This window comes from Nicotiana tomentosiformis, chromosome 8 (genome assembly GCF_000390325.3).
Source record: "Nicotiana tomentosiformis chromosome 8, ASM39032v3, whole genome shotgun sequence".
Lineage (NCBI taxonomy): Eukaryota > Viridiplantae > Streptophyta > Magnoliopsida > Solanales > Solanaceae > Nicotiana > Nicotiana tomentosiformis.
In genome coordinates, this window is record NC_090819.1 from 96,446,451 (window position 1) to 96,518,539 (window position 72,089).

The window sequence follows — 72,089 nt, forward strand, 5'->3', positions numbered from 1 at the left end:
GAAGTAGATGTGAGGGAAAAGAGAGAAGAAAGAGTGGATGGATCTCCTTCACCCACTCTTGTTGGTTTGACTGAAGAAGTTGGAGCAATGATTGTATTAAGTGAAGAGATTAGTGATAATGAGGAGACTGTAGATAGTTACAATCAAAAGAAGAACAACAAAGTTTGAAAGACTGTAGGAAAGGGCATGGGTGGCACTAAGAGAAAGGGTGTTCCTTCTATCCTTGTAGCAACTCCTCCCACAAGAGGAAGAACTACAAGGAGCCAGAAGAAGTAGAGTGAGGCCAATGTAAAAAGGTTCTTAGCTGAGAGTGCCAAGAAAGTCGCTTGGAAAGGAAAGAAAAAAGGCTGGTAAGCCAAGTGGAGTAGTCCAGATTGAGGAGATGAACCTGGTTCTTGAAGATGAATATGAGGATGTGAAAGTACCCACACCTAGTGCCAACAAGAGAAAGACCTCTCAAAAGAATTCTCGGAAAACAGAGGCTAAGGTTGAGGGCTCAATTGTGTCTAAAGGAGCTAGGTCTACCAAAAGGAGCAAGGTGGCTCAAATAGTGGAAGAAAATGACTAAGGATGCTGAGATTGAAAGGCTGAAGAAACGATTGGTTGAAGTAGAGGCTGAGAAAGACTCTTTCAAGTGTGAGCTTGCTAAGTAAAATGAGAAGAATGATGGTATTCTTCAAGATACGCTGAAGCTGCTTCAAGCCAAAAACCAAGAACCTGGTCCTTCCCAGTCTTAAATCCTTCCTAGCCCAGTTTGTAACCAGTGACTCAAGTGGGCTATTTTTGTTTGCTTTTTTGCTCATGGTTCAGTGCATTTATTTCTTTTGATGCTTTGTGAGAGAATCGTATCAATAACATTTACTGCCTTTGCTCTAATTGTTTGTTGATATTTCTTAGATAGATAATATCCATAGATTAATAAGAGAAAATTGAATCCATGATTGCATTTGCAGTAGTCCTAGTGGCCATGAGTGATATCTACTAAAATCTTGTTACTTAACTAAATTATGTAACTTTTCGATGATGCCAAAAATGGGGAAGATAAGGTGTGTTTTTGCTTTGGACTGTGATGTTTATAACCTAATGAACTTGGTCCTTGATGATTTATGTCACGGCCCAATTTAGGATCATGACCGGCGCCTGGGAGCAAGTTCCCCCAAGTAAGCCTCATCGGTATTTTACAGAAAATCGGATAGAGTTTTTCCTATTTTAAGACTATCCAAAAACTTTCTTGTCTCGTAAACAAATAACATCCAACAAATATTTACCTAAATCAGTCACAATCTTCATCAAATAACAAAAAAATAAGTTTTCACCAACATTACCAATCTTACCAGAATAATAATACAAAACCCATAAAAAGAAAGAAAGTGCAATACTAGTACCTAATCCAATATAACGAATGAATACTCATGACACTAATAAATATGACTATGGAGCGACTCTAAGAGTTCAAAAAAACAAACGATAACAATAGATAGACTCTTCGCCCACGCGAATAAGTGCGGGCTCACCAGACACTATCTACTCGTATACTCTAATTAACGAAATCCTCGCTCGCGTCAACTGCTGTCTCTGTAAAAAAATAGCGGGGATTGAGTTGCTAGCTCAGTGAGTAATAGCCCTTAACCACAACCGTTTTAAGTGGAAAAAGTCAGAAAACATGCATATATAACAACAACAACAACAACAACAACAACAACAATAACAACAACAACAATAATAATAATAATAATAATCAGAAACTATCATAGAAATAAAATTCCCTTTCGAAACGGTAAACATAATCAGTCTATTCATGTATTTCCTATAACAGAAATCAATTTAATAAATCAGTAATAAACTCGGTAAATATTGTATCATAGAAAATCTTTATGTTTGGGAGGTTTCCAAGAAAGGATCATGTAATCTGTATCAATGTGTGGACCCCTTCGTAAAGGAGTCAAATATAACTGTAGGTCCCTACTCGAGGGAAAACTGTAACTGTATGCTAGTTCTACCTTCTCAATAGTGAGGGCTATAACTGTACTCGGTAATCGGTAAATACAAGGTGCACCAGGTCTAACGAACCCGCCGTTAGCTACGGGATCCTTCAAGGTTTCCTACCATTTATACTTTTCTTTGTAAACAATAAATATTCACGTGGAAGCATTTTCAAAATAGTACCGGACATTTCAATTCTTATCAAATCATGTAATCCAAATTCCGGTAATGGTAATCATATCTTAAGTAATAGTAAAACATGTCTAGTAATAATGAGAACCTTTTAAATAATTGTAAACATCTCAAGTAATCTATTCAGTACCATATCAAATAAAAGACTTGTCCCACATGCAATTTCAAACATTCGGTAACACCTTTTATTTTCAAAATATAGTATAAACCGTGCAAGTTATGAAAACACAAATTGCGGTAATATTCTTACTCACTGTACTCGTGCCGAATTACCCAAACGCGTCACCTCAAGCAATTCGTAGGACTTCCTTTGATCAGTCTATAATCACATCATATTAATCTAATGTTAACTTACTTGTTTAAGCTAATCCATAACTAATTTAGAATACGCAACTCTCAAAGTTCCATATTTGATCATCAATTCGCCGAATTATATTTACCGGCCCATTCTATGAGAAATTCAACTAATCCATAATCTATAAGTTTTATCCTATTCATATAATATACTCTGTAATTCATGGAAAGTCTTATGGATTTCTCCCAATCTTTTAACCATCTTGTTAATACTCGCAATCTAATCTAATCTATATTTACTCAGTCATGCATGGTATTAGGTATATAAAGCTACTTCTATTTCTAAAGGAGAAAGAATACATGTAATACCTGGAGTTTATCACAAAAATACACCAGCAATTTTCTGGTTTTTATGCCTTGTTGATGAAAATATTTCCACCAAATTTCTTCTTTGGCTTATTTTCCTTTTTCCCGTACGAGACTTCTGCCAATTCTTTTAAATTCTCAGTCTCAAAAACCCTTTATAACTAAAGCTTCTCCTGAAGCTCTTTTACGTCTCTGATGGGCTAAGCCCACTTGTATTTTCTCTTCTTTCTTTTTGTTGTTTTATTAGTTTGCTCTTTTTTTTTATAAATTACTTAACTACCCTTATTTTTAATGTGAGGTATTATAATTTATGACTTTAAATGAAAAGTGTTCTGACATTGTGTTTGATGTTGAGCTGAGTTGAAACACGTTCCATGCTTTTGAAAAGCATAGAGTTTGTCATTATCAGAAAGGAGAAATTTGTTGACCTGAGCAATTTTGGTTTTGATGATTGACAAAGGAACACATGCATGAACCAGGTCCATGGACAGTATACACAAGTGACAGACAGAATTAAGCAAAAGGCATGCACGTGAAAGGGATAAGTATAAGTGGTTATTTCTGATAACCCTTGAATGAAAATGTTACATATTTGATAAAGAGCAGGACTCCTTACTTGAAAAGAACTCTATCCAAGATAAGGAAGGAGTTAGAAGTTGAAGATAACTAGAACTCTTCCACCAAGGAAGAGTAAATCACTATAACTCTAGTTAATCCTCATTCTACTAACTCCATATATATCAGTTGTGTTCTCTTTTACAGGTGATGCACACATACTGAAGTTAAGCAAGAATTCAGAGCAAAATAGCAAGATATTTTGTGAGCAATGAGTTTTAAGAGTGCGATTCCGAAGCTACACGAACCAGATTGAAGAACCAGCTCCCTAAAGAGTTTTATGTGTCTTTCTTTATTTCTAGTTTAAAGTATAGTGGGCGTTTTGAGTTGTACCTTTCAGCTTTCTTTTAACCAAATTATACTAGGTACCTCAGTTGTATCATTCAAGTTAGAGTTAACTTGAAGTAGTCGCAACAACTTGTGACTGGTTGCTACAAGGGTTAGAGTTAATCCTTAGGTTTACAAGAGGTTGTAAACTCGATTTGTAATGTTCAAGTTAGAGTTAACTTGAAGTAGTCGCAACAGCCTGTGGCTGGTTGCTACAAGAGTTATGTCACGACCCAAAATCCACCTAGTCGTGATGGCACCTAACCCAACCCGTCAGGTAAGCCAATTAACAACTATCCAATTTAAATGAGATTTATTAAGAAAAGAAATGATAATAAAACTGTTTTTATACAAGAAATTTCCAAGGATTGGTAGTACAAATCATGAGCTTCTAAGATTAGAATTTACAAAGTTGGTATGAAATAAATACATCATCTGTTCGAAATGTACATAAACAAATTTTTATAAATCTAAGGCCACCATGAACAAGAGGCAGCTACAACCGGAATGCAGGTACGTCTTCAAATCCCGCTCCCGTCGATCACAGCAACATCAATATCCAATATCTGCACGCAAGGTGCAGAAGTGTAGTATGAGTACAACCGACCCTATGTACTCAATAAGTAACAAACCTAACCTTAGGTTGAAAGTAGTGACAAGCTGGAACACAGGTCGGGGTCCAACACCAATAGCCACCAACAGTTCATAACAACATAATAGAAGTAATAAAAGAAGTTGATGAGAGATAAAAAGCTCAGCTCATTCACAGTTCCAGAAAAATAGGCATGCTTTCCAAGTATATCAGTGAAAACCCAATTCTTTTACCGAAATCACCAAAATATGAGTACGTTTTGTAAAACTATGATTTTTCCCAAAATCTTTCAACAGGTAAATGTTTCATTTTCAAATGGCACGAGGAAAATGCATTTCTATGCCTACATGTCAATATGTATAAGAAGTCATGAATGACGTGATATCGTACAACATGAGGAAAATTGCATCTCTATGCCTGTATGTCAAGTGTGCATGTCGAATGCGATGCAACTTAGTGATAAAACCATATACATACTCTCAGAGTATCAATTCACTCAGTCCTCCCAGCCACTCAGTCCTCACAGTCACTCAGTCCTCCCAATCTCTCGGCACTCGCACTCGACACTCGTACGCAGTAGGTACCTGCACTCACTGGGGATATGTACAGACTCTGGAGGGGCTCCTTCAGCCCAAGCGCTATAACAAGCCGATCATGGCATAAATCAATAAAATATGCTACAACGTGCAGTCCGATCCCATAAATATCCTCAACAACAGGCCCTCGGCCTCACTCAGTCATCAATCTCTCCAGTCTCTCGGGCTCACAATGTACTCAATAAGTAACAAATCTAACCTTAGGTTGAAAGTAGTGACGAGCTGGAACACAGGTCGGGGTCCAACACTAATAGCCAACAACAGTTCATAACAATGTAATGGAAGTAATAAAAGAAGTAGCTCAGAGATAAAAATCTCAGCTCGTTAACAGTTCCAGAAAAATAGGCTTGCTTTCCAAGTATATCGGTAAAAATCCAAATCTTTTACCGAAATCACCAAAATATGAGTACGTTTTGTAAAACTGTGATTTTTCCCAAAATCTTTCAACAGGTAAATGTTTCATTTTCAAATGGCATGAGAAAAATACATCTCTATGCCTATATGTCAATATGTATAAGAAGTCATGAATGACGTGATACCATACAACGTGAGGAAAATTATATCTCTATGCATGTATATCAAGTGTGCATGTCGAATGCGATGCAACTTAGTGATAAAACCATATGCATACTCTCAGAGTATCAATTCACTCAGTCCTCCCAGCCACTCAATCCTCACAGTCACTCAATCCTCACAGCTACTCAGTCCTCACAATCACTCGGCACTCGCATGCAGTAGGTACCTGCGCTCACTGGGGATATGTACAGACTCTGGAAGGGCTCCTTCAGCCCAAGCGTTATAACAAGCCAATCATGGCATAAATCAATAAAATATTCTGCAGCGTGCAGCCCTATCCCATAAACCTCCTCACCATCAAGCCCTCAGCCTCACTCAGTCATCAATCTCTTCAGTCTCTCGGGCTCACAATGTCATGAAAATCAGCCCAAAATAATGATGTGATGTATCAATAAATGGTGACAGAGACTGAGATATGATATGCAAATGAATGCGTATGACTGAGTATGTAATTGCAATGTAAGTAAATAATTCAACAGCAGCAATGACCTCGGTGGGTCCTAACAGAATAAACATGTGGCCTAGACATGGTTTCTAGCATGAATCACAGCTCAAAAGTTCTAGTACGTAGTGATTTCATGGTTACAGATAAGATCAGGTAACTACACATTTCCATGGAATCGACTAAATCACAATTCACACGATGCACTCTCACACACCCGTCACCTAGCATGCGCGTCACCTCAACATCAATCACATAACACGTAATTCAGAGTTTCATACCCTCCGTACCAAGTTTATAAGTGTTACTTACCTCGAACAAGCCAAATCAAATACTGAGCAAGCCAAACGATGCTCCAAAATATCATCCCACGCGTACCGACCTCCGAATGGCTCGAAACTAGCCAAAAGTAACTCAAATACATCAAATAATGCCAAGGGAACAAACCCAATCGATAAAGGTCGAATCTTTAATCAAATTCCAGAAATCGACCAAAAAGTCAAACTCGGGCCCGCGCCTGGGACTCGATGAAACTTACAAAATCCGATAACCCATTCAATTACGAGTCCAACCATACTAGTTCACCCAAATCTGACTCCGAATCGATGTTCAAAACTCAAAAATTCACTCTATGAAACTTTGGACAAAAACTCCCAATTTTCTCTTTAAAGTTCACAATTCAATTACAAAAAACGAAAATAGATTCACGAAATATAACCAAAATCGAGTAGAGAATACTTACCCCAATTCATATGGTGAAAATCGCCTAAAATATTTCCCAAATCCGAGCCCCCCCAACTCAAAATATGACCAAATGAACAAACCCTCGATATTAAATATTTTTTGTCCAGCTGTTTTGCTTCGTTTCGTGTGCCAATCAATCCCGAAACTCGCTTTTGATGCCACCTAATTTGGCTTTAAAATGAGGGAGATATGATGTTTTGAAGTTTTAAATGAAGTCTAGAAATTTAAGGGATTAAAAAAAAAGATATTTTCGTAATTATTTTACACCAGAAAATTAGCAGCTGAAGAATTTTCGTTTTAGCACCCAAAACTCATTCGGAACCTCCCGGACACAAACCATATATGCGTTTCAATCATAAAATACGCTACGAACATGCTCGCGCACTAAAAACACCGAAAAGAGATCATCTTGACCCGATATTGACCATGGTCAAACTCCAAATCCTACTTAACTAGTTTCTCAACCAATGATCCAAAACACACCCGAACCCCTCGGGACCCCATTCAATCATACCAACAAGTCTTAAAACATGATACGAACTTATTCGAAGCTTCAAATCATATCAAACAACATATAAACTGCGAATCGTACCTCAAATCAAACTTAATAAACTTTTGAACTTTCAACTTCCAAAACTCGTGCCGAACCATATCAAATCAACTCGGAATGACCACAAATTTTGCACACAAGTTTCAAATGACATAACGAAGCTATTCCAACTCCCGGAACAAGAATTCGAACCCGATATCACCAAAGTCAACTTCCGATCAAACTTATGAACATTCCAAAACTCCAAATTGCCAACTTTCGCCAATTAACGCTAGAACCTTAAAGAAACATCCAAATGCAAATTCGGGCATACGCTCAAATCCAAAATCACCATCCGAACCTAACGAAACCATCAAAAATCCGATGCAGGGTCAAATACACAAAAGTCAAACTTGGTCAACTCTTCCAACTTAAAGCTTCAGCGATGAAATCATTCTTCCAAATCGATTTCGAATACTTAAAACCACAATCGACGATTCACACAAGTCATAATACATCATACGGAGCTACTCATGCCCCCAAATCTCCGAACGAAGTACAAATGCTCGAAACGACCGGTCGGGTCGTTAGAAGTTAGAGGTAATCCTTAGTTTTGCAAGAGTTTGTAAACTTTGTTGTTGGCTTAAAGTTGTAGTAAAGTGTTTGAAAAAAATCCTACTGGGTAATAGGTCATGATTTTTTCACCTTTTGAGCAAGGTGTTTTTCACGTAAAAGTCCTTATATTCTTTACTTTCTGAATTATTTATTCCGCAAATGTAGTGTAAGGAACAAATAGAAGAACCAGGTCCTTCGATAATTTAGTGCACGCGAAAATTGAATACCACACTAATCACCCTTTTGTTTGGTACTGAAATATAAAACATCAAATTCTTCACGAGTACAATCGCATTTTATCTCCCCATAGTGTTAAGTAATGCGTGAAAATATTGTGAATCAGAAAATTAAATAAATTAACTCCAGCAAAATTTGTCCATCCTAATCAAAATTCCAAATGGGGGTATTTCGACATTAATTTAACCCTCTATTTTTATATATATAACTTAAAACTCTTTTAAGAAAGAGACACAAGTAGTTGCAGATTTGAACATTCATCAATATCTATCACATTCCAAAAAATCATGGTACTCTGCCCAGAATCTTGGGCTTTTGTTGTTAAAGTAGTTTACCCAAAGGTAAAAGAAAGTTATATCCAACACCTTTTCTTCAGGATCTTAGTATATATTTAAACTAGAGAGAAAACAATAATGTAGTTCGAATTGTAATGATCAAAACATGCATTTAATTCTTCACGTGAACTCAAACATTATTCTCAAACTTTGTGAAACAAAATATACATACTTGGAAATCACATAAGACAGTATTCTTGTTTATTCTTAAAGAATGAGACAAAGGAATTATTGTTATATGAGGCATGCTGTAATATTTCTTGTTCAGTAATTAAGAGAAAATTTTACAGTATATCTCGCATAACAAACACAAGTTATGTAAGATTATTTTTTTCGTTTTTTAATTATTATATGAGACATTTTGAATTATAGTAAAAATTCTTGTAAATACTACTCATCTTGATTTTTGACCAATCAATTCAAAGTTACCTGTTGGTTGACATATGTACTTTACTTCAGCACTGAGGTCTCAAAATTGTAATATGGCAACAGATGAATACTGTACTTCCATTATTTTTATTTTAAAAAAAGGAAGAAGAAAAAGAAAATTGAAGTGAATAACTGAAAGGATGAGTATATAATAAATAAAGCTGAGTACGTAATTAAGGAAGGGTGCTTAGCTCCCTTCCGAAAAGACTTCAAACTAAATACAAAACCACAACAACAAATTAACATATTTTTGTTCTCTAATTAATTAAAGGAATTAAAACTCAAAAGCAGACTAATCTTGCCAGGGTGATTGATTTTGATTCTGCTGATGATGGTCAAATGAAGCAGCAGCAGAAGAGGAAGAACCCATCTGATGATGAAGACCAGTTGTAGTAGTAGTACTATTATTGAAAAAATCCCTAGGATGTGGAAATGCTCTAAGTCCCAAGAAATCTCTTGTCAATCCTTCATTATTTTCTTTACCTCTCATTATCAAAGGATTATTTGCACCACCAAATCCCTCATCAAAACCAACATTATTATTATTAGTACAAGGCAAAGCAGTAGTAGCAGCAGCCATCATGTTTTGCATGTCATGGATTTGTTCCATAAACCCAGAGTTGACACTAAAATGATCAAAAACACCTTTGTTATTGTTGTTGTCGTCGCCATAAGATGCCAAGCCATGACCAGCAACAAAATTACCAGTAGTGGGAGCCATAATACTATTATTAGCACTAATATTTTGAAACTGATGATATTCACGTGAGGCTAAATCACAACTTGCCATGCCAGTTGTAGTAGTAGTAGTAGGACTGAAAAAACTAGCAGCAGAATTAGAATTAGAAGAAGAAGTGACCCCAATTTGTGCTGCTTTTTGTAGTAATGCAGTTGCACTCATGTGAGCTGCTGCCGCTGCTCCAAATATATTGTTACTGCTACTACTAGTAGGGTTATGAATGAATAACTGAGACGAAAGCTCGTTCGAAGGGTGCGGAGGAAGAAGGTTGAAATTACTAAGTTGTTGTTGTTCTTGTTTGAGTTGAAAGTTTTGGAGGGTATGGAGATTAAGGTGATGGGAATTTGAAGAAGAGGAAATTAGAGGATTTGTTGGTGTTGTGATTGTTCTTACACTTTCTTCTGCTAATGCATCACAAAAAGCTCTATGTGTGATGAAGCTATCCCTCCTGTACAGAAAAAAAGAAGCAGAAATTAACATTTTCAAAAACAAAAATACAAACAAACAAACAAAAAAGAAGAAACCATCACACATGAATAATGCAGTATAGGTTTGAGTATAGTACTGATAAAAGTGCATGCCCTCTATTTCGTCAACCCTTTTTTGTCTTTCTTTTTTCTCTTCTTTTGGACATATTAGATATGTACAATACGAATCACTGAAGTTTTCGATACAAATTGCTTTTGCAGTGAGGTAAACAATAAAGTATGGACCCTCGTTTCTCTTTCTCTCTCTCTCACACACAGAGACAGTCTCATTTATTCAGTCGTACACATGAACTTACACACGTGAACTTTGTTGTTACTAACTAGTTTTGATTCAAAACGTCTTCTTTTCTCTCTTATGTGGAGTATTGAGTCTTAATCTTTTTTGACTAGCTAAGTGTGTGCATTCTTGGAATCTGAGCTTAAAACGTAAGCTGACTAATTGATTAAGAAGCATAATTGAAAAAAGTTTATACACGTACCACACACACTCTAACACTATCAAGTTACCTAATGAATTTTATTATCAGTGAAACTAGTTACAATATTTGAAAATATGGTAAAAACTTTCTATATAACATGCTAAATTACATCGATAATAGTATAAAAAATTATTTATACTATCAATATATATATATATATATTGAAAATAGTGGTAATGATACTTAATTTAAGAGAATTAGAGGAGGAGAAAATTGAGCAACAAGGGTTGACTTTGGTATACAAAGTGATGAAGAATCTAATTATTTAGTAGTACTAGTATAATTAATAGTAGAATTGGTTTGAGAATGTTTGTTGGTGAATTTATTGTAATTAGCTTACCTAGAGAAAAGGGTTCCACAATCACATCTATACTCTCTAGTACCACAAATCTTGGAATGAGCTTTCCAATCAGACTGAACTGCATATCTCTTTGAGCATTTCTCACACTTCCATTTCTTCTCACCATGTTTTCTACAAAAATGCTTCTTAATCCCAGTCAAATCCCCTAGTGCCCTTGAGGGATGATGGTGTACACATGAAGGCTCTGGACACACATATACTTTCTTCTTCACTTCTTTGTTTGTTCTTTGCTTTAGTTTCCATGGCAAATTATGACCTCTCCTGTGTAGTTGAAGATTTTGATCTCTTTGAAATCCTTTGTTACAGATCTCACATACAAATCTATTTGTTGCCAATAGACTTTTTGGAGACAAAGCTATCACTTCTGCTTCTGGATCTAATTCAAGAAAATATAAGTAAATCAGATGATCACTTAAAAGGTAATTGCAAATAATTTTATTTAATAGACAGTGATGGTAACCTAGAATAAATGATGAAAATAATTTTCATATTTTTAGTATATACAGCTTAAATCCAATATATATTGATGAATTCCAAGCCAACCAAAATAGTATTTTAGTACCTGGATTGCCTGGTAGATTTCTCTTCTTCTTATTAGTAGGAGCTGGTTGTGTTTGTGTGTTTGTTGGTGCAAGAGAGTGGTGTGGGAAGAGAGCACTACCAATTTCATGAGTTCTATTACTTGAAGATATGCTTGCTTCATTAGATGCAGATGTTAAATTTGACATACTATCATCTCCTACCATACCCTTAATCATTTCATTAAAAAAAGAGATAATCTAGTTACTTTGTAGTATATATTTTGCTATATATATATATGTCTCAAACCCTAGAGAGAAGTGAAAAGAAGACAAAAGACTGAAGAAGAATATAGGTGTAAGAAAGATGGAAAGAAGAAAAGAAAGTATAGAAAGCAAAGAGTAATAATAGTCTGTAAACTGCTAAGTTTACAGCCTCTCCTATCTTGTTCAAGAATTGGAAAAAGAGAAACCAAAGGTCTGAGTGAAAGCTGCTATCAAGATTAATTCAATAAAAGCCATACACATAAGAACAAATGAAACCAAGCAAAATTATAAGATTCTTTATAGATAAAAGGAAACTTTCAAGAGAGAGAAGCGAGAAGAGAGAAGAGAGAGAGAGAGAGAGAGGGGTTGTGGATGAGAAGGTATCCTTTGTTTAGTCGTCCAACCCATCAAAACCATAGCTAAAGGGCAGGAAGCTTGCTCTGACGTTGCATTTTGTCTTTTGCTTTGTTCTCTTCTCTATCATACAAATGTTACCCTCTTTGCATTATTGTAGTACATATTTTGCTCATCTCATTCTTAATTGTTCTTTCAGGCACACATTTTATTACCAAGTTATTTTCATTAAAATTTACAGTAACTTACATACATTAAAAGTGTAAAAAAAAAATCCTATTATCAAGTCACCTAAAAAGATAATTACGATAATTGTTCATATATGATAAGCTAGATTAGTCACCTAAAAATCAAAAGACATAACGTGTTGCAACAAATTAAAATACACTGATATATAACATAAAAAATCATTACACTTTCAATGTACATAAATTATTAAATCCATCTTCATTTCACCATATTTCCCATTTTACTAAAAATAGAAAAGGAAAGCAACGAAAGAAAAATTAATTAAAAGTTCTGTTTGCCATTTATACTTTATGAACTTCGGCAACCTTGCAGTTTCTTTCATGGTATTGCTTCATTCTTTACATTAACTTGTTAGTTGTTATAATATGTAACTCATCATTTATTCTAGATTAATTACCATACTGTTAAATAAAGTACTTTACACAGTCAATAACATAATTCTAGAGTTAATTGGAGTTAATGAATGTAATTGGTTGTAGTAGCTTAGATAGCGCTGAATTTAATTAAGTTTAAAAACGAACCAAAATGAGCTAATCAACATAGGGGAAAGTAAATCTTTAAGTATTGAATCAATATAGAAATTGTGTTTTGATAGAAAATGAAACAAAAAGAAGCAGCAGCAGTAAATACACTGTTTACCCAATGGGTAGGAGTACCAAAAGTAACATGACTTTTCATATACTCGTGCTTCAACACCACCTTCACATGATTGGTTTGTTGATTAACTTCCAAGAAACATATGCTCATGAAACTTCTTGCAATATTCCTTCACTTTTTTGACAAATAATTTTTAATTTTCTCCTCATGTTGCGCTTTATAAATTAAATTTTGTTCCCATGCAAATGGCATTCAACTTTATACTGTTGGTCAATTTTAAATGAATTGGGTACAATATATCAAAATGCAGAGGTGTAACTATGATTTTAACTTTTGAGGTTTCTAAATTTTAGAGCGATAATTTCAATTGCTAATAACTGGTTACTAAATTTAATATTTGTACATATTTAATAAATTTCTTAATATAAATATACTGTTTGAGCAAAAGTTATTGGGTCGGACCAAACCAGTAGCCGGGTGTGTAGCTCCACCCCTGATTAAACGTTCAATGCTTTGGTCCCTTATGCCTTCCATCATAGCCATGATTAATTCATTTATCTTATTTTTCTGATGCATATAATAAAAATGAGGGAGGAATTGTGTTTAGTCAATCCCTTGCTTGATTTCCCTCTTTGCCTTTTCCCTTCTTTTAGACTTTTAGTTCTGATGATGGACAAAAAGAGGGGCTAGAGGATATGATCAAATTTTCTACTTTTCTGTCTAAAAACGAAAATTGAATGGCTCGCATTATTTCCAAGACACGTCCAATAGCACTATTTTTGTATTTATAAGAGTCTAAATCAAATATTCTTTTGAAGTTACAATTATTTTAGGAAAGAATTAGAAATGCACAAAATTGTGCATCCTACTTGGAACACAAAATAGGTAAAATAAAGCTAAATTTTTTTCCTTTTGTGCAGTAAATGAATTAACTTAATCAATGCCCTCCTCCCCCCTCAAAAAAGGTGTAGATTATCTTTCAGTGGCCCCCAATATTGATTGAAGAAATTAACTTATTCAAGCTAACTTTAACTAGCAAACAAATAACGTGACTTCCTTATGGAACGACATTGTCTTGATGTTTATTCATGTTCTCAATATGTTCCTTCCTTTAATAGTATTGAAATGGAAAAAGGTTTAAATTTTTTAAAATTTTATTAGTTTTATTTTGTCATTTTATGCCTTGCAGTTTTATTATAAAGGTAAGTGATTTATTCTTTTATATATATGTTTCTTCCACTTTGCTAATTCATTATTACACCAATTCTTTTTTATTCCAATTTTCTCGGCAATATAACATTCTCGCCATGCCCCTGTTATATCCAGATCACTCAATATAATATCTATATGCATGCTTAATTTGTAGGAATTTATTATATAAAAATTAAGAGTATTTATTCATATCATGTAATACCTATATATATATATATATATATATATATATATATATATATATATGGAGGCGAACCTACCCTTAGGATAGGGGGTCACCGGCCCCCAGTAACTTAAAAAAATTCCATGTATAAATGTGTATATATCTTAAATAACGGATATATAATTTATTGGCACCCTAAAATCCAAACCTTAGACAGTTATATATACATTGCTTGGGTTCAATTCCCACTACACCAGTATTTACTCAAAATTTTATTTGACAGTAGTGCCTCGGTCACTTTCAAATCCTAAATCGCCTCTGTACCCGAACCTTTTGATGCTTGTCATATGCGAAAGATTTACGTGTTTATGCGCTTTCATGTGTGAAAGTCGTGATATTATGGATTATAATGATGTTTCTATATGCTATTTGATGTTAAATGATGGTTTCTACATTAGAACTCGTTAAAATTAGGATGAGTTTCTGCTTTCTAGTTAATCGGACTGGATCTAGCACAAAGCAAGAAAATAGAAAAATAAAATTTGTGGTGCAAGCGTAAGGACTCGGTTCGCAGGCTGAACAGAAATCAAGGGTCGCCATCGCGTGGTCAAGATTACAATCGTGGGTGCAGAAACATTTATTTGGTTGCCAAAATTAGAAAAACAAAATCACGATATAAATTTTTAAATTAATTTATTCCATATTTGGTCGAAATCTTTTTGTACTACAATTTTAGCATTATTTTATATCGGATTTGTATAGGGAAAAATTGATTCATAATAAATGGTCGAATGATAGCGTGCCACGTGGAACCGAAGACAGACAAAAAGCAAGTCAAGTAACAATCAATACCGGATACGGCAACTGCGATTGTCGTAGAGAAAATCCCAAAGAAGCATAATCAACGGGAGCAGATTGAGTATTTGCCGTCGGATAGCATTCAATAAGGGAATATTCTCTTGTATTAAATGAGCGACGGTTGCAGAGAATATTTGCATTCATGACCTACCGTTACGTAGTCATCAATGCGCCATTTATTATCATTTCAGTGGGGCTTGATTTTAGGATCTTGTTTTCCTAGGCATAGCTATAAATAGCACACTTAACAGCCATTGTAACATACAAAATTCTTGGAAAAACATATGCTATATTTCACTTTCGCTCTCAATTAAACAACTTAATTTCCTCTTTTACATTGCTTTCATTTCTGTCCTCGGAGACATTGCACTCGGAGTCGGGCTTGTCATCTTCTTCAATTTCAATTGCTAAGTCTTATTTTAATCCTAATTCTTTATCATTTTTGGATCAAATCAGTTCGCTTGTCTATAAACCACGTAACAAATTTAACTGTACCGTTTTATAGGTAAACAGTTTGGCGCCCACCGTGGGGCTTAAACATTGCGTAATTGCTTTGATACTAACTTGTTTGATTTTTTCCTTAGCAAGAAATCAGAAATAATAACTAATGATGTCAACATCACACACAACGTTGAGGACGAGAAGATTTGCCTCAACACGAAGACTCAATCAGCGACACTCGTAACTAAGGGGACGACGCAACCCAAGTCCGTGAAGGGCAGTACCCTCGGCATGTACGGGAGCCAACTCCTGATGACGCGGAGGAGGAACATGTCGTGGAAACATTGAAAATCTTAAGGGCACAGTAGAAAGCCATCATAAGCCACCTCTCAAGGCAAGATAGGGTAATAACGGAGTTGAAACAAGTGTTGTCAGGCACTTCTAATAATGCGAGCGGAAGAGGCCCGGTTCCCCAACGTTTCTGCAAATCAGACGACTCAGAGGGTCGATAACAACACCCAGCTTATAGTGTGAATATCATGGGACGCACGACCATATGACTGGGGATTGCTAGCATCTACGTGAAGGGGTGGCGACATTGTTGAAGAATGTCCATATGAGGGAATTCTTAAGCGACCGAGCCAAAAACAACTACGACCAAAGCCGGGATAATGCAGAGCCTTTGAATGCAGCAGAAAACTCCCCTCGGTAAACTATCAACATGATTTTCGGAGGGAATGAAATTAATGGTGTAACTTTCTCGGCGGCCAAGAAAACAAGGATATCAGTAACTCACAACAAGAGACTCCGGAAAGTCGCAGAGGATGATATCACCTTCACGGAGGAAGACGCTGACGGACTTTTTCTTCCACATAGTGACGCTCTGGTAATATCTCTTAATGTTTTGGATTTCAAAATTAAACGTGTTTTGATTGACCCAGGAAGCTCAGCCAATATCATCCATTAGAGAGTGCTAGAGCAAGCAAAGCTGACCGGAAGCATCATCCCGGTGACAAAACTCCTAGATGGGCTCAACTTAACAAGTGTGACAACCCGAGGAGAGATTCTGCTGCCCACGAACGCCGAATGGGTAACCAAGACTATCTTATTCGAAGTGGTAGATGGCGATATGGGCTCCAACGTAATCCTCGAAAATCTGTGGATACACGAGATGGAGGTTGTGTTCATCAACTGTTGAAATTCCCAACCCCGAAAGGAATCAAGCAGATACGAGAAGATCAGTCGGAAGCAAGAGAGATGAAGGCAGTGATGATTTCCAAAAGTAAGGGGAAGGAGCCCAACAAATAGCAATTGCAGGAACCGATGCCTTCTCCTTTGCCGAACGAAGATGAGAAAAGTGAGTAGTCATCGAAATCCCATCAGGTGCCGAGATATTTCCAGGTACTAGAGGAGACATATGCGACCAAGTCAACCACAGAAAAACTCGAGCAGGTGGCTTTATTCGAAGAGTTCTAGGAGAGGAAGTTTCACTGGAGAACATGACTCAATCCAAACTCTCGTTAGAATTTATAAATTTTCTTAAAGTTAATGGAGATTGCTTTGCATGGCCGCACTCAGATATGACAGGTATCCCATTGGAAGCGGCCATACACAAGCTAAGATTGGACCCAAGTTACCCGCCGGTAAGGCAGAAAAAATATCTGATTGCTGAGGTCAAGAATATGTTTGTTAAATAAGAGGTAACCTAATTACTCAATATCGGTTCCATACGGGAGTAGATCATTTGAAACACCTCCAGGAAATCTTCGATATCTTAAGGAAGCATAACATGAAACTTAACCTGAAAAAATTTGCGTTCGATGTTAGTTCTGGAACATTCTTGCGGTTTCTGGTCTCGCAAAGAGGGATCGAGGTAAGTCCCAACAAAATCAAAGCCTTCGAAGATATCCCAGACCAACTGACGAGCATGAAAGAGGTGCAGAGACTAACCGGTAGGTTAGCAGCCTTAAGCAGGTTCATCTCGAGATCCTCAGAAAAATGTCGTCGCTTCTAAAAAAGAAGAACAATTTCCAATGGACTCCGTAATGCCAACAAGGCTTGAAAGACATAAAATGGTACCTATCAAGCCCCCCGTTACTGTCAAAATCGGGGAAAGGTGAGCAGTTTCTAATATATTTAGCGGTCTCGAAAGTAGCGGTAAGTGCCGTTTTAGTCCGAGAAGAAGAAGGTACGCAGTTTCCTGCTCATTATGTTAGTATAATATAATTGGGAGCAGAGACTTGTTATCCGCACCTCAACAAGCTGGCCTTAGCTCTCTTAGTCACCTCTCGAAAGCTTAGGCCTTATTTTCTGTCCCACCCGATAGCTGTTGTGACAACCTTTACCTTAAGGAATGTCCTTCACAAACCTAAATTGTCAGGTCATTTGGCTAAATGGGAAGTCAAAATTAGTGAGTTCGATATTGATTACAAACCTAGGACTGCGATTAAGTCGCAAGTTTTGGCCGACTTTGTGATCAATTTCAGTCCCTGGTTAATGCCCTTAGCTGCTAAGGAAGCAGTGTTGGTATCGGAAATGACATAAGGACTCTGGACCTTGTTTACAGATAGAGCTTCTAAAATGAAGGGGTTTGGCCTCGGGATAGTTCTAGTTATGCCCTCGGGAGAAATCATGAGGCAGGTCATTAAAACTGTTCCATTAACTACCAATGAAGTCGAGTATGAGGCTTTGATTGTAGAACTTAAACTAGCACGGGGACTTGGCTCTAAGGTCATCGAGGTAAAATGCGATTCCCAGCTGGTAGTAAATCAAGTGTACGGGATTTTTGACACAAATGAAGAACGCATGCAACAGTATGTAAGCAAGGTTCAAGCATTGCTTGCACGATTCAGGGAATGGTCGATAATACATATCCTGAGGGAAGAAAACGTGGAAGCAGATGCATTAGCCAAATTGGGGTCATCTACGAAGATGAAAGGATCTGATTCTGAAACTGTCGTTCAACTTCTACACTCGATATTGGATGTGGATGGTTACTGCAAGGTCAATTCAACCAACCTAGTCTGGGACTGGAGGAATGAGTTCATCGATATCTTCGGCATTGCAAACTACCCGAACACCCGAATGTGTCCCGGGCACTACGCACCAAGGCGGCTCGTTACTGCCTCGTGGATGGGCAATTATATAGAAGATCATACCAAGGTCCAATGGCCCGATGTCTAGGAGATTCAGAGGCGGAATACGTAATAAGAGAAGTCCATGAAGGAATTTGTGAGAACCATGCCAGTGCAGATTTGTTGGTTCTAAAGCTTGTTAGGGCAGGATACTATTGGCCCCGCCTGGAACAAGATGCAAAGACGTTCATTCAGAAATGCGAAAAATGTCAAAGCTATGCATATTTGATACACCAACCGGTAGAACTCTTGCATTCAGTACTATCCCCATGGCCATTCATGAAATGAGGGATGAACATTATTGGTCCACTACCACCGGGACCCGAAAAGGTAAGATTCCTTTTAATTTTAATTGACTACTTCACTAAATGGGTTTAAGCAGGTCCTTACCAAAGATCGGTGAGCGTGAAGTGGTCGAATTCCTACGGGACCACATAATTTGCCGATTCGGAATATTGAAGGAGATTGCATGCGACAACGGACCACAGTTCATAGGCTCAAAAGTCACAAAATTTCTAGAAGATTTAAAAATCAAGAGGATTACATCCTTACTGTACCATCCGAGTGCTAACAGATAGGCAAAATCAACCAATAAGGTGATTGTCCAAAACCTCAAAAGAAGGTTAGAAGCTACTAAAGTTAAATGGACCGAAGAGTTACTAGGGGTGCTATGGGCATACCGGACAACGGCAAAATCGAGCACGGGAGAAATACCTTTCTCTCTCATATATGGCACGGAATCTTTGATACCAGTGGAAGTAGGGGAACTAAATTTAAAGCTCTCCCGAGCGAACGAAGAAGCAAACAATTAAGCGTTGTTGGTAAGGCTGAACTTACTAAACGAACGCAGGGATTTGGCGTACGTATGGATGGCGTCTCAAAGTCAAAGGATGGAAAGATATTATAATCGTAGAGACAATATTCACTACTTCAAAGTAGGAGATTTGATTTTGAGCAAGGTGACTCATAGCACTCGGGAAATCAACGCTGGAAAGCTGTTACCGTTAAAGGGTCGTACGAGTTGAAAAATCAAGATGGAGTCAAACTGTCTAGCAATTAGAATGTGACTCACCTCGAAAGGTAATACTGCTGATGGATCCTATCAATACTGAAAGTATGTGCTTCACTCTTTTTTTCTTCGACCAGTTTGTGTCCTAATTAGTTTTTTCTGGCAAGGTTTTTAACGAGGCAGCAAGTGAAAACATACTACGAAAGGAGCGTCATCGGCAAGGATAAGACCTTTAAATGACAAAACAGTAAAGTCTTCACATCAATGTTAAACCACTATAGGGATAGTTAAATAATCTTTGGCTCGATGGCAAATTGTTAATGGGAAGCAAAGCTTGCCATCGAACCAAAGACTATTTAACCATTCACAAGTTGTTTCCACCAACGAAGCAAGACTTCCAGTATTCTAATTCGCATACTTCGCACTCCAACATTGAGGGGATAATGTAAGATACGACAATGAGAATGCTAGGAAAATCGGGGATTGCTAGAACCAGAACATTAATGCCTCATCAGGACCGGAGACTGCATGACCAGCCCCGTAGAGATAAGTTGTACAAGTTAGCCACATGTATTGACAGTTTCATTTTTACTTTAGCAAATGAATGCTTATTTACTTTTAAATATAGAAGGAATAAAATAAAGTCCTTTTATTTTATCTTATTTCTTGTCCAAACGATGTGTTGATTTTATCATTTGAAAGTTGACAAATATTTCAAATGCTTGTGATAGAATAAACATGAGACATCCTCTTCAAGAGCATCGTAAACATAAGAGCGCCCTATCTTATGAAACCCTCATAGTAAATGGTTGATTCCGGAAGAATTTATTCCCAGAAATCAAAGGCTATCGGATAAAAGTATACCCGAAGCTTTAACAAATTCAACGCAAAAGGAATGTATTTTGCATAACACTTAAGAAAAAATCTTCTTTATTTATCTAAGTACCAAACTCGAAGAAAAGATTGGCATAATTACAAAGTACAAAAAAGAAAAAAAGAAGAAGAAAGATTCTAAGCATTATCGCTGTCGAATCCTGACGGGAGAGAGGGATCTACGTCTCCCTCGGTGGAGGGAGCCAGATCAGCTGCTGGTTCTTGGCCTTCATCCTCATCTTCTTCAATATACCCTTCGGTCCCCAAATACTCAGAACCAATACTTGAATAATCAGTTGTAGCAGCGGGAAGGCATTCTCGAGCGGACAACTCCAGTTCTCGGGCTTGGGCAATACAATCATCTATGTTAGCAATGCCCTCTTTGTCCTCCTCCAAGGTCTTCCTCCGCACATGATATATTGCATAAGTATTCTCAAATATGAGGGAATCCTCTTGGTTCTGGATCTTTGCTTGAAGCTTTTCAATTTCGGCCTAGAGGCCGTCCGTCCCTCTAGGATCTCAGAGCATTGAGGCGAGAATTGAGCTCAACACTCGTAGCCGAATGGAGTCGGTTTTGGTTCATCGACTTATTTAGCCTCTCCTCCATTCGGGCCTTTCTCTCCTCAACAGCATTGGCCTCCTCGGTTTTGGAGCTTAAGTCTGCCTTCAAATTATTTATTAGCTCTGCAAAGGTAGACTCACGCTTGGTAGCAGCGAGCACAACGTCGTGAAGCTCGGCCCACTTAACCTTATCCTCTTGAAGTTGTTCATGTAATTGAGTGACTTATTGGATGTGGGCCATCATCTCTTGTTCGCTTTGCTGCAACTGGGCCTCACGCTCGCCCACCTCAGCAGCTTTTGCCTCCAACACCTGGAGGCGCGCAGCAAGTTGGTTCCTTTCGGCCAATAGTCGATCCCGCTCGGAAGCGAGTCCTTGCTTATCGAGGATCAACTCATGTAGTCCTTCGGAAGCGAGAAAATTGGCCTATAAGAAGATTATCAAGGTTAGAAATCCTATTGCAATAGATAAATGGAAAAAAGGTTGTAAGGAAACAAGTACGGTACTGCTGCCGCGCTGTGCGTGGCATTGTTAAACAAGCATTCCCCCCAAAAGAAAGCGCATTTTCTTCTGATATTTTTCTAAAGCCGCATCTGCAGGTAGTTCGCAAGCTCTACTGGCTTGGACTACATGTGACACTCATTTGAAACTAAAAGAGTAGCACTTCTCATCCCTCGAGGATCTAAGGAAGGGGTGAGTAATTGTGCCCCAAATTCCCATGGTGGGGAGACCGGGGAGGAGAAGCACCCCTTTCTCGAATGTATGTTGACGGTGGAGGAGATGCAGCTGGTGCTGGTGGCGAAGGTAAAAATGGTGTTGAGGGGCGTGAAGTTGTTGGCATAGAAAGATGAGAAGCAGTTGCGGCAGGAGCAGCGCTGATTATTGTTTGCCAGTGGCTGAAGGCAGAAGAGGCCCGGGGTCCGTACTCCTCGGACTAGAGACAATAATGGGGGTTCGAAAGCGAGAATTGGCATTATCTACCAATTCCATCTCGCCCTAGAGCACTTGGATCTCTTCTACGTACGGGTTTTGAAGCTCTCACGGCTAAGCATCCGGTTGAGCAGACGAAGATATTCTTTTCCGTTGAAGGGGATCCACTTCATCACTGGCTTCCCGGTCCTCTACAACAATCACTATGGCCGGCTCGATCGTTGTTTTCTTTATTTTCTTATTTTGAGACCCAACCTAGGAAGAACGTCGCCTTTTTGGTTATTTGTTCTCTGGCTGGGGACTCCGAGAGGAAGCACCTTCACCAGAAGCAGATCTGCGGGCACTGCTTCGGGCAAGGGCACTTGTAGTACCCTCCTGGACTCCTTGAGGTCAGTTAAATTATCGACCTCCGGGCAGGTGACACCTTGCGGAAGTCCTGAATCAAGCAAAAGACGGAGTTAGAAACTTTTCCATAAAAATTACCTATGTTCGTGTAAAGACAAAAGGAAGAAGGACTCGGTTTACCATGATTTTTGGCCTTCCACTCGTATTTGAGGGTCATTTCCTTACACCGATGGGATTCTAGTATTGTGATTTCCAGAATCTTCTGAACCCACTAGTCCAGGCCTTGCACCCGTGTTGGTTCCCATCGGGTAGCTGGAATAAAAGAAACAGGAAAATTAGTAACTTCGAAAAATAATTTTTTCATAAGGAAATGAATAAATCGAAAACTTACGAAAGCGGTTCCACAACTCAGGAAAAGGCGGAGTTGCGGCCGGGATGATGTCCCTGGTAGCGATGATAACAAATCGCTCTAGTCACCCACGATCATTGTCATAATCCACGCTGGTGAGAAGAGCGTGATTGCCACATTTGCTAAAGTTTATTTACTTCCCCACGAAAACCTTTGGGGGAGTAGAGGTTCATAATATGGGAAAAGGTTAGGGTTTCTCCGCTCTCTATGCACAGCTGGCGTAGGCATGCCACCGTTCGCTATATAAATGGGCCTACTTATGCCAAGAAGACCTGGTACCGGTGGCAAAACTCTAAAATTATGGGGTCAAGTTCTTTATTCGATCCTAGAGAGAATGGACCCAAAGTAAAGGGATACGTATAGACATACATAAAACCTTCCTTGGTAAAGGTAACTCGCTCTATTATATCCGGAGCGAGGATGTCAATATCATGACAGTTACAGTCCTCCTTCACAGTAGGGATACTAGAAGGGAGAATGGAGGAGGGGTACCTGCTAGTAGCCCAAGTCCGCAAAGACGCAAAAGGGGCCTTCTCTTGGAAGTCGTTAGCAGTACTAAGGTGTTTGGGTATGATGGTATTTACATTAGGAGGTTCGGAATCGGCCTCAGCGTCCTTATTTTTCTTTGGGCATTCACCGAAGAGAAGGCCAGAGTTTTTAAAGAATGCAGTAGAAGAAGCCATGATAATAAAGAAGCAGTAAATTTTTGTGCTAGGAATATTGAAGAAGATGAAAAACTTTCTAAGCAAATGCAGAGTTAAAGCAGAGAAGAAGAAGGATTTATGAAAACTAAAACTTTGGAAGTAAAGAGGTCAAATGATGAGTAGATGTGTAGATATAGACGGTAAAAATCGCGGTCATGATTACCTCGAAAACCGGCAAATATATTTGCTGAATTGTGGGACAACACGTGTTCGCAGATATTAAATGCGAGAAAGCGTGTGCCCTTTCAAGCGTCAGAAACTATTCAAGAATTTTTCCACCAAGAAAAGAATCTTCACCAACTTCCCGGTGACACAAAGAAAGCGGGGGGGCTATTTGTATTGAATAAAATTGATTCATAATAAATGGTCAAATGATAGCATGACACGTGGAACCAAAAACAGACAAAAGACAAGTCAAGTAACAATCAGTATCGGATACGACAACTGCGATTATCATCGGGGAAATCCCGAAGGAAGCATAATCAACGGGAGCAGATCGAGTATTTGCCATCGGATAGCATTCAATAAGGGAATATTCTCTCGTATTAAATGAGCGACCTTTGCAGAGAATATTTTCATTCAAGGCCTGCCATTACATATTCACTAATGCACCCTTTATTATCATTTAAGTGAGGCTTGATCCTAGAATCTTATTTCCCTAGGCAAAACTATAAATAGCAGGCTCAACAGCCATTATAACACACAAAATTCTTGGCAAAGCATATGCTATATTTCACTTTCGCTCTCAATTAAACAACTTAATTTTTTCTTTTACATTGCTTTCATTTCGGTCATCGGAGATATTGAGCTTGGAGCTAGGCTTGTCTTCTTCTTCAATTTCAATTGCTAAGTCTTATTTTTAATCTTGTTTCTTTATTATTTTTGGATCAAATCGATTCGCTTGTTTATAAACCACGTAACAAATTTAACTGTACCGTTTTACGGATAAACAGGATTCAATATGGGACTTTAGTATTAGCAATACTCGGATAAAACACCTAACAGACTAACATAGCCTTGACTAGCTCTGTTTTCTTTTTCCTTCTTATTTGCTTTAAGTATAAGGGTAAAAGTATAAAGGTAACGTTATCAAACTTAAACTTAACTATGTGTTTTTATATATTATTATACACCATATATCTGATTATCGTGAATTAAACATTCGTCAAGAAAAGTATGTGCGCATAACAAGGATTATTATTCTAATTTTACAATCATTGCATTATAATTCCAGCATAATTTTGTCTACGAAGCAAATGACTCCTAGATATTGCAGGTCTTGTTAACCCGGTTTAGTTAGCTCGTTCAGTTATGTAATTTTCAACAAAATTTGAAAGACCGAATTTGGGTATATTGGTTTGTTAAATCCAAATGGCCGGGTTTATGTTCAACAAACGACAAATAAAAGTAACAAGGGTCAACTGACATCAATTAAAAGAACTAATAATAATAATAATAATATCGTGCTATTATACATAACTAGTGAATTTGCCGTGCTTCACACGCTCGTTAAAGAACATTAGTAATATCAAACAATTATTTTCTAAATTAAATAAAATTTTGAGAAGTTAAAACAGATTTTTTTACAACTATATTTTTTGAAGCATTCCTTAATCAATTACGAATGTAATCAGTACATGTCTATTAGCTTGGGAAATTGAAGGCTGGCACACTACAATGTATATACCTGTTCTAATAATTTTCTTAGAAACAAAAGCCTACTCTTTTGTTAATGACCTACATTATACCACTCTTTTGGCAAATCACAGACAACAAAGCAACTAATTTCATTAGCTTAAGAAGTGCCATAGATATGTCTAGCTCTCTGGAACTCCGGAAGAACTAAGTGCTTCTTTGTGACTTTAATGTGAAAAATATAATCTTGTTCAATAAAAGTAATACAAACGCAGAATATGAAGTGAATGCTTACATGTATTATACAACAATAACAACAACAACAACAACAACAACCCAGTATAATCCTATTAGTGGGGTATGAAGAGGGTAGTGTGTACGCAAAACTTACCCCTACCCTGAGGTAGAGAGGTTGTTTCCGATAGACCCTCGGCTCCCTCCCTCCAAGAACTCCCCACCTTGCTCAAAGTCCGCCGCCTACTCTAATATTGAGATGATTGTGCAGATATGCTCATTCCTAAAATTTGAAATATTATATAGTAGTAATTAGAAACACTCAGTGATGCAATGAATCGGATTGTGTTAGCCTATCGCGATAATGCATTTAGCTTTCCCAAGGAATGTCAATCAACTAAGAGACCAAGACATTTTTGTTAAGAGGAAAAAATGATTTTTTTAGTTACGATGCCATAATTACATCCAAGCTGATATAGAAATACAAATTAGATAGAAGAAATTACAAATTGCATCACATCATAAGTTAGTAAGGGTCCCGATGGCCAACATTTCATACTATCTCACACCAACATAACTCAATTAATTAGGACTACTCATACAGATAAAGTATCATCTGAAGTAACTTGTTGCACCTTCATTGAGTACTTGTATCACACACAAAAAGTACTTGTATCTAATATAAATAATGTTTTTGAGAATTATGAGTTCTGATGAGCTCTTTTAGAAGAAACCCGTCCTTCTCTTCTCCAATGCAGTCAATTACTTCGAAAACATATTTTCTCGTGCAATCCGTTGACACATTGCTCCACAATGAACAACTGAAAATGACAATAAAAATATGTTACAAATACTATTTCAGGTGAAAGGTATTAGACAGATTAATTCAAAATTAGGTATGAGATACAATAGTAAGAAGATGCATCATGCTAAAAAAAAAAAAAAAAGATGCATCAGTTCTCTTACACCAACTCTTGCCATACGTAAAAACCGGCATGACATAAAACATAGTTTAGATATCTAAAAGCACATATATAAGAAGATAAATTCACTTCCATTATAATGGTGGACTTCGACCGCTGCCAACATAACATAGTACTCTATCTTTGGGTACCTATGAGGACGACACTTGATGCCGATAACTACAAATTTGCCTTCTAACAACAAAAAGTCGTTTTCCCTAAAAGCTTCATAAAAAATTTCTCTATACAATGTAGTAAAAGGTTTTCATGAAAAAAAGGAAGTGATACAAATGCACAAGTACCAGTTCAATATCTTTAATCAAAATTGCTATCATAATAGAAATTTCTATCTTTCTTGCTTTCCTACTCTTTATGGCTATGTAGGAATGACCAAAGGAGAATGGGATTCCATGTAGCCCATTTGTGTATAGCAAATGGAATTGGTATTTCTCCGAACTTGAGTCCTCAAATTTAGGAATGCTAAACACGCTCGCTTAGCCCTACAAATTTACAATAAGAAGCATACTGATTAAGGATCTAAATTCTATAAAAGCATTACACAAGTAACGCTTGTAATTGAAGTATGTGTTACCTGGGAGAAAGAAGAGGAAGAAAGGGAGACATTATCAACACAACTTTTTTTTGGGCTAAATTCTTTAGCAGCTTCATTGAAGACCTACAGTAGAAGAAAAATCTAAAACAAAATCGTAACACGCTCTAGCAAGTCAGCGTTCAAAGGACATGAATTGCTATGAAATTTAGCACGAGGGAAATTAATTTTCACCAGCAGTTTTAACTGGTGTTGCTAAAAGTAGTCACAAAGTCATTTAGACCACAACATAGCCATAAATAGATTATTCTCCAGCTCTTCCCGCACCGGTTGGATCTCCAACCCAAACAATAAAATCCTACCAAAAATAGTATAAATAAAGATCTAAAATCATATAAAATTGACAACATCAGAAGGATATGAGGGAAAAAACCGTGATGACTCTTGGAATTTGACATATCATAATACCTCTTGAAGCAAGCTCTATGAAATCATGGCAAGTTGTTGATACATACTTGTAATACATCTACTTTAAAAGTACAAATTTCATTTTCCCCCTCATAAATTAGACCCAACTGCAACATAAGTAAATCAAAAGACAAAAGAAATACAGTACCTCATTTGTAAATGAACCATAAATTTCAAGAGTGACCTATGTAATCCCTCGTTCTGCACTTTGCCACATCTCTGCTATAAGACTATGAATAATCAAAATACAAGAGGGAATAATCAACGCAATAACAACGAATAAGCGAAGTGCTTCACCAAAATAGTTAAATAAATTTAAAGAGCAGTTGAAATCATACAACACAAACGGGTGAGATTAGCTTTGCTCAAAATCGTTGACGGAAATAAATGAAACTTGATCATAGAGGGTGAATGCTGAAACCTAAAAGAGGAAATCAACACGAAAATCAACCAATAAGTGGTCCTATTAAGCAACTCAATTAGACGAATTTGAACTGCATGCAAAGTTGCAAGCAGAAAAACAATGAATTGTGAAATAAAGAAAGCCCCAAAAGCAAAATACTACACAACAAAGAAAAAATGAATAAAATCTTCAAATGTAATCAGAACAATGGGAACATGAAAAGGCAAATAGATAGAACTATCAAATGGAAAAGGGAAACGGGAAAAAGGGGAAGAAGAAGCAGTAGCAAAGAGAGAGAAGGTACTGCCGGCTGATATTATGTGCTTACTCTGTTGAAGATTAAGTGTGGCTTTGCTGATTGTCTTCTGTCGGATTAAGAGATAGGTGAGAAATCAGTTTTGTACAACGGAGAGAAAAGTCATGTCATCAGTTTGAATGAAGAGAGAGATCGTTTAACGAGGAAGATAGATAATCGCAAGGGTGGCTCTTTTCTGGTGGAAGTTAGACGGCATGTGAAAAGGCGTGTTTTGGAGTGTGTATTAACCGAAACCGTTTTGTTTGTTCTATTTAGTAGAATAAAAATAAAAGAAACATTGTAAAAAAAAAGGAGAAAATAGATAAATATAAATGATGGTTTAGGAAGGTGCCACATATTTTTTTTAGCCCTTGTTTTATATATTTATATAGATTGGCAAATACAATTGAATAAGACTTGGAGGCTAAATTTTCCTGATTTAACGAAGTTCTCAACTTGAAGAGGACGCAAATAATAAAATAAAATCCTGAAGTTGACTCGAAATCACAACAATATTCAAGCGAATTACGCTCTTATCAACAGTATTAGTTTGTATAATCTTCTTATCCTTAATTAGTATTGGTTTGATTTTCATTGCTAATTAACCTTCAACATCATGACCCCTCGTTTGGTATTCCTTTGCTTTGTTCTTATGAATCTGTTTGCTTTGGGTGAATGTAAGTACTTTTCCTTTCATTTCTTTTTTTGATTTGAGGATCAATCAATATACTTTTCTTTAAAAAAAGAAAAATATATAACAAAGGCATATCTCTCCCTATATTTCTGCCCTTTCTTTAAATTAGGATTAAGGTTCTGTCATGTAGATCTGATTGTAGGAGTTGTACCTAATTGAAGTTTAGTACGTTATTTTTACTTCTGTATGAAATATATAGTTGGTTTCTAATATTTGAACGCATGTTTCCTTTTTCAAAATTCAAATATTCCTTTTCTTAATTCAATTTTATTTTGTTATTGCACGCATACATATTTGGAAATCATTCATGAATCTGTAAGTTCTATTTTCATATAGTAACGAAATCATTAAGGTTTTATAATTTAAAGTTAGTCGATATCTGACCGTCTTAAGGTAAACTTGGACACGTAAAATACGATTATCAAGTAACGATAGATTGCTACATTTTCGCAAAATAACTAAAGATTGTGATTATGTTTGTAGGCATATAAATTTTATTAAAATTAAATCAATAAAAATAATTATGGTCGGAAAGAGTTTGTTCTGATCATAACTCTTCCCTCCCATAACTATAAATAGGGTCTTCATAACTTAGAAAAGATACCAGAAGTTATAACAAGAAGCAAGAAAGAGCTCGTGGATCAAACGTTGTAAATTCCTCCACAAGTTCAAGTTCAAGCAATCAAGTTCAAGTTCAAGCAATCAAGTTCAAGCTCAAGAACGAAGAATAAATCAAGTTCAAGCTCAAGAACGAAGAATAAATCAAGTTCAAGCTCAAGAATGAAGAACAAATCAAGTTCAAGCTCGAGGACGAAGAACAAATCAAGATTCAAAGAGTACGAGTTTAAATCAAAGTTCATACTAGTTGAATTTAAGATCATCGTTTGTGGCAACAACTACATATTCAAGATCAAGCTCAAAGGCCTGCGAATTTATTTACTATTGGAAAGAAGAATCAGAGGAATCATAGAGATCGTGACACTCAAATTCCTCGAAATTAAATACTACGATTGTTGTAATATCTTTCGGTCTCGATTATTTTCTTGACGCAAATTTATTGTCTACAATTTCTGGCACATCCAGTGGGACAATCTCTACCTCTCATCTCAACTTTTCAATCACCAAAGTTTAAGAACATCGAAATGGCTTCAAAGAAAATCAACACCAAATTAACTTCTACCAAGGCTGCTAATTCCAGGTTCTACGCTGATGTAGAAAGCATTCTCAATGTTACCTTTGGAAGCTTTGAATCAACTACAAGGAGCAAGCCAAGCTCTTTAGGACAACAATCACTCCAAGTGTCGTCCTCATCAACCCCTATTTTCGGATCTTCATCCTCAAAAGGAGCAAGATCTTCCATAAACAGACCCGAAGGAGGAAGTGATGTTGCTGAAAAGATTAAGAAAACTCTTGCTCTGCTTGACCTCTCTAGATCCAAGAACTTTGCTGTGAAGGAAGATGATGATGCTTCAAGTGATGGATCCTCTCCACTTACACCGCATAACGTGAGCCAATCAAGGATCAATTTGTGTGACAATCCATACTACTCTCCATCGTCCATAATAATCATGCAAGCCATGGCGACAAACACTTCATATGTGGAGGAACAATTGGCAAAATTGACGGAAGCAATCGCTGGCTTGACCAAGTACATGCAAAATCAAGATGCTAGAATTGACAAGTTAACAGACATGGTGGGAATGTTGATGGAAAAAGAATCCACCCATGCACCTCGCAAGCTCCCAGAGGTTCCAGAGAGTAATTCTCCCCCAAGACAAGTTGCATCAGCTAAGGCTATCTCTGTCTCATATGAAGGGATGATTCTAATCAATCAACTAAAGGAGTTCATTGAAGGAACTATTAAAAATATGAATGAAGTTGCTGCCAAGTTCTTGCTTACATACGCAAAGCCGTATACTGATTTTATATCGGATTTGTATAGGGTAAAATTGATTCAGAATAAATGGTCGAATGATAACGTGTCACGTGGAACCGAAGGCAGACAAAAAGCAAGTCAAGTAACAATCAATACCAGATACGGCAACTGCGATTGTCGTAGAGGAAATCCCGAAGAAGCATAATCAACGGGAGCAAATTGAGTATTTGTCGTCGGATAGCATTCAATAAGGGAATATTCTCTCGTATTAAATGAGTGACGGTTGTAGAGAATATTTGCATTCATGACCTACCGTTATGTATTCATCAATGCGCCATTTATTATCATTTCAGTGGGGCTTGATTTTAGGATCTTATTTTCCTAGGCATAGCTATAAATAGTAGACTCAACAGCCATTGTAACACACAAAATTCTTGGAAAAACATATGCTATATTTCACTTTCGCTCTCAACTAAACAACTTAATTTCCTCTTTTACATTGCTTTCATTTCTGTCCTCGGAGACATTGCGCTCAGAGTCGGGCTTGTTATCTTCTTCAATTTCAATTGCTAAGTCTTATTTTTAATCTTATTTCTTTATCATTTTTGGATCAAATCAGTTCGCTTGTCTATAAATCACGTAACAAATTTAACTGTACCGTTTTACAGGTAAACAGTTTGGCGCCTACCGTGGGGCTTAAACATTGCGTAATTGCTTTGATACTAACTTGTTTGTTTTTTTCCTTAGCAAGAAATCAGAAATAACAACTAATGATGTCAACATCACACACAACGTTGAGGACGCGAAGATTTTCCTCAACACGAAGACTCAATCAGCGACACTCGTAACTAAGGGGACGAAGCAACCCAAGTCCGTGAAGGGCAGTACCCTCGGCATGTACGGAAGCCAACTCCTGATGACGCGGAGGAGGAACATATCGTGGAAACATTGAAAATCTTAAGGGCGCAGTAGAAAGCCATCATGAGCCACCTCTCAAGGCAGGATAGGGTAATAACGGAGTTGAAACAAGCGTTGTCAGGCACTTCCAATAATGCGAGCGGAAGAGGCCCGGTTCCCCAGCGTTTCTGCAAATCAGATGACTCAGAGAGTCGATAACAACACCCAGCTTATGGTGTGAATATCATGGGACGCACGGCCATATGACTGGGGATTGCTAGCATATACGTGAAGAGGTGGCGACATTGTTGAGGAATGTCCATATTAGGGAATTCTTAAGCGACCGAGCCAAAAACAACTACAACCAAAGCCGGGATAATGCAGAGCCTTTGAATGCAGCAGAAAACTCCCCTCGGTAAACTATCAACATGATTTTTGGAGGGAATGAAATTAATGGTGTAACTTTCTCAGCGGCCAAGAAAATAAGGATATCAGTAACTCACAACAAGAGACTCAGGGAAGTCGCAGATGATGATATCACCTTCACAGAGGAAGACACTGGCGGACTTCTTCTTCCACATAGTGGCGCTCTGGTAATATCTCTTAATGTTTTGGATTTAAAAATTAAACGTGTTTTGGTTGACCCAGGAAGCTTAGCCAATATCATCCATTAGAGGGTGCTAGAGCAAGCAAAGCTGACCGGAAGAATCATCCCGGCAACAAAACTCCTAGATGGGTTCAACTTAACAAGTGTGACAACCCGAGGAGAGATTCTGCTGCCCACGAACGCCGAAGGGGTAACCAAGATTATCTTATTCGAAGTGGTAGACGGCGACATGGGCTCCAACGTAATCCTCGAAAATCCATGGATACACGAGATGGAGGTTGTGTTCATCAACTGTTGAAATTCCCAACCCCAAAAGGAATCAAGCAGATAAGATATATAAGGGAGATGAAGGCAGTGATGATTTCCAAAAGCAACGGGAAGGAGCCCAACAAATAGCAATTACAGGAACCGATGCCTTCTCCTTTGCCAAACAAAGATGAGAAAAGTGAGTAGTCATTGAAATCCCATCAGGTGCCGAGATATTTCCAGGTACTAGAGGAGACATATGCGACCAAGTCAACCGCAGAAAAACTCGAGCAAGTGGCTTTATTCGAAGAGTTCTAGGAGAGGAAGTTTCACTTGGGAACAGGACTCAATCCAAACTCAGGTTTGAATTTATAAATTTTCTTAAAGTTAATGGAGATTGCTTTGCATAGCCGCACTCGGATATGACAGGTATCCCATTGGAAGTGGCCATGCACAATCTAAGATTGGACCCAAGCTACCCGCCGGTAAGGCAGAAAAAATATCCGATTGCCGAGTTTAAGAATATGTTTGTTAAATAAGAGGTAACCTAATTACTCAATATCGGTTCCATACGGGAGTAGATCATTTGAAACACCTCCAGGAAACCTTCAATATCTTGAGGAAGCATAATATGAAACTTAACCTGAAAAAATGTGCGTTCGATGTTAGTTCCGGAACATTCTTGCGGTTTCTGGTCTCGCAAAGAGGGATCGAGGTAAATCCCAACAAAATCAAAGCCTTCGAAGATATCCCAGACTAGGTGACGAGCGTGAAAGAGGTGCAGAGACTAACCGGTAGGTTAGCAACCTTAAGTAGGTTCATCTCGAGATCCTCAGAAAAATGTCGTCGCTTCTAAAAAAGAAGAACAATTTCCAATGGACTCCGGAATACCAACAAGGCTTGAAAGACTTAAAATGGTACCTATCAAGCCCCCCGTTACTGTCAAAACCGGGGAAAGGTGAGCAGTTTCTAATATATCTAGCGGTCTCGAAAGTAGCGGTAAGTGCCGTTTTAGTCCGAGAAGAAGAAGGTACGTAGTTTCCTGCTCATTATGTTAGTATAATATAATTGGGAGCAGAGACTTGTTATCTGCACCTCAACAAGCTGGCCTTAACTCTCTTAGTCACCTATCGAAAGCTTAGGCCTTATTTTCTGTCCTACCCGATAGCTGTTGTGACAACCTTTCCCTTAAGAAATGTCCTTCACAAACCTAAATTGTCAGGTCATTTGGCTAAATGGGAAGTCAAAATTAGTGAGTTCGACATTGATTACAAACCCAGGACTGCGATTAAGTCGCAAGTTTTGGCCGACTTTGTGGTCGATTTCAGTCCCTGGTTAATGCCCTTAGCTACTAAGGAAGCAATGTTGGTATTGGAAATGACATAAGGACTCTGGACCTTGTTTACAGATGGAGCTTCTAAAGTGAAGGGGTTCGGCCTCGGGATAGTTCTAGTTATGCCCTCGGGAGAAATCACGAGGCAGTTCATTAAAACTGTTCCATTAACTACCAATGAAGTCGAGTATGAGGCTTTAATTGCAGAACTTAAACTAGCACGGAGACTTGGCTCTGAGGTCATCGAGGTAAAATACGATTCCCAACTAGTAGTAAATCAAGTGTACGGGATTTTTGACACAAATGAAGAACGCATGCAACGATATGTAAGCAAGGTTCAAGCATTGCTTGCACGATTCAGGGAATGGTCGATCATACATATCCTGAGGGAAGAAAACGTGGAAGCAGATGCATTAGCCAATTTGGGGTCATCTACGGAGATGAAAGGATTTGATTCCAAAACTGTCGTTCAACTTCTACACTCGGTATTGGATATGGATGGTTACTGCAAGGTAAATTCAACCAACCTAGTCTGGGACTGGAGGAATGAGTTCGTCAAATATCTTCGGCATGGCAAACTACCCGAACACCCGAAGGTGTCCCGGGAACTACGCACCAAGGTCGCTCGTTACTGCCTCGTGGATGGGAAATTATATAGAAGATCATACCAAGGTCCAATGGCCCGATGTCTAGGAGATTCAGAGGAAGAATACGTAATGAGAGAAGTCCATGAAGGAATTTGTGAGAACAATGCCGGTGCAGATTTGTTGGTTCTAAAGCTGGTTAGGGCAGGATATTATTGGCCCCGCATGGAACAAGATGCAAAGACGTTCATTCAGAAATGCGGCAAATGTTAAAGCTATGCATATTTGGTACACCAACCGGCAGAACTCTTGCATTCAGTACTGTCCCCATGGCCATTCATGAAATACGGGATGGACATTATTGGTCCACTACCACCGGGACCCGAAAAGGTAAGATTCCTTTTAATTTTAATTGACTACTTCACTAAATGGGTTTAAGCAGGTCGTTACCAAAAGATCGGTGAGCATGAAGTGGTCAAATTCCTACGGGACCACATAATTTGCCGATTCGGAATATTGAAGGAGATTGCCTGCGATAACGGACCGCAGTTCATAGGCTTAAAAGTCACAAAATTTTTGGAAGATTTGAAAATCAAGAGGATTGCATCCTCACTGTACCATCCGAGTGCTAACAGACAGGCGAAATCAACCAATAAGGTGATTGTCCAAAACCTCAAAAGGAGGTTAGAAGCTACTAAAGTTAAATGGACCGAAGAGTTACTAGGGGTGCTATGGGTGTACTGGACAACGGAAAAATCGAGAACGGGAGAAACACCTTTCTCTCTCATATATGGCGTGGAAGCTTTGATACCAGTGGAAGTAGGGGAACTTAATTTAAAGCTCTCCCGAACGAACGAAGAAGCAAACAATTAAGCGCTGCTGGTAAGGCTAAACTTACTAAACGAATGCAGGGATTTGGTGTACGTATGGATGGCGGCTCAAAGTGAAAGGATGGAAAGATATTATAATCGTAGAGACAATATTCGCTACTTCAAAGTAGGAGATTTGATTTTGAGCAAGGTGACTCAGAGCACTCGGAAAATTAACGCTGGAAAGTTGTCACCGTTAAAGGGTCGTACGAGTTGAAAAATCAAGATGGAGTCAAACTGTCTAGCAATTGGAATGTGACTCACCTCAAAAGGTAATACTGCTGATGGTGTTACACCCTATATATTTTTTTGTGTGCGTAAAACTGCGTCGTGAGCAAACTAATGTAGGACCCAAAAATGAGATCATCTTTGAAAATATATAAAGTAAGTTAATCATGTTACCTCAGAAGTTACAAATATTGAATATCATGAACAACAAGTATAAAGAGGGATGGAAGGTTTAGAAGCTAAAGGAATTGAAGAAAATAATGTTTCGTCGAAAGCCGACAAATTGGGAATATTATAGCATGTACTTTTAGGATGAGATCAGGGTATTTTACATAATAAGGAAGTTATGTTACGAGTTATGTTATTCGCATGATAGTCGTGTGTTATATTTTGAAGTCAAGCGAGTGGTGGAACAAAAGTCGATGAAAGTCATCACAAGTTACGTTCATAAGTTTTACTGAAACTTTAGGTCAAATGTAACTGCAATTTTCTCCCAATATACTTAGAGTTATGGGGTATTTCACCCATACAATTAAATATCTATGAGTCTACTTTCCAACTCATTAAACCATTTATCAATACGATATCAGAGTAAAGAGATATGAAAATTTTTACGAGACTGCGCAGACTGTCACCTATTGCTTAAACGAGAATTCAAAACTGGGCCAGCTCGGGTCATCCACAACTGGGCCAGTTCGGGTCGCTCAAAGAGGCCTTTTTAAAGGCCTATCCCTTTCATATATTAGGATGATAATAGGGCAAAATAACCAAACTTAATCTCTGCAAAAATCCTTCCAAAAATTTCCCACAAACCCCAATTGATTTTCTCTCCCTTTCAAGTTCTAATTGGAGGTAAAGCCTAGAGTTTGAAGAACCAAGATAGGAGCTGAGTTATCCCACAAATAAGGTAAGTTTACTGCTCTCTTTCATCCATTCTTTATAGTTGTAGATGCATGGTAAGTTTTTCTATATTTGTAAAAACTCACGGGACAGTGATCGGAAGCCGTGAGTTTGAGTTATTCATTTGTAGCGGACTGTTTTATGGGTTGTTTTGTGGACTGTTTGGTGTTGCTGTTGGGCTGCGTGATTTACTACTATTTTGTGGAGTTTTGGAGGAGGAAGGGTGTGGATAAAAACCACATAAATGCAGGATGTTGGGTTGGTCGTTTGTCGTAACATTTTCGGGGTTGTTGACACTACTACGGTGGTCGTTTTGTGTATGAAGAGATTGGGGTGTGTTGGACTATTTTGTAGTATTGTGTGGTGTACATAAGGTTGGAAAATAATGTATATATGTTGTTATTGTTGTTTTTGGTGTTGTTGGTGTTATCTTGAATTTGGAGGAAGTAAGGATTATAGGGGAGATGCTGTCCGTTTTAATACAAAATAAGCATGTCGTTGGCTGTGCGATAGTTATACGTTTCATAACTTAATGATAGTATTATTATCGTTGTTGTAGATTAAGGTGAGAAGAGGTGAGTTCAACTTGATAATTGGAAAGAGTGTGATAAGGTATGTTAAGGCTAAGCCTTCCTTCATTTTGGCATGATCTCGTAGCTACATGTGTTAGTAGTGAGACATAAAGAGAAGTTTGTATTCATGAATTTATTCACATTATTCTAGTCTCATAAGTTACAATATTATTCCTTATCGAGACTCTATATTTAATTTAGTATTGTCTTCTCCCAGTCAAGAGAGCAGCAAGCCTATATATACAGTATTACAGTATTTTCATTACCATCGAGCTATAATCGATGGGCAGGCCCTTATTGGGCAACCTCTGATCAGATGGAAAGTTATATACCGAGCCTACTGTGGCCGAGCACCTATGAGCGAGCCCAGCATGGTTGAGATACATAGCCTAGTATGATCGAGCGCTTATGAGCGAGCCTACTACGGCAGAGCAGTTATATATACCGAGCCTTATAAGGCCGGACAATTATTTTACTTACTATATTGAAGGAGTTGAGTCAGTATCAATAGGTAAGTATATCTCCAGATCATCTTTGACTCCCAATTACTTTCAGTTATTATAATATCACTTCAGTTTCAACTTTCAGTTATGTTATTGCCTTATATACTCGGTACATTATTTTGTACTGACGTCCCTTTTCTGGGGATGCTGCATTTCATGCGTGCAGGTTCAGATAGACAGACGGGTAGACCTCCTCAGTAGGTGTTTCCAGAGTTCAGCCTGATCGGTAAGCTTCACGTCCTTCGGAGTTATCGGGTCTAGGTTTTCATGTACATCTTCTGTATGTATGTATATATGTTATGGGTAGGTCGGGACCCTGTTCCGATCACACTATATCCATCAGTAGAGGCTTGTAGACATATCCTGTCAGTTAGTGCACTATGTTGGGCTTGTAGGCCTGGTATGTATATTTTGGTGGTTTGTCAGTTGTAGTAGTTATGACTTCCTTGTCGGCCTAACTTTATATTGATGTTTATTCAGCGCTAGTTTCCATTCAGTTTTATATTTTGCTTCGCAAATTGTCTTGCAAGTTGGCCTCATGGCCAAATTATGACATTATATGTTCAGAGTCCCTTAGTCGCAATTTGGTACACCAGGTTAGTTGAGGCACCGGGTGCCAGTCTCGCTCCCAGGTCGGGGCGTGACAAACTTGATATCAGAGTAGTTCTGTCCTAGGGAGTCTACAAGCCGTGTCTAGTAGGATCTTGTTTATAGATGTGTTGTGCACCACATTATATAAGCAGGGAGCTACAGGGCATTTAGGAGTTGGTTACCCTTCTTTCAAATCTAAATCGTGCTGTAGAACTGAGTTATAGGAAATTTGAGTTAAACTTACGTGTTGGTATTTTCATAGACAGATGACGGTGACTAGGAAGACTACGGCTAGCCAGAGGGGGAGATACAACAACAGCTGAGGAGACCAGCAGGGTACCCCCAGTAGATGGGTCCCAGTCTGAGGCCCAAGGCGAGAAACCTACTCAGCCATTACCGGCTCCTCCACCACCTGAGGAGATTCCTAGGGATACCGCACATCCAGTTCCCCCTCCACTTTCACTAGATCAGGACTTGAGGAGTGCGGTGCATTTGTTGACACAATTGGTAGCTACCCAACAACAAGCTAGGGCATCAGCTAGTGGAGGATCTTCTGAGGGGTCTGGGAGTTCAAGGGTTCGAGAGTTTATTGCTTTGAGTCCCCCAGAGTTTACGGGGTCAGATCAGAGGGAGGGCCCGCAGGATTTCATAGATCAGCTTCACAGGATCTTTGGGGTTATGCATGCCACAGAGAAAGAAGTAGTTGAGCTAGCAGCTTTTCGACTCCGAGATATAGCCATCCTTTGGTACGAGGGATGGGAGAAGTCCAGGGCACGTGATGCACCTCCAACTAGTTGGGAGAATTTTTCAGATGCTTTCCTTGACCAGTACCTACCGCGGGAGATCCAACATGCTCGGGTCGATCAGTTTCTAGCCCATAAGCAGGACAATATGAGTGTTCGAGAGTATAGTCTCCGTTTTGACTCATTAGCCAGATATGCACCATCCATAGTTGCTACTATGCGTAACAGGATCCACAGGTTTATAGCAGGGTTAGCCCCAGAGTTGACCGAGGTATGTGCCACCGCTGCATTGCATGATAATATGAATATCTCCGGGATTCAGGCATTCGCTCAGAATATAGAAAGGGGTAGGCATCGACAGCAGGGTACAGAGAGGACTGAGCAAGGGCAGCGTAAGAGGATGACATTTCCTAGGTCTCAGGAGCAGTCTCAGGGTAGTTATAGGCCCCAGTACTTCGGACGGCCACCTAGGCCTCTGCCACCTCAGTTAAAGGGTTACAGGTATGACCTCTATACTTAGTCAGGACTAGGTTAGAGCTCACGGGCGTTGGTTTTGCAACGACAATGAGGTTCAAGGCAGACATGGTCATTTCTGCCATGGTGTGACATCTGTGGTAGAGGACACTTGGGCCAATGCCGAGCAGGTTGTGATGCTTGTTATACATGTGGGCGTCCGGGGCATATGATGCGAGATTGCCCAAATAGAGATTCTGGGGGTATGGCACAACCAGCAAGTTCAGTGACAGGATTATCTATGTCTGTGCATCTTTCTGGGCACGAGTCTCAATCTTCGGCTGGTAGAGGTCAAGGCAGAGGTAGAGGTTCCAGTTCAGGTGTTAATCAGAATTGTATTTATGCTTTAGCGGGTCGACAGGACCAGGAGTCTTCAGCAGACGTTGTGACAGGTATATTAACCATTTGCTCTCACGATGCTTATGCCTTGATATACCCAGGATCTAATTTATCACATATTACCCCATTTGTCGCGGGGAAATTTAGTATAGTGCCTGAAATACTAAGTGATCCTTTTGCGGTATCTACACCGGTCGGAGAATCGATTATTGCTAGACAGGTTTACCGAGGTTGTACGGTGACAGTTTGTAGTCGTCAAACCTCAGCCGACCTAGTTGAGCTAGAGATGATGGATTTTGATGCTATCATGGGCATGGACTGGTTGCCAGCTTGCTATGCCACAGTTGATTGCCGAGCAAAGGCAACCAGATTTCATTTTCCAGGTGAGGCAGTCCTTAAATGGGTAGGTAATACAGCGGCACCCAGAGGTAGGTTTATTTCCTATCTGAAGGCGAGGAAAATAATTGCAAAAGGGTGCATTTATCATATTGTGCGAGTTAGAGATGCAGATGCTGAGATATCTACAGTTCAGTCTATTCCCGTAGTCAATGAGTATGCCGATGTTTTTCCAGATGAGCTTCTAGGTATTCCTCCAGAGCGAGAGATTGATTTTAGCATCGATTTGCTTCCAGGAACTCAACCAATATCCATCCCTCCGTATAGAATGGCACTTGCCAAATTAAAGGAGTTGAAGGAGCAGTTAAAAGATTTGCTAGAGAAAGGTTTCATCAGGCCCAGTACCTCACCTTGGGGTGCACCGGTACTCTTTGTGCGGAAGAAAGACGGCTCGTTAAGGATGTGTATCGATTATAGGCAGCTGAATAAGGTAACTATTAAGAATAAGTATCCACTTCCAAGGATTGATGACTTGTTTGATCAGTTGCAGGGGGCTAGATTCTTTTCAAAGATAGATTTGAGATCGGGATACCACCAGGTCAGAGTTCAGGAGAAAGATATTCTGAAGACAGCCTTTAGGACCCGATATGGCCACTTCGAGTTCCTAGTCATGTCTTTCGGGTTGACGAATGCACCCGCAGTATTTATGGACTTGATGAATATCCTATTCCGACCATTTTTAGATCTGTTCGTGATAGTATTTATTGATGATATTCTGGTCTATTCAAGTTCAGAGGATGAGCATGTGGACCACTTGCGAGCGGTACTCCAAACCCTCCGTGATCGTAAGTTGTATGCTAAGTTTTCTAAATGTGAGTTATGGTTGCAGTCTGTAGCATTCTTGGGGCATATTGTATCCGATGAAGGTATAAAGGTAGACACTCAGAAGATTGAGGCCGTGAAATCTTGGCCTAGACCTACCACTCCGAGAGAGGTTCGTAGCTTTCTAGGCTTAGCAGGATACTACTGGAGGTTCATAGAGGATTTTTCTTCCCTTTCGGTACCATTGACGAAGTTGACGTAGAAATCAACTAAGTTTCAGTGGACGGAGGCTTGCGAGCGGAGTTTCCAAGAGCTTAAGAACAGGTTGACCTCAGCGCCAGTTCTAACACTTCCAGAGGGTCCAGAGGATTATGTCGTGTATTGTGATGCCTCAGGTGTCGGGTTAGGATGTGTCCTGATGCAACATGGGAAGGTAATTGCGTATGCTTCAAGGAAGTTAAGGAAGCACGAGAAGAATTATCCAACCCACGATCTCAAGTTAGCTGCGGTTGTCCATGCACTTAATATATGGCGGCATTATTTATATGGTGTTCATGTTGATGTATTTACAGATCATAAAAGTCTGCAATATATATTTAAGCAAAAAGAGTTGAATTTGCGACAGAGGCGATGCCTTGAGTTATTGAAAGATTATGATGTTAACATTCTCTACCGTCCAGGGAAAGTTAATGTTGTAGCAGACGCCTTAAACCGCCGATCTATGGGTAGCTTAGCACATGTAAAGGCCGAGAAAAGACAATTAACTAGAGAGATTCATCAATTGGATTGTTTGGGGGTTTGGTTAGTAGATTCCGACGATGGTGGAGTTGTACTCCAAAACACTGCAAAATCATCTCTCATAGCTGAAGTCAAGGAAAGGCAGTACGAGGACCCAGAGTTGGTCGAGTTGAGAGAGTATGTTCCGCAGAAGAAGAATCCATTATTAGAGCTCAAGGGAGATGGGGTTCTCAGATACAGGGGTTGTTTGTATGTTCCAGATGTAGCAGGGCTACGAGACAGGATTATATTAGAGGCACATTATTCCTGGTACTCCATTCATCCTGGGTCGACGAAGATGTATCATGACATTAAAGATGTGTACTGGTGGAACGATATGAAGAAGAACATTGTTGAGTTTGTCGCCCAGTGTCCTAGTTGCCAGCAGGTGAAAATAGAGCATCAGTAGCCCGGAGGGCTAATGCAGAATATAGAGATCCCGACATGGAAATGGAAGGCGATAAACATGGACTTTATTACGGGTTTACTTCGTTCTCATCGTAAGTTTGATTCTATATGGGTAATAGTCGATAGGCTCACTAAATCAGCTTATTTTCTACCGGTCAGATCTACATATACAACAGAAGATTATGCAAAGTTATATATTAAGGAGATAGTGCGGCTACACGGAGTACCAGTATCTATTATATCTGATCGTGAGGCTCAATTTATAGCACATTTTTGGAGGTCATTTCAGAGAGGTCTAGGGACTCAGGTGAATCTCAGCATAACTTTTCATCCACAGACTGATGGACAAGCCGAGCGCACAATTTAGACGCTCGAGGATATGTTACGAGCGTGTGTGTTGGATTTTAAAAGAAGTTGGGATGAATATCTACCTCTTGTCGAGTTTGCATATAATAACAGTTACTACTCCAGTATCCAGATGGCTCCGTATGAGGCTTTGTATGGGTGTAAGTGCAGATCTCCTATAGGGTGGTTTGATGTTGGAGAATCTGGGTTACATGGGCCAGACCTAGTTCAGCATGCCGTAGAGAAAGTAAAACTTATCCGGGAGCGACTGTTGATAGCTCAGAGTCGCCAGAAGTCATATTCTGACATGCGGCGACGAGACTTAGAGTTTGAGGTTAATGACTGGGTATTCTTAAAGGTATCCCCTATGAAGGGCGTGATGAGGTTTGGCAAGAAATGCAAGCTTAGCCCACGGTATATTGCGCCTTACAAGATTATTCGAAGAGTGGGCCAAGTAGCTTATGAGTTAGAATTGCCCTCAGAATTGGAGTCAGTCCATCCGATTTTTCACGTATCTATGCTACGGAAGTGCATTGGCGATCCTACCAGAGTGGTGTCCATAGATGATGTACAAATTACGAAGGACTTGTCATACAAGGAAATTCCAGTTGCCATATTAGACCGACAAATTCGTAAGCTACGAAATAAGGAGGTAGCCTCCGTGAAGGTTTTATGGAGAAGCAATAATGTGGAAGAGATGACATGGGAAGCGAAGGAAGAAATGAAGTATAAATACCCCCACCAATTTCAAACTGAAGATATGGCTCGAGATGGGATGCTACAGCACAACTCTATTCAGGCTAGTAGGTCATCAGGTAAGCTCTTATTTTCTGACTTTCAGTATTTATGATTTACGACTCTTTGAGGCAAAGTGTTATTATTTATAGACATTGGCCATGTGTGGCATGCATAGTATGTTTTCTAGCTGCATGCAAGTTGGTTGAAGTGTAGTGTACGGAGGAAACTCTGGCAAAATATTTCTAAAGTCTCTAAAAGTAAACATTCGAAGACGAATATTCCCAAGGGCGGAATGATGTTACACCCTATATTTATTTTTGTACGTAAAACTGCGTCGTGAGCAAACTAATGTAGGACCTAAAAATGAGATCAGCTTTGAAAATATATAAAGCAAGTTAATCATGTTACCTCGGAAGTTACAAATATTGAATATCATGAGCAACAAGTACAAAGAGGGTTGGAAGGTTTAGAAGCTAAAGGAATTGAAGAAAATAATGTTTCGTCGAAAGCCGACAAATTGGGAATGTTATAGCATGTACATTTGGGATGAGACCAGGGTGTTTTACATGGTAAGGAGGTTATGTTACGAGCTATGTTATTCGTATGATAGTCGTGTGTTATGTTTTGAAGTCAAGCGAGTGGTGGAACAAAAGTCGATGAAAGTCATCAAAAGTTACGTTCAGAAGTTTTACTGAAACTTTGGGTCAAATGTAACTACGATTTTCTCCCAATATACTTAGAGTTATAGGGTATTACACCCATCAAATTAAACATATATGAGTCTACTTTCCAACGTATTAAACCATTTGTCAATACGATATCTGAGTAGAGAGATATGGGAATTTTTGCGAGACTGCGCAAACTGTCACCTACTTGCTTATACGAGAATTCAAAACTGGGCCAGTTCGGGTCGCTCAAAGAGGCCTTTTAAAGGCCTATCCCCTTCATATATTAGGATGATAATAGGGCAAAATAGCCAAACTTAATCTCTGCAAAAATCCTCCCAAAAATTTCCCACAAACCCCAATTGATTTTCTCTCCCTTTCAAGTTCTAATTGGAGGTAAAGCCTAGAGTTTGAAGAACCAAGATAGGAGCTGAGTTATCCCACAAATAAGGTAAGTTTACTGCTCTCTTTCATCCATTCTTTACAGTTGTAGATGCATGGTAAGTTTTTCTATATTTGTAAAAACTCACGGGACAGTGATCAGAAGCCGTGAGTTCGAGTTATTCATTTGTAGCGGACTGTTTTATGGGTTGTTTTGTGGACTGTTTGGTGTTGCTGTTGGGCTGCGTGATTTACTACTATTTTTGTGGAGTTTTGGAGGAGGAAGGGTGTGGGTAAAAACCACATAAATGCAGGATGTTGGGCTGGTCGTTCGTCGTAACATTTTCGGGGTTGTTGACACTACTACGGTGGTCGTTTTGTGTATGAAGAGATTGGGGTATGTTGGGCTATTTTGTAGTATTATGTGGTGTACATAAGGTTGAAAAATAATGTATATATGTTATTATTGTTGTTTTTGGTGGTGTTGGTGTTATCTTGAATTTGGAGGAAGTAAGAATTATAGGGGAGATGCTGTCCGTTTTAATACAAAATAAGCATGTCGTTCGTTGTGAGATAGTTATACGTTTCATAACTTAATGATAGTATTATTATCATTGTTATAGATTAAGGTGAGAAGAGGCGAGTTCAACTTGATGATTGGAAAGAGTGTGATAAGGTATGTTAAGGCTAAGCCTTCTTTCATTTTGGCATGATCTCGTAGCTACATGTGTTAGTAATGAGACATAAAGAGAAGTTCGTATTCATGAATTTATTCACATTATTCTAATCTCATAAGTTACAATATTATTCCTTATCGAAACTTTATATTCAATTTAGTATTTTCTTCTTCCAGTCAAGAAAGCAGCAAGCCTATATATACAGTATTACAGTATTTTCATTACCATCGAGCTATAATCGATGGGCAGGCCCTATTGGGCAACCTATGATCAAATGGAAAGTTATATACCGAGCCTACTGTGGCCGAGCGCCTATGAGAGAGCCCAGCATGGTCGAAATACATAGCCTAGTATGGTCGAGCGCTTATGAGTGAGCCTACTACGGCAGAGTAGTTATATATACCGAGCCTTATAAGGCCGGACAATTATTTTACTTACTATAATGAAGGAGTTGAGTCAGTATCAATAGGTAAGTATATCTCCAGATCATCTTTGACTCCCAATTATTTTCAGTTATTATATTATCAGTTCAGTTTCAACTTTCAGTTATGTTATTGCCTTATATACTCGGTACATTATTTTGTACTAACGTTCCTTTTTTGGGGACGCTGCATTTCATGCGTGCAGGTTCAGATAGACAGACGGGTAGACCTTCTCAGTAGGTGTTTTCAGAGTTCAGCCTGATCGGTAAGCTCCACGTCCTTCGGAGTTATCGGGTCTAGGTTTTCGTGTACATCTTCTGTATGTATGTATATATGTTATGGGTAGGTCAGGGCCCTGTTCCGAACATACTCTATCCATCAGTAGAGGCTTGTAGACATATCTTGTTAGTTAGTGCACTATGTTGGGCTTGTAGGCCTAGTGTGTATATTTTGGTGGTTTGTTAGTTGTAGTAGTTATGACGGCCTTGTCGGCCCAACTTTATATTGATGTTTAGTCAGTGCTAGTTTCCATTTCAATTTTATATTTTGCTTCACAAATTATCTTGCAAGGTGGCCTCATGGCCAAATTATGACATTATATGTTCAGAGTCCCTTAGTTGCAATTTGGTACACCAGGTTAGTTGAGGAACCGGGTGCCAGTCTCGCTCCCAGGTCGGGGCGTGACAGATGGATCCTATCAATACTGAAAGTATGTGCTTCACTCTTTTTTTATTCGACTAGTTTGTGTCCCAATTAGTTTTTTTTGGCAAGGTTTTTAACGAGGTAGCAAGTGAAAACATACTACGAAAGGAGCGTCATCGGCAAGGATAAGATCTTTAAATGACAAAACATTAAAGTCTTCACATTAATGTTAAACCACTATGGGGATGGTTAAATAATCTTTGGCTCGATGACAAATTATTAATGGGAAGCAAAGCTTGCCATCGAACCAAAGACTATTTAACCATTCACAAGTTGTTTCCACCAATGAAGCAAGACTTCCAGTATTCCAATTCGTATACTTCGCACTCCAATACTGAGGGGATAATGTAAGATACGACAATGAGAATGCCAGGAAAATCAGGGATTGCTAGAACCAGAACAATAATGCCTCATCAGGACTGAAGACTGCACGACCAACCCCGTAGAGATAAGTTGTACAAGTTAGCCACATGTATTGGCAGTTTCGTTTTTACTTTAGCAAATGAATGCTTATTTACTTTTAAATATAGAAGGAATAAAATAAAGTCCTTTTATTTTATCTTTTTTCTTGTCCAAACGATGTGTTGATTTTATCATTTGAAAGTTGATAAATATTTCAAATGCTTGTGACAGAATGAACATGAGACATCCTCTTCAAGAGCATCGTAAACATAAGAGCGCCCTCTCTTATGAAACCCTCATAGTAAATGGTTGATTCCGGAAGAATTTATTCCCAGAAATCAAAGGCTATCAGATAAAAGTGTACCCGAAGCTTTAACAAATTCAACGCAAAAGGAATGTATTTTGCACAACACTTAAGCAAAAAACTTCTTTATTTATCTAAGTGCCAAACTCGAAGAAAAGATTGGCATATTTACAAAGTACAAAAATAAAAAAAGAAGAAGAAAGATTCTAAGCATTATCGCTGTCGAATCCCGACGGGAGAGAGGGATCAACGTCTCCCTCGGTGGAGGGAGGCAGATCAGCTGCTGGTTCTTGGACTTTATCCTCATCTTCTTTAATCTACCCTTAGGTCCCCAAATACTCAGAACCAATACTAGAATAATCAGCTGCAGCAGCGGGAAGGCATTCTCGAGCGGACAACTCTAGTTCTCGGGCTTGGGCAATACAATCATCTATGTTAGCAATGCCCTCTTTGTCCTTCTCCAAGGTCTTCCTCCGCACATGCTATATTGCATAAGTATTCTCAAATATGAGGGAATCCTCTTGGTTCTGGAGCTTTGCTTGAAGCTTTTCAATTTCGTCCTAGAGGTCGTCTGTCCCTCTAGGATCTCAGAGCACTGAGGCGAGAATTGAGCTCAACACTCGTAGCCGAATGGAGCCGGTTTTGGTTCATCGACTTATTTAGCCTCTCCTCCATCGGACCCTTCTCTCCTCAACAGCATTGGCCTCCTCGGTTTTGGAGCTTAGGTCTGCCTTCAAATTATTTATTAGCTCCCCAAAGGTAGACTCATGCTTGGTAGCAGCGAGCATAACGTCGTGAAGCTCGACCCACTTAACCTTAACCTCTTGAAGTTGTTCATGTAATTGAGTGGCTTCTTGGATGTGGGCCATCATCTCTTATTCGCTTTGCTGCAACCGGGCCTCACGTTCGCCCACCTCAGCAGCTTTTGCCTCCAACACCTGGAGGCGCGCAACAAGTTGGTTCCTTTCGGCCAATAGTCGATCCCGCTCGGAAGCGAGTCCTTGCTTATCGAGGATCAACTTATGTAGTCCTTTGAAAGCGAGAAAATTGGCCTATAAGAAGAATATCAAGGTTAGAAATCCTATTGAAATAGATAAATAGAAAAGAGGTTGTAAGGAAACAAGTACAGTACCATTGCCGCGCTGTGCGTGGCATTGTTTAACAAGCAATTCCCCCAAAAGAGAGCGCATTTTCTTCCGATATTTTTCTGAAGCCAGCATCTTCAGGTATTTCGCAAGCTCTACCGGCTTGGACTACATGTGACACTCATTCGAAACTAAAAGAGTAGCACTTCTTATCCCTCGAGGATCTAGGGAAGGGGTGAGTAATTGTGCCCCGAAATTCCCATGGTGGGGAGAACGGGGAGGAGAAACACTCCTTTCTCAAACGTATGTTGCCGGTGGAGGAGATGCAGCTGGTGCTGGTGGCGAAGGTACAACTGGTGTTGAGGGGCGTGAAATTGTTGGCATGGAAAGATGAGAAGCAGCTGCGGCAGGAGCGGCGCTGATTATTGTTTGCCAGTGGCTGAAGGCAGAAGAGGCCCGGGGTCCGAACTCTTCAGACCGGAGACAATAATGGGGGTTCGAAAGCGAGAATCGACACTATCTACCAATTCTATCTTGCCCCAGAGCACTTGGATCTCTTCTGCAGAAGGGTTTTGAAGCTCTCACGGCTAAGCATCCGGTTGAGCAGATAAAGATATTCTTTTCCGTTGAAGGGGATCCACTTCATCACTGGCTTCCTGGTCCTCTACAACAACCACTATGGCCGGCTCGATCGTTGTTTCTTTATTTTCTTATTTTGAGCCCCGGCCTAGGAAGAACGTTGCCTTTTTGGTTGTTTGTTCTCTGGTTGGGGACTCCGAGAGGAAGCACCTTTACCAGAAGCAGATCCGCGGGCATTGTTTCATGTAAGGGCACTTGTAGCACCCTCTTGGACTCCTTGAGGTCAGTTAAATTATTGACCTCCGGGCAGGTGACACCTTGCGGAAGTCCTGAATCAAGCAAAAGACGGAGTTAGAAACTTTTCCGTAAAAATTACCTATGTTCATGTAAAGACAAAAGGAAGAAGGACTCGGTTTACCATGATTTTTGGCCTTCCACCCGTATTTGAGAGTCATTTCCTTCCACCGACGGGATTCTAGTGTTTTGATTTCCTGAATCTTCTAAACCCACTGGTCCAGGCCTTGCACCCGTGTTGGTTCCCATCGGGTAGCTGGAACAAAAGAAACAGGAAAATCAGCAACTTCGAAAAACAATCTTTTCATAAGGAAATGAATAAATCAAAAACTTACGAAAATGGTTCCATGACTCGGGAAAAGGCGGAGTTGCGGCTGGGATAATGTCCCTTCTAGCGATGATAACAAATCGCTCTAGTCACCCGCGATCATTGTCATAATCCACGCTGGTAAGAAGAGCATGATTGCCACATTTGCTGAAGTTTATTTACTTCCCCACCAAAACTTTTGGGGGAGTAGAGGTTCATCATGTGGGAAAGGGTTAGGGTTTCTACGGTCTCTGTGCACAGCTGGCGTAGGCATGCCACCGTTCGTTATATAAATGGGCCTACTTATGCCAAGAAGACCCAGTACCGGTGGCAAAACTCCAAAATTACGGGGTCAAGTTCTTCATTCGACCCCCGAGAGAATGGACCCAAAGTAAAGGGATACGTATAGACATACATAAAACCCTCCTTGGTAAAGGTGACTCGCTCTATCATATCCGGAGTGAGGATGTCAATATCATGGCAGTTACAGTCCTCCTTCACAATAGGGATACTAGAAGGGCGAATGGAGGAGGGGTACCTGCTAATAGCCCAAGTCTGCGAAGACGCAGAAGGGGCCTTCTCTTGGAAGTCGTTAGCAGTACTAAGGTGTTTGGGTATGATGGTATTTACATTAGGAGGTTCGGAATCGGCCTCAGCATCCTTATTTTTCTTTGGGCATTAACCAAAGAAAAGGCCAGAGTTTTTAAAGAATGCAGTAGAAGAAGCCATGATAATAAAGAGGCAGCAAATTTTTGTGCTAGGAACGTTGAAGAAGATGAAAAACTTTCTAAGCAAATGCAGAGTTAAAGCAGAGAAGAAGAAAGATTTATGAAAACTAAAACTTTGCAAGTAAAGAGGTCAAATGATGAGTAGATGTGTAGACATAGACGGGAAATATATTTGCTGAATTGTGGGATAACACGTGTTCGGGATATTAATTGCGAGATAACGTGCGCCCTTTCAAGCGTCAGAAACTATTCAAGAACTTTCCCACCAAAAAAAGGATCTTCACCAACTTTCACATGACACAAAGAAAGCAGGGAGGACTATTTGTATTGAATAAAATTGATTCATAATAAATGGTCGAATGATAGCATGACACATGGACTCAAAGACAGACAAAAGACAAGTCAAGTAACAATCAGTGCCAGATACGACAACTGCGATTGTCATCGGGAAAATCCCGAAGGAAGCATAATCAACGGGAGCAGATCGAGTATTTGCCATCGGATAACATTCAATAAGGGAATATTCTCTCGTATTAAATGAGCGACCGTTGCAGAGAATATTTGCATTCAAGGCCTGCCGTTACATATTCACTAATGCACCCTTTATTATCATTTAAGTGAGGCTTGATCCTAGGATCTTGTTTCCCTAGGCATAGCTATAAATAGCAGGCTCATCAGCCATTATAACACACAAAATTCTTGGCAAAACATATGCTATAATTTACTTTCGCTCTCAATTAAACAACTTAATTTTCTCTTTTACATTGCTTTCATTTCGGTCATCGGAGACATTGCGCTTGGAGCTGGGCTTGTCATCTTCTTCAATTTCAATTGCTAAGTCTTATTTTAATCTTGTTTCTTTATCATTTTTAGATCAAATCGGTTTGCATATTTATAAATCACGTAACAAATTTAACTGTTCCGTTTTACGGATAAACAAGATTCAATATGGGATTTTAGTATTAGCAATACTCGGATAAAACACCTAACAGACTAACATAGCCTTGACTAGCTCTGTTTTCTTTTTCCTCTTATTTGCTTTAAGTATAAGGGTAAAAGTATAAATGTAACTTTATCAAACTTAAACTTAACTATGTGTTTTTATATATTATTATACACCATATTTCTGATTTTTGTGAATTAAACATTCGTCAAGAAAAGTATGTGCGCATAACAAGGATTATTATTCTAATTTTACAATCATTGCATTTGTATACGGTCGAAATGGATTTCAGCCTTGGCATGTCCGGTACGGTTCGAAGGGTGGTGTATCGAAGTAAGATCCCGAAGGGGGGAACAAACTAACCTAGAGCCCCGGGAGGCCGATCCGTGTTGAGATCGATATCATAATCAAACTCGAACAAGAATCGAACCATGGCGCGGGTAGATCTATCGTGCTGATAATCCAAAAACCAACCTACATCGACCTAGAATCCATCCGAGGGCTCGAACCAGGATCGAGCTCGAGCCAAGATCACGAGTTCGAGCCGAAGTCAAGCTCGAACTAAAATCGAGGATTCTAAGCAAGATCGAGCTCGCACACAAAAGCCGTTGTAATCCCACTAGAGGGAATCTTGGCAGAAATTATGAAAAAGCTGATTTATCATGGGTCTCCCACTGAATGTTTATTTTATTATACTTGGAGCCAAACCCTTTTTACTATAAAAGGGCTTGTTTTATCATTTCTTAGGGGGCATCTTTTCAGAGACTTAGACTATCAAAAACTGTATTATTTTCTCTATAAGCAAGAGTGATCTTTCTAGTTCCTTAGATTGATTCTATTTTGTTAAATCCTAAATTCACTATTCCTAATTGATTCGCCTGGATTACGTTTTCGCCAACCTATATTCATCATTTTATTTATTCTAGCATTCTGTATTAAGTTGTACCACATATATTCGAAACTGCGTATAAATTCAACTATATTCATTTTTTCGGGTAAACAACATTATAATTCCAGCATAATTTTGTCTACGAAGCAAATGACTCCTAGATATTGCAGGTCTTGTTAACCCGGTTTAGTTAGCTCGTTCAGTTATGTAACTATGCAACAAAATTTGAAAGACCGAATTTGGGTATATTGGTTTGTTAAATCCAAATGGCCGGGTCAACAAACGACAAATAAAAGTAACAAGGGTCAACTGACATCAATTAAAAGAACTAATAATAATAATATCTTGCTATTATACATAATTAGTGAATTTATCCGCGCTCGCACAGTAATTAATAAATTTACAAATAACTCTTTTTTTAAAATATGCAAATCTTATCAAAAAGAAGTCTCTAACCATACAAAAGGAAAATAATAAAAACAAAGCAATTCCTTATCAAACAGCAACACTAAACAATTTGCTTCTTGAAGTCGACAACACCAATTATCAACCTTCACCCGAGTGCTTGTTTCTTTTCACATTGATAGAGTTTCCCATTCTACTAAGGAAAAAAAAATTCAAAAATACTTACATTGATCAATTAATGCAAAATATACTAAAAATATGAATACTTATAGACATTAATACATATTAATTTTATATTTTAACAAATACTCAATTATAGAGGAAGGGGAGAATAACCAAATAATAAGGCAGAAATCAACCAAAGTACTTAAGAAAAGAACATGAGCGGTTAGTAAACATGTTCAAAACCTCAAATAAGTATTTTAATTTTATGGAAGTCTTTTGGACGAAAAATTAAAGTACCGTATAATTTTATAAAATAAAAAAGGTTTTTTTAAATTTTGAAAAAATTAGATAGATAGAGTTTTCGACCTAAAACTATAAACATATAGGATTATTAAATGTGTATACAGGTAGTTACTAAATATTGTAGGGTTAAAGACTAATTCCATAAAATAATTCTTTTTTCTAATGTCACTGTTTTGTCATATTGAGACATCTTTCTCCTTCACATTTTTTATATCTAATTTCTCACTATCGTTAGACACACTCCCAATCTGGTATGAAATATTTGTCATGAGTATGCACAAATTCACCTTCCTTTGTCTTAACTTTAAGATAATTACGTGAAGGCAAAAACGATGAAACTGGTTGCGTGATCGGCCAGAGAAGTTAATAATTAATAATTTGTTGAAAAAAAGAAAAGAAAGACAAAAATACCAATAATTAGCTCATAACTTCTTATAACTGATTAACTGTTATACAAAATAATTTTCTTTTTCGATACTTTATTACATTCTTATTGAATATCATACATAGGTAGTAAATACAAAATTACTCCATAATGACCAAAAGTCGTTTTCCTTTTGGAAGGAATTAATACACAGCAAGCAGCCATTCTTTTGCACACCAAATCTTGATTTATTGCATCATCCAGTGCACAACTGAAAATTGAATTTAAGAATAAAAAAGGATGGGAGAATGAAACGTGAGATTGAGCGCAAAGAGTCATTAAAAAGACCTAAACACGTAAATGGGAGGAAAAAAAAGTAAAAGGAGATAAAAGATGAATACATTTTCATAACATATATGTACTCACAATAAGGATTTCTAGGCTTGAAGTTAAGCTGTTGCTTTATTCTGAGAAGCATTTCGACCTCCAACGCTCGCACTTTATCTAGTATATAAACACCTTCGAATTAACCAAAAGGAGAGAATACTGTCGAGGAAAACCATGAATGCTCTAGTAACAATAACAGTACCACTGTTTATAACAATGGTCTATATTGTGGAACTATATTAACTGACTATATTGAATTAAAGCATGATCGAACAAATATACCTTAAATGGTAATCCTGGTATTCAAAATAAATGAGATTATGAAAAAATATAGCAAAAACAACTTTGTGAATACGTAATAGAACACTTGACAATATATTAGTTTTTTCCTAATTACAATGAATAATTTCACTTCACCTTTGCTCAAATGATGATAAATAGTGCTACATCCAAGTACAAGATAAACTCTAAGTATTTCTATATGTTCACATCTCCATCATAAATGCCGCTGAATTTTTAACAGGTGAATCATTCACCTAATACCATACACATCATCAGCAAGTGGAATTAATAAACACAAGTATATACTAATCGCTTCATAGTCTCACTTTAACAGTAAAAATCAAGTATAATGGCTTTCAGATACATAGTACATAAAAAAAATCAACATTAAGCAAATGAGCAACAAAAAAAAAAAGGTGAGATAGAAAGTATTTATTTTTTGAATTAGGAAAAATGTAGAAGACAAAGTAGAAGTGCAAAATGGTTTTCAATTTGATGCATAGCTAATTACACAAAAAATACAAATTAAAGCGATAGGTTAGTTTCAAAATACTCGCTCTATTTTGTGTTATGTGTCTTTTTAGTCTTTAAATGTATTTTTCTTTCATAAGTTCATTGGCATATTTCAATAGCTTTTACTGTCGCACCCTAGTCTTATCTACCATTTTCTGGCCGACTGGCTCCAAGCTAACATTTTAGAATACCATTTATGATAGTAACCATCAGCTTATATAATTAGACCACAAGCCCACTAGCAAAAGTATAATTTCATAGAGTAAGTAGATTTGATAGTAGTACCTGTAATAGTTCTGATGTAACAATTAAAAGATTAATTCATAATAGCGCCAGATTCTCTTTGCTCCATAGTCTATTCAGTCTTCAGCATGAGTAACATGTAAAGTCAAAAGAACGGCAATGTGCATCACTTCAAATTATTCTTACTATGTGTATATCAAATGCCAATTACAACACAGCAATATTTGGTACAAAAAAAGGCATTAAACTTTATGCTTACGGCAAAACAGTACTGACCAAGCAGAAAAGAAAAAAAATATAGAGTTAATCACTAAGAGATAACAAAAACAAAAACATCAGAAGAAATATTATCTTTTAAAGCTAAATCACCATTGGATTATAATGTTTTCTCTTGAATCTGCACGAGAAAGATGATGAAACTTTTAGGATGTAAAAAAGTTTTGACATAAAAGATTGATAAAAAACTGATTGGCTATAGGCCAAAAGAAAAAATAAACCGAGGAACAAAAACAAACTCAAAGAAAAAGTAAATTTTAGACAAAGCATAGATCTGGTTGCCTACGTCTCTTCCGACGACAAAACATTAACTCTGCAATCATAAATAGTATTTGGGGACGGAAGAATGGAAAACATAGAGAAGAGGGCAAACGAAGAAGATGAATAAATTTTGAGAAGTTGTCAGTTGTAACGCTTAGGGTTTTAGTAGTCTTAAAAGGTACAATTATGTAGATAGTTAATTAGGTGACTTTTGGACTTTTTAAAATATCTCAAAATTAAAAAGTGGAAAAAAAGAGCAAAAAACTGAGGTAAAAGATAAATAGAGATATTGGAGGTAGAGAGTGCCACATCAGCTCTCTCATTCCCTGCTTTATATTAATATATAGATAGATTGGCAAATACAGTTGAATAAGACTTGGAGGCTAAATTTTCCTGATTTAACGAAGTTCTCAACTTGAAGAGGACGCAATTAATAAAATAAAATCCTGAAGTTGACTCGAAATCACAACAATATTCAAGCGAATTACGCTCTTATCAACAGTATTAGTTTGTATAATCTTCTTATCCTTAATTAGTATTGGTTTGATTTTCATTGCTAATTAACCTTCAACATCATGACCCCTCGTTTGGTATTCCTTTGCTTTGTTCTTATGAATCTGTTTGCTTTGGGTGAATGTAAGTACTTTTCCTTTCATTTCTTTTTTTGATTTGAGGATCAATCAATATACTTTTCTTTAAAAAAAGAAAAATATATAACAAAGGCATATCTCTCCCTATATTTCTGCCCTTTCTTTAAATTAGGATTAAGGTTCTGTCATGTAGATCTGATTGTAGGAGTTGTACCTAATTGAAGTTTAGTACGTTATTTTTACTTCTGTATGAAATATATAGTTGGTTTCTAATATTTGAACGCATGTTTCCTTTTCCAAAATTCCAATATTCCTTTTCTTAATTCAATTTTATTTTGTTATTGCACGCATACATATTTGGAAATCATTCATGAATCTGTAAGTTCTATTTTCATATAGTAACGAAATCATTAAGGTTTTATAATTTAAAGTTAGTCGATATCTGACCGTCTTAAGGTAAACTTGGACATGTAAAATACGATTATCAAGTAACGATAGATTGCTACATTTTCGCAAAATAACTAAAGATTGTGATTGTGTTTGTAGGCATATAAATTTTATTAAAATTAAATCAATAAAAATAATTTGGACTATATTTTAAATTCGAGATATATTAGTCCAAATAAATATTATGGGCTAATATAATTGAATTAATTATATAAATCCAATATATATGCATTAAATAAATAAGTCTTAATTCATTGGGCTAGTCGATTTAGTTGGGCTACAAATGTTGAGCCCACTTCATTAGGCCCAATATGCCATCTTCCTAGAGGCCCAGTTTGGTGTCACGTGTCAAATGACATGGCACGCTAATTCAAACAGAAGAGCCAATGAGATCATGCCACGTGTAAAAGTGACAAGGCATGTCAAGTCAAATTAAAAGGCCAATGAAACTGCTCCACATGTGCAAGTGACATGTTCTGGCCAATCAAATGCGGCCTTGTCACTCTTCAATCTGATTGGTCACAAAGAGTTTGTTCTGATCATAACTCTTCCCTTCCATAACTATAAATAGGGTCTTCATAACTCAGAAAAGACACCAGAAGTTATAACAAGAAGCAAGAAAGAGTTCGTGGATCAAACGTTGTAAATTCCTCCACAAGTTCAAGTTCAAGCTCAAGAACGAAGAACAAATCAAGTTCAAGCTCAAGAATGAAGAACAAATCAAGTTCAAGCTCAAGAACGAAGAACAAATCAAGTTCAAGTTCAAGGACGATGGAACAAATCAAGATTCAAAGAGTACGAGTTTAAATCAAAGTTCGTGCTAGTTGAATTCAAGATCATCGTTTGTAGCAACAACTATATATTCAAGATCAAGCTCAAAGGCCTGTGGATTTATTTACTATTGGAAAGAAGAATTAGAGGAATCATAGAGATTGTGACACTCAAATTCCTCGAAATCAAATACTATGATGTTGGATTGCATAGAGGTGTTCATTACACGCAGCGGAAGACAATAACAATCCTAGGAAGATCTTTTCGTGTTTAAAATTTATTTTGCATGTCAAAGATCGGATCTAAGAAGTACCTGGTGAAGAGAGTCTCGTTTTAAATTTCTTCGATAGTGCGAAGACGCTATGCGTATCCACACCGAGACTGATCCTTGCTATCAACTCTTTGATCAATGAAATTCCACGGACAAATTGAATGAAAATATTGTGCTGAAATTTTTCTCAAAAATCTCAACTCAAAAGTAGAAGAACAAGAAATAATTTTCTTGTATTAATATTTTCTATCTTGGCTTTGTATTGCACTATTACTTTCTCAAAGCAATTTTCTTCTCAAGAATAATTCTCTTGGTTTTTACAATATGTATAAGATCTATATCACCCTAATTCTTAATTAGGACTCACATATATATATATATATATATATATATATATATATATATATATATATATATATACACACAAAATTTTCATTGAAAAATACAAATCACATGCTTTATGGTAAATATTTAAAAAAATATGTAACTAATTTATGGAATTTAATTCTAAATTGAATTCTACAACTTAGTCATACTTTTTAAAATAAAAATATGTAATTCATTTATGGAATTCAATTCTAAATTGAATTCTATAACTTAGTCAATATTTTAAAATAAAAACATGTAACTCATTTATGGAATTCAATTCTAAATTGAATTCTACAAATATTAATTATAATTACCAAGTGCATATATATATATATATATCAACCAAGAGATGTAATTTAATTTTCTTATTTAAAATAGAAAACTATATATCAACCAAGAGATGTAATTTAATTTTCTTAGTTAAAATAGAAAACTTCAACTTGTCCACAATATTAATTATATCCTCTGTGCTAGCAAAGAATATAATAATAATTTATTTGGGCTAATAACTAAATTTATTTGACTAATTAAATTCTTTAAATTAATTATCAAATAATAAAGTAATTAATCCTTTAGCAAAGATCAGGACACTCGTTAGTGTGCGACCCCATAGGTTTAATACTAAAACGGTAGTAAATTGATCACATCAATATACTAATCAAGGGTGGCGTCTAGCAACACTCCTTAACGACCGGATAGCATGAAGTATATAATTTACTCTCAAAACCCTGTAGAAGAATAATGTATTAATTCTTTCTGTCTTTATAGCTCTGGGTCACCCTAGAATATGGTTCAACTGTCAAATCCTAATAGGCGACCGACTATGTGTTCATGTCAAAAATAATCGACCATTGAATGATTTAAGAAACTCTTTTCTTCTTTCATTCAATTGCCCTGGCCAAGGTCTTAATTTAGTCGGTTATAATTTATGACAACATGGAGCTTAAACTCATTATCAAGAGTTGACAGATTCTATCTTGATCAATCAATAATTCTACAAGTATTTAATCGTACCCAATATCCTTTCAACTATCGCCCTAGGGCCATAGGTGTCTAGTATCAAAGAACAATAAATAACTTGTCAATTACTATGATGATATCAGGTCAAAGAAAACTCTTACATCACATTCTTCAAGAGAATATCCTATTGACAATTTATGGTAATTCCAACCATTAGGAATTATCCAATGAATCGGTTCAATGATCATATCTCTATATGCATCATCTATTATGTTATTTAGTTAATGAGATCAACTAATCTTTATCCCATAAAAATGCTCACATAAATATTGATCTAACCAGATTACTAATGTCCAAATTAATAATCCTACGATCAAGAATAAAATTTAGATTAAATTGTAAGAGACTTTATTCTCATTATCATGATCTCCATCATCATGACAAGTCTCAAAATTTAATCAAGGACCTTATTAAATTAATCAAGCAATTAATAATAACTATGATAAACGAATATCAAATGCCATATATTTTTATATCAAATAACATTTACAAAAATATGTTCAAATCATCAAATATGAGATTGGATCTAGGGCATATCTAATATATCCCTAACATACGATTGTTGCAATATCTTTCGGTCTCGATTATTTTCTTGACGCAAATTTATTGTCTACAATTTCTGACACATCCAGTGGGACAATCTCTACCTCTCATCTCAACTTTTCAATCACCAAAGTTTAAGAACATCTAAATGGCTACAAAGAAAATCAACACCAGATCAACTTCCACCAAGGCTGCTAATTCCAGGTTCTACGCTGATGTCTCAATGTTACCTTTGGAAGCTTTGAACCAACTACAAGGAGTAAGGCAAGCTCTTTAGGACAACAATCACTCCAAGTGTCATCCGCATCAACCCCTATTTTCGGATCTTCATCCTCAAAAGGAGCAAGATCTTCCACAAACAAACCCGAAGGAGGAAGCGATGTTGCTGAAAAGATTAAGAAAACTCTTGCTCTGCTTGACCTCTCCAGATCCAAGAACTCTGCTGTGAAGGAAGATAATGATGCTTCAAGTGATGGATCCTCTCCACTTACACCGCATAGCATGAGCCAATCAAGGATCAATTTATGTGACAATCCATGCTACTCTCCATCGTCCATAATAATCATGCAAGCCATGGTGACAAACATTTCATATGTGGAGGAGCAGTTGGCAAGTGACGGAAGCAATCGCTGGCTTGACCAAGTACATGCAAAATCAAGATGCTAGAATTGACAAGTTAATAGACATGGTGGGAATGTTGATGGAAGAAGAATCCACCCATGCACCTCGCAAGCTCCCAGAGGTTCCAGAGAGTAATTCTCCCCCAAGACAAGTTGCATCCGCTAAGGCTATCCCTGTCTCATCTGAAGGGATGATTCCAATCGATCAACTAAAGGAGTTCATTGAAGGAACTATTAAAAATAAGTATGAAGTTGCTGTCAAGTCCTCTCTTACATACGCAAAGCCGTATACTGCAAGGATTGATATGTTGAAGATGCCTGCTGGCTATCAACCTCCAAAGTTTCAACAGTTTGATAGTAAAGTTAACCCAAAACAACATGTGGCACACTTCGTTGAGACGCGCAATAATGTTAGGACTTATGGAGATTTACATTGTTAAGCAGTTTGTCCGCTCGCTAAAAGAAAATGCTTTTGATTGGTATACAGACCTCGACGCGAGATCTATTGATAACTGGGATCAACTAGAGCAAGAGCTCCTCAATCGCTTTTATAGCACAAGGCGCACTATGATCATGGTGAAACTTACAAATACTCATCAACGGAAGGGCGAACCAGTTATCGACTTTATCAATCATTGGAGGAATGCAAGCCTCAACTGCAAAGATAGACTTAGTGAAGCTTCTGGCATAGAAATGTGCATCCAAGGCAAGCATTGGGGACTGCGCTACATCTTGAAAGGTATCAAGCCTAGAACATTTGAAGAACATGCAACTCGTGCCCATGACATAGAATTGAGCATGGCTTCTGCTGGAAATGAAAGGTTGCCTATCTATGAGCCTCGCAAATGGAATGACAAGTAATAAGTTAAGAAATGGAGCAAGTTTGTACTCAAGTCTGAAAACAAAGAAGCTATGAATATCAACACATCACCTGTGAAGTTCACAACGAAGGTGAGCAAGAAGCAGAGTACGAAATCCACTTCTTTTCAAGATAAACCAAGTGGAAAGTTGACTCTAAAAGAAATACAAGAGAAGGAGTACCCATTTCTGGATTCTATTATGCCAGCAATTTTTGAAGAACTCCTCGAGTTAAATCTTATTGAGCTTCCGGAGATGAAGCGGCCAAATGAAGTTGGGAAAATGAATGACCCAAATTACTGCAAATATCATCGACTTGTGAGCCACCCTCTGGAGAAGTGCTTTGTATTCAAAGACAAAGTTATGGACTTGACTCGTGAAAAGAAGATCGTACTTGAAGATGAGAAAGCAAGCGCAAACCAAGTCTCTATCACATTTGGCTCATTCAGCCCAGATGAATTATGTAGTTTTAGAGAAAATAAAAATGAAGAATCACTGGAGAACAACAAAGTAGAAGTTGATCAACCTGATGATGATGAAGGTTGGACGTTGGTGACTCGTCGTAGGCTCCAAAAATGGAGCCCATGTAAAGAATCGATCGAACAACCAACAAGAAAAATGATGGTAAAAAGACCAAGGAAACAGAGTCTAGTTAGGCGTTTGAAGAAAGCAAAAGTGGAGGTGCACCACCCTCAAAAGCCACGACATCTAGTGACCTTGGAGGAGTTCCTACCAAGTTGGTTACGTACGAAGATTTCCTATGTAGGTATTGATGCCTCTTGTTGCCATGTTGACAAAGGGGAAGAAAAGAATGATGACCTACCATTGGCACCATCTTCGGGAAAACTCATCTAGACCATTCCTTAAGAAGTTAATACTTGTGAGGAAAAAGTTACGTTCACAAATAACGATCTTCTACTAGGTGGCACTCCTCATAACCGCCCGTTGTATCTGGTTTGCTATATGCGCAATAAAAGGGTAAATCGGATTTTGGTTGATGGAGGATCCTCACTGAACATCTTTCCAATTCGCACTGTGAAAGAACTTGGTATTCCTATGAACGAACTCTCGGAAAGTCGTGTGATGATTCAAGGATTCGACCAAGGGGAGGAAAGAGCCATAGGTGCGATCAGGTTGGGAATCACCATTGAAGATATACAATCAAGTGCATGGCTGCATGTGATCGATGCAAAGACTTCATACAATGTCTTGCTTGGAAGGCCTTGGATACATGAGAATAAATTGGTTCCATCTACCTACCATCAATGTTTAAAATACTACGAGGGTGAAGTCGAGAAAAAGATAGTTGTTGATGATGAGCCATTCACCGAGGCTGAGTCACACTTCGTCGATACAAAGTTCTACTTGAAGAACCACATTGTGAAGGAGCTAAAAGCTGATGATGTCATGAAAAGAAATAATGACGAGCCCACAACTAAAAGAGCTAAGGTGACTACTGGTAGAGCCAAAGCCGTTACTGAGGAGGTGCTACCTAACTTGAATAAATCTTATAGAGGGGATATTGCGTCTTATGGCAAGAAAGTAACTAATGCGCTCCAATATGTCCCTAAAAGGAAGAAAGATGAAGGTGAATCATCTAATCTCCAAACTAACATGCTAAATGAGTTAACTCTTCCGGTAAAGCAAATTGAGGCAGTAAAGTTGTCCTCAAAGCCACTTGTAGGGTTGTGGCCCAAAATCATTTGCAGAATATGGCACTCCCTACAAAGCGAACAGATGAAGATTTTGATCCTAACGCTTACAGGCTATTTGCAAAAGCGGGATACAATCCCAATGAGCCATCAAAGTTAGGGAAGCTCCCATCATAAGCTGCGATGAGGCAATCACGTGAAGGTTTGAGATACAAGCAATCGTCACCAGTGCGTATCTCCATAAGAAGGGCGAGCAAAAATTATATCACCCAAGAAGATGAATCTACCGCTTCTAACAAGCCTTCTGTCTTTGATCGACTTGAAAAATCAACTGTGAGAACTTTTGTGTTTTATAGGTTGGGTCCATTAAAGAAAAGGAATAAGTTCCAGAAAAATTATCGAAATATAAGAACACCTGCTTCGCCCAAAATTCAAAAAATCTCTAAGAATTTCCAAAGTCTAGTTCCTTCTAGAATGAGGCGACAAACAAAAATCATGGTTTCGTGTGATGAGGTAATAAAGGTGAAGCCATTCACTGTAGTCTACACTAAAGAATGTGATGAAAAAGAAGAAAGTGTGGGTTCTTTGTATCATGTCATTGCACAAGGCGTGCACGGCGTTTCATCTCTTATGTAGGATGACGAGAAATTGGAGGAGGTTTCACCGTGTTATCACATATCCTTCAATGATGGGGACCCTCAAGAAGATAAATATACGATAGATGCTCCCCCGAAACTTGAAGAAGGGGTGAAGGCAACGATTGACGCCTTAAAAGAAGTTAACATTGGCACAGATGAAGAACCAAGTCCCACATACCTAAGTGCTTTACTAGCAATCGATGAAGAAAACACTTATATCGAGTTACTCAAGGAGTTCAAGGATGTCTTTGCTTGTAGTTACAAAGAGATGCCTGGCTTGGACCCTAAAGTAGCAGTTCATCACCTTGCAGTCAAGAATAGCGCTCGTCCTGTTAAGCAAGCCCAAAGGCATTTTAGGCCGGACTTGGTTCCCTTGATCGTAAATGAAGTTAACAAACTCATTAAAGCTGGATTTATTCGTGTAGTTAAATACCTAACATGGGTATCAAGTATTGTCCCTGTAAGGAAGAAGAATGGCTAGATTCGGGTGTGCGTTGACTTAAGAGATCTTAACGATGCATGTCCCAAAGATGAATTCTCGCTTCCTATTCAAGAGCTGATGATCGATGCTACTACTGGGTACGAGGCAATGCCATTTATGGATGGTTCATCGTGCTATAACCAAATTCGCATGGTGCCAAAAGATGAAGAGCTTATTGCATTCCATACCCCCAAGGGTATTTATTGCTACAAGGTAATGCCTTTTGGCTTGAAGAACGCTGGTGCTATTTACCAAAGGGCTATGCAGAATATTTTTGATGATCTTCTCCACAAGAATGTCGAATGCTATGTTGACGAATTGGTGGTAAAATCAAGAGTGAAGAGCGACCACTTGAAAGACTTGAGAATGGTGTTTGAGTTGCTCTAGAGGTACCAACTTAGGATTAATCCATTGAAATATTCCTTTGGAGTTACTTTTGGAAGTTCCTTGGTTTCATTGTCCGACATCAAGGGATCGAAATTGATCAAGCTAGAGTGGATGCCATTTTGAAGATGCAGGAGCCTCGCGATATTCATGAATTAAAAAGTCTGCAAGGAAAGCTAGCATACCTTAGGAGATTCATCTCAAACCTAGCTGGGAGGTGCCAACCATTCAGTCGCCTCATAAAGAAAGGCGTTCCTTTCAAGTGGGACAAAGCTTGTAGCAATGCCTTTGAAAGCATCAAAACTTACTTGATGAAGCCTCCGGTTTTGGCAGCCCCTATACCTGAAAAGCTATTGATACTATATATTTCAGCACAAGAAAGGTCTGTTGGGACATTGTTGGCCCAAGAAAATAGTGAAGGGAAAAAAAACTCCATGTACCACTTGATCAAGATGATGACACCAAATGAGCTGAATTATTCGCCAATCAAAAAGTTATGTTTGGCACTAGTCTTCTCAATCCAAAAGTTGGAGCACTACTTTCAAGCTCATATCGTTCGTCTTATTTCTAGAGCAAATCCCACCAAGTTTGTGATATCAAAACCTGTCCTTAGTGATCGACTAGCAAGGTGGTACCTTCAGTTTCAACAATTTAAAATTATGTACATCCCTCAAAAGGCTATAAAAGGACAAGTATTGGCAGACTTCTTGGCAAATCATCCGATACCTGATGACTGGGAGCTAACTGGCGAACTATCGGATGAGGACGCAATGGTCGTTGAAGTTCAACCTCCATGAAAGATGTACTTTGATGGTGTTGCGCATCGCGGGAGAGCTGGCGCTGGCATAGTACTTGTCACTTCCTAAGGCGAAGTCTTGCCCTACTCCTTCACCTTAACACAACTCTATTCTAACAATGTTGTTGAGTATCAAGCATTAATACTTGGGCTTGAAATGGCTGTTGATATGAATCAGTTGCAATTGCAAGTCTTTGGTGACTCCCAGTTAGTGGTCAATCAACTTTTAAGTAGTTACGAGGTCAAGAAACCTGAACTACGCCCTTATCATAATTATGCTAAGAAATTTATGGGATGGATTGGTGATGTGATTATTCAACATGTGCCTAGGAAAGAAAATAAGAAGGCTGATGCTTTAGTTGCCCTAGCTTCATTGCTAACCCTGCCTAATCAAGCACAAGTTACTATCTTCCAAAAATGGGTAGTACAGCCGCCAAATGAGGGTGAAAGTGAAGAAAATGAACTCGAGCATCTTGTGGCTATTTTCTGAAGCTGAGAAAGATGAATGGAGACAACCCATCATCGACTACTTAAGTTATGGGATACTTCCAGAAAATCCGATGAGAAGGACTGAAATCCGTCGTCGTGCACATCGCTTCCTTTACTACAAAGATACTCTATACAGAAGGTCATTCGAGGGAGTACTCTTGGGATGCTTAGGGGAAGATGAAACACTCCAAGCTTTGCAAGAAGCACATTCTGGGTTTGTGGGTCACACCAGTCTGGGCCAAAGCTCCACTTTCATATAAAAAAGATGGGATATTATTGGCCAATGATGGTAAAAGATTGCTTAGACTATGCTCGAAGATGCAAGGCTTGAAAATTCCATGCGAATTTTATTCACTAGCCTCCTGAAATGTTGCACCCGACTGTTGTATCCTGGACGTTTGACGCTTGGGGATTGGATGTTGTTGGATCACTGCCAAAGTTCTCTAGTGGGCACCTATACATCTTGGCTGCAACTGACTACTTCTCAAAATGGGCTAAAGTTGTGGCTCCTAAGGAAGTAAAGAAGGAAAATGTTACAAGTTTGATCCGAGTAAACATAATCTATTGCTTTGGAATTCCTCGTTACATAATAATGGATAATGGCAAGCCATTTGACAATAGGTTGATGAACAAGATTTGTGATCTTTTTGGCTTCAAGCAACGTAACTCTTCTATATACAATGCTGCCGCCAATGGTCTAGCTGAGGTATTCAACAAGACTATGCAACTTGTTAAAGAATGTCGTCTCCAAATCCAAATGAGATTGGCATGACCGTATGGAAGAAGCTCTATGGGCATATATGACAACTCACTGCACGCCAACATAAGCGACCCCTTATGCACTCGTTTATGGAGTCTAAGTCGTCTTACCACTCGAGCGTCAAATACCTTCATTATGATTAGCTATTCAAGAAGGGATCACTGATGAAGAAAATGCTCGACTTCGATTAACAGAGTTGGAGGCTCTTGACGAGAAGAGGTTGGAAGCTCAACAGAGTCTTGAATGTTATTAAGCTCGATTGTCTCGCGCCTTCAATAAAAGAGTTCTCCTGATATCCTTTCAAGTAGGAGATCAAGTCCTTGTCGTACGAAGACCCATTATTACTTCCCATAAACCTATAGGTCCTCAAGTGGGGCTTACAAACTGGTTGATGCAGATGGTATGAGAATCGGCCCTATCAATGACAAGTTTTTGAAGAAGTATTATCTTTAAAGTTGCAACGCTCCTTGACGCATGAGCCTAAACTGCATGTTCCTACACTCATGGCCCGCATGAGTCTAAACTGTGTACGCCCCCTCCCCTCCCCCCTCCCCAAAAAAAAGGAGTCCGCTAGGTTGAAAACCTCGAAAGAGGCGGCCTGGGAAAAAGTTAGGACAATAATAATAATAATAATAATAATAATAATAATAATAATAATAAAGAAAAAAAAAAGAAAGATTTCACTAGGTTGAAAACTTCGAAAGAGGCGGCCTAGGTAAAAGTTAGGACATAAAAAATAAAATTTAAAATTTTTTAAAAAATCACCCATTCTGAACTACGGTATGACTTGATCCTCTTCACCAAGGTACGTAGGCAACTTAGAGTTTTATTTTGAGTTCAGTCGCATAAGTTCAAAAGATACATGTTACCCCAATCGTTAATCGAAGGAAGAATGATGGAATATAATCCACTTGATTGGAACTTAAAAATCGGGCTTACATGAACTTTGTGCCTTATTGAAGATTGGTGGTCCAATGGGGGCAAGCCTCCATAGCAAATTGGCATCTCTGATTGATGGATGTAGACTTTTAGTAGAAGGCCAAATCTTCAATTTAAAGTCCTCAAGTTCACCGGTATTCAAGTTGAATTATATAAGCCTTCCAAATCTTCAAGTATGTCGCTCTTCAAGTTAAATTTCGCAAAGTCCACCGTCCTTTAAGTTGAAGTCTGCAAGTCCGCCAGTCTTCAAGTCGAAGTATTCAAGCCCTCTAAGTCTTCAAGTCTGTCGGTGGTCAATTTGAAGTCCTCAAGTTCGCCGGTCTTCAAGTTGAATTATATAAGCCCTCCAAATCTTCAAGTATGTCGCTCTTCAAGTTAAATTTTGCAAAGTCCACCATCTTTCAAGTTGAAGTCTGCAAGTCCGCTAGTTTTCAAGTCGAAGTATTCAAGCCCTCCAAGTCTTCAAGTATGTTGGCGGTCAATTTGAAGTCCTCAAGTTCACCGGTTTTCAAGTTGAATTATATAAGCCCTCCAAATCTTCAAGTATGTCGCTCTTCAAGTTGAATTCTGCAAGTCCACCGCCCTTCAAGTTAAAGTCTGAAAGTCCGCCAATCTTTAAGTTGAAGTATTCAATCCCTCCAAGTTTTCATGTCCGCAGGTCTTCAATTTGAAGTCCTCAAATTCACCAGTCTTCAGGTTGAATTATTTAAGCCCTACAAGTCTTAAAGCTGAAGTCTTTAAATCTACTATTTTTCAAGTTGAAGTAAAAGTCCACCGCTCTTCAAGTTGAATCATCAAAGTCCACCAAATTTTTAAGCCTGTCAAATCTTCAAATTTGTTGGTCTTCAAGTTGAAATTTGCAAAGTCCGCCAAGTCTTTAAATTAAAGTTTTCTAATTTTCTAATCTTAAGGTGGACATGTTAGTCTCTTTGCATCTTAAGTTGGTCTCTTCGCGGGTTTGTCCTTAAAAGGAACTATAATGTTTCAATCCTAAGGTGGACGTTAAAGTCCCTTTGCACCTTAAGTTGATATCTTTGTAGGTTTGTCCTTAAAAGGAACTTTAATTTTTCAATCTTAAGGTGGACGTTTAATTTCCTTTGCACCTTAAGTTATCATCTTCATAGATTTGATTCTTCTATATGTTGTCATGGATTTGATACTTATATGTGTTATCATGGATTTGATACTTCTATACGCTGTCATGGATTTGTACTTCCATACGATGTTGAAGATTTGTCCTTTTATTTGGTGCCACGAATTTTTCCTTCTATATGCGTCTAACCTTGTTGACGAAGATATCTCCATTGCCTACAATAACAAAAAAAGAAGGCAGCAAAAAACAAAATACGAGTACAAGAAAGATGGTAACCTGTCAAGGCATGTCAGATTCAAAAATTGAGTTCAAAGTATTACCTTGAACAATATGGCATGATTCGGGCCATATTTTGGTCAGAGCGAAGCTCTCTGATTCTAGGTTCTATCAATTAAAACGGTTTTTAATTCCGACATTCCAACATCGAGATACAAAAATTTTGGTGAAGTCGCGATTATCTGAAACTGATGGCGCGTTAGAATATAGAGTTGACTTAAAAACATCATCTGGAGCTATCCTAAAAGTATTTAATTCTGAATTTCGGATATGTTGTAGATCTTGAATTCTAGTTTCTGATTAATCAAACGGTTTACAATTTCGAGGTCCCTACATCAAGATATAAAACCTTTGGTGAAGTCAAACAAATCTAAAATTGATGGCGCGTTAGAATATAGATTTGATTTCAAAAAAATTATTTAGGATTATCCTGGAAGTTTTTAATTCTGAATTTTGGATATATGTTGTAGATCTTGAACTCTAGTTTCTGAAAAATCAAACGGTTTGTGATTTCGACGTACCTACATCAAGATATAAAACTTTTGGTGAAGTCGCACAAATCTGAAACTATCAGCATGACAGAAATTAAGGCTAGCTTCGAAAATTCACCTAGGGTGATCCGCGAAGATTCTAATTCTGAATTTCGGATATGTTCTAGAACTAAAAGTCTAGCTTCTGTAGAATCAAACAGACTATGATTTGAACTTTTCTACTGCAAGATATTAATTTTATACCACAGATATGCTGGCAATGAAAAGGTGACAAAATTTGAAAGAAAGAAAGAAAATTTACCTGTCGAATATGGGCGATAGGCTTCTGAACTTTAAATTAATACTCAAAGCACATGAAATATGGAGTTTATATAAATGCTTCAAGGAGGTTATAGGGATATAAATTCCGGTGTGGGACTACTCTAATTAGACCTCAAAAAGGAGTCAAATTACAAAGTGTTATTCTTCTGATTGGAAAGGATTTCCATTAGGCAGTGGGCGTTTCCTACTTGCGAGCAAATTTGGGAAAGATCTTGGAGTTATAATAAAATAAGAAAAAACATCTTAGTAGGTGTATTAGTATCGACATGCAAGAGAAATCCAACTCCTTTGATGATTAGGCTAATAGGCTATCTGAGAATCAAATTGATGTCCCTACAAATTTGATATTGATCTACGTAAAAGGAATGCATTTTGCTTTGTTGAACACTAAAGCATCAGTTGTCTTATTAATGCATGTGAATGGAAAAGTGAAATCCTCACTACAAATTTCAAATGCAAGAAAAAAAGTCACTTGCAAACTTTTAGAAATAAATAAGTACAGTTCGTCAGTTCATTTAAAATGAGATTTGACGTACTATTACTCTTTTCCTTACTTTAACATAAGGCTGCCAAGTGGGCCGGTCCAGGCCCGGGACCGGTTCGAGATCGCGGGCCAAACGGCTAAACGGATCAGGATCGTTTGGTTCGATTTTAGCGGACCTGGTCCGGTCTCGTGGGCCGGTCCTATGATTTGGGCCCGTCAGACCCGGGACCGTTTGACCCGCCTGGGCCCGGGACCGGCCCGGTCCCTTAGCGGGCCAAACGGTCCCAACGACTATTTTTTTTTTTAAAAAAAAAAATAGTCGTTGGCCTGTCAAAAATAGCCGTTGGCTATTTATGAAATAGCCATTTAACCCCCCTCCCCTCCCCCCAACTTTGTTTTTAATCCCAAACTTTTTATAATTACACTTTTTCCCTATTTTCAACTATAAATACCTCATCATTATTTCATTTTTTCTTACAAAATCATCAATCTATCACAATCTCTCTCTAATTTACTTCTATAATTGCTACTATTGCTTACTTTATTGTTACAATTTGTGAAATAATTGTGAAGTTAGTGAATTGAAGTCTTCAACGACAATCAATTTTCAACAAGTTGTTCGTCAATTCGGTAAACTCGTTCTAACTCTTAAATTTTAATATTATAATTTTGTTTGTTTTATTTACTTTGCTTGATTAATTAAGATGGATTATACCTTAAAAAATATGTTTAGTAAAAATAAGGAAAAATCGAAGAGTGGTGAATCTAGTGGCCAATATGTTCCTCCTTCACTTCCCCGGCTCCCCGACCCAAACATGTTACCCGTCCTACACCTCCTATTCTTGATAGCGATAATAGTTTATTACAATTTACCGAGAGTCAATTTTGCCATAATATTGCACCCGGTGAACAATTAAACCATGAATATATGAATGATCTTTATGGTAATCCAACTATTGATGAAAATGATAATGAAGAAATAGATTTTGATGAAACGCAACCGGATGACGATACACCCACTAGTCCTGCTCCTGAAGTTAACCCAACTAATAATAATCTAGATGATCCCCCGTCTGACCCTCATATTAGTGCCCCTACTTTTTCTAGACAACCTTCTAAACGGGCAGAAACATCTCTTGTTTGGCAATTTTTTTACTCAACTAAGAGAAAAAAATAGGGCTAAGTGTAAAACTTGTGGCAAAGAGTTAGTTTTTCAATATGCTGGAAGGGGGGGGGGGGGGGAGTTTGACTAGACACATATTGCTACACCCTCAAGATAAAGCTAGATATTTTCGTATGAAAGCTTTGGCTGAGGGGACAAGTGCACCTAGTCAGGCTGACCTTAGTACCGGGTCAAATTAATTTCAACCGGGAATTAACACTGTTACCGGTGGTATTTTATATTATGATCCAAAAAAAGATCGGGAAGAATTGACAAAAATGGTTACTGTTATGTGCTTACCCTATAGTTTTCCTTCTAATCCCCACTTTGTGCATTATATTAGAAAAGTTTATAATCATACTTATAAAGGTTTTTCTCGCACAACCGTAAAGAGTGATATTTATAAATATAAACATGAATATGAACAATATTTGCGCTATTTATTTACTCATATAAATTGTCGTCTTGCTATTACAACTGATATTGGTAGAAGTGGTAATGACTGTGATTACCTTACTGTTACCAGTCATTGGATTGATGAGCATTGGATAATGCAAAAGTAATTCACGTCAGACAGGGCAGTTTATTTCTAGCACGATTGCGGATATTTGTAGATATTTTTGCATTAGTGATAAAATAATGTCAGTTTCAATGGATAATGCTACTAGTAACACAAATGTTGTAGCCTTGCTTACCACTACACTAAGTCCTGTATTTAGTAACATTTTTCATGTTAGATGTATTTGTCATATTTACCATTTAATTGTGGGTGATGGTATACGAATTTTAAATGTTGAAATTGAAAAGGTTAAAATATCTCTTAATTGGCTTTTTTTATTCAAACCATAGAAGTAGACTTAGAGAATATTTTAAAAGATGCGATGAATTTGGCCTAAGAGAAAGAAAGGTTCCTAAACCTTGTCCAACTAGATGGAATTATATGTATGAAAGTTTAATTGTTGCATATGAATATAGAAACCCCATAAACTCAACGTTTAATGCTCATGTAAGTGATGATGATGAGCACCTTACAAATGCGGATTGGGCTAATGTTAAAATGCTTGTAGATTTTTTAGAAAAATTCCATATTGCTACAAATGAATTTTCTAGGCAATATTATCCTACTATTTCTAACTGTTTAGTTTATATTGCAGAACTTGCAAATTTGTTTGATCATTTTTCAGAGGGTGGGAAAATTTATCAACTTGCTATTGATTCCATGAGAAAAAAGTTTAAAAAATATTTTTTCCCTATTCTCCCTATTTATGGTATTGCTGCATTGTTAAATCCTACTATGAAATTAGGAGGTCCTCAATTTTGGTATGAAACTGTTTATAATGGTTTAGCACTTGAAGATGAGGAGTTGTCTAAACTTCCGAACGCAATAGCCTCAATTAAAATAAATGTTCAAACTATTTATAATGCTTATCAAGTTGCATTAGATCATGCTAGACCAAATATTCCAACTCCTTCTTCTTCTAGTTCTCAATCATCTAAAAGAACTGCGGGAGTAAGAGCACTTAGTGCTTGGGCAGGGTTCAGGGGTTCTCAAGATTCTAGTACTAGTGATTTTTCACAACTAAATGAGATTGAAGTTTATTTGTCACAGGGAATTGAGGAAGTGAATCCCGACGGCTCCTTTAATATTTTGGAATGGTGGAAGGACAAAGAAAAATACTTTCCGATTCTTTCAAGGATGGCCCGAGATATTTTAACTATTCAAGCTTCAACAGTGGCATCAGAGAGCGCTTTCAGTCAAGCAAGACTTCAACTCGGTGATTATAGAGCGTCTATAAGGGAGAGCTTGGAAAAATCAGTACTTTTCAGAGATTGGATCCGTTCGGAAAGAAGAAATTTTGGACTTGCTGAATCACAACCAGAGGTAGACGAAGCTTACGAAGAAATGCTAGCTAAACTTGCGGAGGATGATGCTTCGCCTGGAAGCGGTGATGACCAAGCTTCATTTTCGCCACCACCAACGAAAATTCCTCCGAACCTTGAAGGATTTATGAAATTTGTAAGAGATAC

General features: G+C 38.0%; 2 protein-coding genes and 1 long non-coding RNA gene across 3 annotated transcripts; 1 reads left to right on the plus strand and 2 right to left on the minus strand.

The window, feature by feature from the left end:
• Positions 1–8,997: 8,997 nt before the first annotated feature.
• On the minus strand, positions 8,998–12,157 carry LOC104092517 (protein indeterminate-domain 12-like). The gene is made up of 3 exons (XM_009598127.4): positions 11,502–12,157; positions 10,919–11,315; positions 8,998–10,059 (listed from the first exon to the last, which is right to left on the minus strand). Exons 1-3 carry the CDS (start codon positions 11,695–11,697, stop codon positions 9,165–9,167), a joined length of 1,488 nt encoding a protein of 495 aa, XP_009596422.1. The 5' UTR covers positions 11,698–12,157; the 3' UTR covers positions 8,998–9,164.
• A 13,686-nt stretch (positions 12,158–25,843) lies between these two features.
• On the minus strand, positions 25,844–28,374 carry LOC104092516 (uncharacterized). The gene is made up of 5 exons (XR_004506078.2): positions 28,142–28,374; positions 27,559–27,831; positions 26,985–27,068; positions 26,695–26,892; positions 25,844–26,251 (listed from the first exon to the last, which is right to left on the minus strand). It is a non-coding gene; the product is annotated as an uncharacterized lncRNA (long non-coding RNA).
• A 5,509-nt stretch (positions 28,375–33,883) lies between these two features.
• Positions 33,884–34,618, plus strand: LOC138897857 (uncharacterized). The gene has a single exon (XM_070183877.1). It carries the CDS (start codon positions 33,884–33,886, stop codon positions 34,616–34,618), a length of 735 nt encoding a protein of 244 aa, XP_070039978.1.
• The last annotated feature ends 37,471 nt before the right edge of the window (positions 34,619–72,089 follow it).

What these genes read in the sequence shown, in the direction of transcription:
- LOC138897857 (XM_070183877.1), top strand. Translation starts at nt 33,884, where the DNA reads ATGCCCTCGGGAGAAATCACGAGGCAGTTCATTAAAACTGTTCCATTA.
- LOC104092517 (XM_009598127.4), bottom strand. Translation starts at nt 11,697, where the DNA reads ATGATTAAGGGTATGGTAGGAGATGATAGTATGTCAAATTTAACATCT. An exon ending in AAATCTACCAGGCAATCCAG is followed by an intron (nt 11,316 to 11,501) that starts GTACTAAAATAC and finishes TTCTTGAATTAG; the next exon opens with ATCCAGAAGCAGAAGTGATA. An exon ending in TGTGGAACCCTTTTCTCTAG is followed by an intron (nt 10,060 to 10,918) that starts GTAAGCTAATTA and finishes TTTTCTGTACAG; the next exon opens with GAGGGATAGCTTCATCACAC.